Source organism: Mesoplodon densirostris, chromosome 10, assembly GCF_025265405.1.
Source record: "Mesoplodon densirostris isolate mMesDen1 chromosome 10, mMesDen1 primary haplotype, whole genome shotgun sequence".
In the NCBI taxonomy this organism is placed as follows: Eukaryota; Metazoa; Chordata; class Mammalia; order Artiodactyla; family Ziphiidae; genus Mesoplodon; species Mesoplodon densirostris.
Window position 1 is genome coordinate 2857486 of NC_082670.1, and position 71650 is coordinate 2929135.

General features: G+C 44.7%; 2 protein-coding genes across 3 annotated transcripts in view; both read left to right on the forward strand.

Annotated features, from left to right (window-relative positions):
- Positions 1-3191: 3191 nt before the first annotated feature.
- On the forward strand, positions 3192-39750 carry RIPK1 (receptor interacting serine/threonine kinase 1). 2 transcript variants are annotated; one of them, XM_060109880.1, is made up of 12 exons: positions 3192-3341; positions 3880-4084; positions 14483-14707; positions 15507-15663; positions 17948-18085; positions 20049-20274; positions 22471-22620; positions 27917-27993; positions 34309-34399; positions 35279-35851; positions 37068-37220; positions 39092-39750. In XM_060109880.1, the coding sequence occupies exons 3-12, from the start codon at positions 14556-14558 to the stop codon at positions 39376-39378; spliced, it is 2004 nt and encodes a 667-aa protein (XP_059965863.1). In that variant the 5' UTR covers positions 3192-3341; positions 3880-4084; positions 14483-14555; the 3' UTR covers positions 39379-39750. The 2 variants fall into 2 exon arrangements, with proteins under 2 accessions (XP_059965863.1, XP_059965862.1); XM_060109879.1 differs by lacking the exon at positions 3880-4084.
- Positions 39751-51094: 11344 nt separating this feature from the next.
- The window catches only part of BPHL (biphenyl hydrolase like), a 27087-nt gene continuing 6531 nt past the window's right edge, over positions 51095-71650 (forward strand). Inside the window, exons 1-6 of the mRNA XM_060111303.1 lie at positions 51095-51220; positions 57228-57331; positions 59655-59821; positions 61138-61291; positions 65839-65970; positions 68953-69076. Coding sequence (XP_059967286.1) covers positions 51111-51220; positions 57228-57331; positions 59655-59821; positions 61138-61291; positions 65839-65970; positions 68953-69076 — 791 coding nt within the window. The 5' untranslated portion in view covers positions 51095-51110. The remainder of the gene's footprint in view (positions 51221-57227; positions 57332-59654; positions 59822-61137; positions 61292-65838; positions 65971-68952; positions 69077-71650) is intronic.

Genomic DNA, 71650 nt, shown 5'->3' on the forward strand with positions numbered 1-71650 from the left:
CCTTATGGGGACCAAAGAAGACTCCCAATGGCTCCAGGGCTGGTGATTAAACGGTGCATTACCCACAACTGAGCCCATTGTCACTCACTGCTTTTCTTGTCAACCATCATGTTTGAAGGTATGTCTTTCTCCTGGATTCAAGCTTCTGCCCTCTTTGTATTTTAATACTCTCCACGCTTTATTTGGGATCTATTTTAGGTTTTTTTCTTTCTGGTTAAGGCCTTGTTCTGTATGTGAGTACTCGTTGGCACGTTGGTCTGATTTTGAAATCAGAGTTTCACTGGATCTAGCTTGCATTGGCCGATTCCTTCAGGAAAAAGGGCTGTTTTATTAGAACTGTGCCAGTTCAGCCTTTGGCCCATTCGTTTGGAATAGGGGCTGTTCTATGGGAACTGGGCTGAGAACCTGGCTGTTCCCTTAGAACTGGCTGATATTAAGCATGCAGGTGTTTGAGCTGCTTGAGCTATTTAAGTAGTTTAAACTGTTTAAGCTAGTAGCTGTTTAAGCTGTTTGAAAACTATTCTTTTACTCTGGAGAAAAACCTCCCTGAAATTAGATCCCAGTTGTCTAAATATTTTGAGGGTACCCCCTTACAAGGACTCTGGCTGACTGTACGTTTAAGAACCATGATCCTTCCTCATGTGCATTTATAACTAAATGGAATGACCTAACCAAAGGCAATTTAGAATAGCAATGGTCATTATGGGGAACTTTTGAAATCCCTAAACTTAATTTCCTTAAATCCACTACAATAGCTCAAAACTGAACAGAATGCCTATTTCAACTGGTATTTTGAGGCTTCCAAACATTATCAGGAACCTAAAATTTCCTCTCTGCAAAATAAGATTTTAAGATTAACTAAGGCAAACAAACAATTAAAAGAAAGATAAAATGGTTCCTGAAGCCTCAGGCTCTTCTTCCTTGGCTGTTCTGTCTCAGGCTCCAGCCCTGGCACCATCTTTCTCTCCCTCTGCTCCTCATGCCCAGGGCCCACCGCCAGTGCCATCTTCCTCCTTCCCTTCTATGCCACCTACACCTCCTCTATACCCTCAGCTTCCCCATACTAATTCTCTCACCAAACTTCTCCTTTTCTACTGAACTTATCAGAACCTGTCCCTTTAAAATTAAGCCTCTGAGAATCCAGAGGCTAAACTTTTTATTTCCTATAATCCCTGGACTAAAGCTGAACTGTGACCCATAGTCAAAGCTTTTCCTAAAGTAACTGAAGACCTTCACACATTTGCTGAGGAATTTCATACAGTCACTCAAACCTATCAACCTATAGTTGGCTTATATCAACTAGTTCATATGCTTATCAGTGAAGCCAGGCCCAGCACTGGGTTTGCCACTAACTGGCAAAGTCCTGAAAGGTCTCTACAATTATAACTGTGACACCTGACCACTAACTTATTATATGGTCAGGCTTTGGCAATCACTCGGTGACTTCATCAGGCAATTCCTAGGGCTTTTCCAAAGCCTGTTGATTGGAACAAAATTCAGATTTTGCACACAAAAATCTGATGAACCTCTTCATGATTAGAATCATCTCCAGATTATTTTTAAAGAAAATTCTGGTCTTCCTTCAGATGTTGATTACACTGGGGTAGCTTTTAACTCTGTGTTTATTAATGGGCAGAACTGGAATCTCTCCCTTCTATTAAAAAGGACCACAATATACTGGAAAACTGTATCACCCCAGATTTAGTTAATCTGGCAAACCAGCTCTCTGACACTCTGGATAAATCACGTCAAAGGAAGACTGCCAAAATTCTTAATCTTCAACTGCAGCAAAGGCCCTAAACGAAACCAAAACCCTCCTAGTTTCTGCTAGTATTGCAAGCAGCCAAGACGTTGGAAAACAGATTGTTACAAATTCAAATGCTTTAGTCACCTTCAGCCTTCTAACCAGCCTTTCCGGTGTCCACGCCACCTTCAATGATATTTTAAACTGCCTAATGGACCATTCCAGGTCTGGCAAACAAATTTCATACAATTTCCCCCATCTCACAGATACATTTTTGTCACAGTCTGCATATTTTCCCACTGGACTGAAGCCTTCCCTTGCAGAGAGGCAACTACCGCTTTTTGTGGTAAAAGTCCTTTTGAAAAAATATTATCCCTATCTGGGAAACTCTTCTTGAACTTCATGGTGATTAAGGAACTCATTTTACTGGTGAGGTACTTCAACAAGTGTGTACTGTATGGCCGGTTTTACAGCACCTTCACTGCACTTACCACCCTCAGTCCTCTGGTTTAGTTGCATGCACTGATGGTGCTATTAAGACTCAACTGGCAAAATGTACAGAGGCCCTCCAAATACTTTGGTCAAAAGCACTGCCATTGGTCCTTCTTAGATCTATTCCTTTTTATTTATTTTATTTTTTGGCCACACCCACAGCTTGCGGGATCTTAGTTCCCCCGACCAGGGGTTGAACCCACGCCCTCGGCAGTGAAAGCATGGAGTCCTAACCACTGGACCACCAGGGAATTACCGATCTATTCCTTTTTAAATGCATAAACTCCGTTGCAGAGCACAGGCTCCGGACGCGCAGGCTCAGCGGCCATGGCTCACGGGCCCAGCCGCTCCGCGGCATGTGGGATCTTCCCGGACCGGGGCACAAACCCGTGTCCCTTGCATCGGCAGGCGGACTCCCAACCACTGCGCCACCAGGGAAGCCCTGTTTGTATCTTTTTACAGTATATAATCACGCTGTGAATATAATTAGCTTTTTAACGTAACACTGTAGCAAACATTTCCCATTTTGCTTGAGAATTCCCAGTCACCTTTGTATAGGGCTGCAAAATAAGTACCCAGTTTCTTCCTCCACAGTCCGACAAACCAGATTATCCCCACTTTACAGGTGAAGGAGTTGAGAGACTGGTAGCTACCTGCCTAAGGTTCCAGCGCTGCTGACCCGCAGGGCTCACAATCCCCTGGGTAAGCAACCCAGTGCCTCCCGCGCTGTCCCGCCTGGGAGGTTTCCGTGAGTGGTTTCTATGACTCGGCGCACTAACTGTCTTCTCTTGGCCTCCCGACCCCGCTCTGAAACACAGCAAAGCCGCGATCCTCTGGGATTTAAAAAGCGGCCAGGAGGCCCCGCCGGGCGCGGGGCGGGCACTCTCGTCGTCCTCCTCCGGCGCAGGAGCGGGCGCGGAGGCGGAGCGATCAGTCCACGCCCTCCGCCAGCCGAGCTCCTTCAGTCGGCGCGCAGGCGACGTGGACACCGGACTGGCCTCCTGGAGCGCGGTGTCCGGCGGCCCACTCCGAGGGGAGCCGGAGCACGCCGACCCACTGGGCTGCACGCGGCGGACGGCAGGCCCGCGGAGCCGGGCGCGGTGAGGTGACTGCTCCGCCCCGGCGACCCCCCCCCCCCCGTCAGGCTCGGCTCCCACCCCAGCCCCGCGCCGGAGAGGCTGCCGGGCGTCGGAGCAACTCCGGGCTGCCCCCGCCGCGTCTTCCCTCACCCGGCCTCGGGCCTCGGGAAGTTTCTCGCGGAAGCGAAAGCGAATCCTTCGCTACAGCTGCGCGGGGAAGCGGGGCCGCGGGTAGTTTCGCGGGTCGGCTTCTGACCAGGGGCGGGGCTTCCGCTTCTGGCGCGCGGGCGGTGGGCGGGCGACGACGCTCCCGGAGGTCAGGCGGTGGGCGTGGTCCGCGGCGTTCCGGGAAGTCAGGCGCCGAAGTTCTGTATGTGTGACGTCCAGCTGGGCTCCTTTCTGGCTGGGGGTTTCGGTCTGTCCGGACAGGGCGGACACCTGCCTCGGGCGCGATAACGGCGTGAAGTAGGAACGGACTGTCACGTGGCCACCGTTGTTTTGGTGGGGATGGTGGGTTTTCCTTGCGGTGCCCTTAAGCCTCAGCGGTGCGTTCTCTCACCGCAGCAGGGTTACGCAGGCGTCCCAGGCCGGGCCTCCTCCCCCGCCCCTCGGAAGGGCCTTTGACTGGGGCGCTGGGGTCGCCGCGAACTGCGAAGCAGTCAGAAGTGTTTCCGCGTTGTCTTAGACGTGTGCTGGCAAGTGGGAAAGAAGGGTTAACGGCGACGAAGGGGAGGATGCTGTCACCCTAGGAGGCGTCTTCTGTTCAGTGGTCAGTGGCGTGTGCTTTTACGAAATGTTCATAATCTCTTGAGAGTTTTTGTTTTTGTTTTAACATCTTTATTGGAGTCTAATTGCTTTACAGTGGTGTGTTAGTTTCTGCTGTATAACAAAGTGAATCAGTTATACATATACGTATGTCCCCATATCTCTTCCCTCTTGCGTCTCCCTCCCTCCCACCTCCCTATCCCACCCCGCTAGGTGGTCACAAAGCACGGAGCTGATCTCTCTGTGCTATGTGGCTGCTTCCCACTAGCTATTTTACATTTGGTAGTGTATATATGTCCATGCCACTCTCTCACTTCATCCCAGCTTACCCTTCTCCCTCCCTGTGTCCTCAAGTCCATTCTCTAGTCTGCGTCTTTATTCCTGTCCTGCCCCTAGGTTCTTCAGAACCTTTTTTTTAAATTTTAGATTCCATATATATGTGTTAGCATACGGTATTTGTTTTTCTCTTTCTGCCTTACTTCTCTCTGTATGACAGACGCTAGGTCCATCCACCTCACTACAGATAACTCAATTTCGTTCCGTTTTATGGCTGAGTAATATTCCATTGTATATATGTGCCACATCTTCTTTATCCATTCATCTGTCAAGGGACACTTAGGTTGCTTCCATGTCCTGGCTACACACATACATTTCTGTTCTTCATTAGGCTTGTTCTTGGTTTCTTGAGAGTTTTGTAGAGCTTAAGTTACATCCTTTTTTCCTAAGCATCGGACAAAACCCCACAAGGGGGTGTTGGTTGTTCATTTCTTTGTCTCCTGATTGTTTGGCTCTTCCTTGCTCGTGTATCTTGGACAAAGCCTGAGGCTGTTATGTTCAACCAACTTTCCAGAAGTCCTTTGGTCTTTAGACCACTATTACTTCTCCCCCGATTTACACATGAAATCAAGGCAGGAGTGAGCTTTGGAGCATAGAGTGACTTCTTACTTGATCTGCGTTTTGTAACCATCAGGTAGATGCAAGAGTAGGGAGGAAATTACAGTCTATTATAAATTTGGAAAACTGCAGCCCTTCTAAACAAAAGGTGAAGACTAAGCTTGCTTAAAATATTTGGGGGTATGTCATCATCATCACTATTATTACTGATAAAACAGCGATAACAATTAACTTTCATTTTCCTCTGAGCTATATTGAACACCAGAGCTATATTGTACTTTCAGGATTGTGACTATTAATGAGAATTAAGGAAAAAATCCCTAAATAGCAATTTCCAAAATCGCAAATTACTATTGGGTGCTTATTAATCCACAACATGTTAATACCACCAGTATGATCTGGGAATTTGAAAAAAACACAGAGCTTCCTATGCTTTGGTTGGATATTATACTCTGGCAAAAATGATCATGTTAGTTAACCTATAGAATATTGATTTCGAACCACTTAGTTTCATATGTTTTTAAAATTTAGTCTGTACATTCCCTATGTTTCTGACTGTCGCATACTTATTTAGTATAGGTGAGCAGTTGTAAGATTAAGTCTTTGCATCCGATTTTAACAAAGACATTATTGGTTGCTCTCTAGAGAAGTAGCATGTGTTAGTGAGCTGATAGCGGAAGTTTGCGTGAAGAGATAAAGGCTGAGTTCCAGGATCTGCTACTTCAGGTGAATCATTAAACTCCAGATTTTAGTTTCTTTATTTGTAAATTGGAACGATGTAAATTGGTACTTCAAAGGGTCATAACGTGGTAACGTACATGATAACACTGGGTTGAACTCTTCCAGTCTTCTCTCTTGCTCATCATTTAGATCTTCCTTGCTCAGAGCTCTTGTTTATCTGGGGCAAAGTATCAAGCAGTTATAATCAAAGAACCTTGAGAAATCCCCATTGTATACCTGAGTAAAAACAGAGTTCTATTAGCAGGGAAAAAGGGGGGCAGTGATAGGTAGGCAGCCAGCATTCTCTGTCAGACTCATTATGTATGGTCATCATTGAAAAATTGAAAAAACAGTCCTCTACCACTTAAAGGTAAATATGAATATTTTTTAAAGTTTTAAAAAAATTGTTTTTTGAGGTATAACATACACAGAAAAGTACACAAGTCATAACCGTTCAGCCGTATTAAGTATCACAAAGTAAACATTAAGAAGAAATGAGTCATTGCCATCACTCCTGAAGCCCCTGCGCTTTCTGTGATTCACAGCCTCCCGCTTCCACCTAATAGGAACTACTGTATTGCCTGTTAGTATTGTAGATGAGTTTTGCCTGTTTTTTTGGTTTTATATATTGTTAATAATTTGTATTTTCCCCAGTTTTACTGAGGTATAATTGACTAACAAAATTGAACATAGATATGAATATTTTGATATATAGACTTACCCTGCCTTAGAAGATAAGTTGTGAAGTTTCTTGGGATTTTCAGTTAATTTGGATGGAAAAGATTTGCTTCCCTAAGTCCCTGAATTAAATATACAGAAAACAATAAATTCCATTAAAATAGATACATTCTTTGTTGAAATGAATCATAAGATGATATAACAGGCTAGTGTGCCTTCATTAACTACTCTGTAACATGGCTTTATAGTGTGGTTTTCTACCTGCCTACGTTCAGTGTTTTTGTGACTCTTGGGTTTCTAAGTTACTCACAAGTCCTTCCTAAGATATTCAGTGCTTATAAAGTTGAATCATTCATGGAGAAATAGTGGGGGAAACAGTAAAAACAAAAGAAGTCATTGGAAACCATGCAAAAGGTGCATACGATTAAGTAAGACCAGACTAAACCAGCAAACCGCAGACTGAGGAGAACCAGCTGGGGTCAGGAGCCACCCTCACAAAGTGCAGCCGACCCTGTGGAGGCTCCCCTCCCCTGAGCTCCATCCCAGTTGCAGGAGGCACTGCAGGTCCTAGTTGGTCTTGGCAGCTCTGAGGAGACAAGACCTGGGCTGAAGGAGAGAAATGAATCTTAATACCCCATGGGCATATTTCAGGGCATGGTTATAATTCCTTCCTGTTTCTTTACTCTGTCCGTGAGCCTTTTTTTTTTTTTTTTTTTGCGGTACGCAGGCCTCTCACTGTTGTGGCCTCTCCGCTTGCAGAGCACAGGCTCCGGATGCGCAGGCTCAGCGGCCATGGCTCACGGGCCCGGGGCATCTTCCCGGACCGGGGCACGAACCTGTGTCCCCTGCATCGGCAGGTGGACTCTAAACCACTGCGCCGCCAGGAAAGCCCTGTGAGCCTTTTTTAATGTTACTAAACATTCATACATAACGTCATTTTTGAAAACTGCTAGATGTATTTCATAGTGTAAATGGGTCATAACTTATTCTCCCTTATCCTGTATCTGTCAGTTGTTTTATGTGCTTTTGCTGTTTTACCTAATGTTACTGGGAACATCCTTGTACATACTCTGTATCAGCATCTCTGATTTGATTCCTTAGAATAAAGAACTACTGAGTGAAGGAATTATTTCCTTTTAAAAAATAAATTTTATTATAAAGGTAATTCATGTTTATTGAAGAAAATTTGGAAAATGTAGTAGAAGTATAAAGAAGAAGTAAAAATCACCCAACCATCCCGATATCCTTGCTAACATTTTAGTGTCTTTCGCTGTGTCTTTTTTCCTGTACATATATCTATATGTATAGCTAGCCATCTACCTGTTAATGTATTGGCTGTATAATATTACATCTTATGAATGTGCTATAATTCGTTTAATTATATTCTTTATTTTTGGATGATTAAATAGTTCTTTTATTTAAAAAATTATGTATTTAATGACCAACTGCCATATGTCAGGTTCTGTGCTGGGCACTGTAGACAGTGCATAAGACAGACAGTTTCCTACCTTCTGTGAGCATAATTGAAATAACTCCCAAATTATAGCTGTCCTGTTTCAAAGGGGAAGTACTGGGTGCTGTGAAAATGTCTAATGGGAAGATGTAGGATGGCTTTCCTGAGGAAATGACGTTTCTGAGACCCAAAGGAGGAACAGCTTCTCGCCAGGAGAAGAATGTGCCCTCAGAGGGCTTGTAGGGGAGGGTGGGACAGATAACGCAGCCTCCCCCCACCCCACCCTCACAAGGACTGGTCAGTAGAGAGCTGCTGAGAAGAGTGATCCCAGCTGCACACTCGTATCCTGAAAGCCTGGGAAACAGGATGAACGTGGAAGCGTATGGCTCGGTGGGCCAGTCATAGCCAGAACTGTGAAACAGGCAACAAATGTGTTTTCACATATTTTTTCTCACATAATCGTAACCAGTCTTGTGAGGCAGTCATTATTATTCCTTTTGCAAATGAGGAAATTGAGGCTTATATAAGTTACCCAAGACACAGGGCTGATAAATTAGAGCTAGAGTCCATACGGGAGAAAAGCCTGTGCTCTTTGCACCATCATAATGACTTCTGGTACCTCACCTTCAGTCCCTGACTCACCCCTGTCCCCTCCATCTTTATGCCCTTTTTCTGGGCAGCCTCCCTCAACCTCTGTCTCTGCCCCACAGATGTGCTTCTTCCCAGAGGGTACTTCCACTTGCTTGGAAATGTCTCCTGTTACAGGAAAATGGTTCATAGCATCATCTTCCATGCTGATATGTGAGCTTTGTTGGGGTGGCAGGGCCCACCGAAGCCTTTGTACAGGATGTAGAAGGTTGGTTGCCTGAGCCAGACTGCAGCAGCCCACTGCACAGGATTGCTGTCAGCCTAGGCATTTAAAGAAACCCCTTCAGGTACTTTCAAACAAACAAACAAACAACTTCCTGCCCCCAACATTTCATTAAGAAAAATTTCAAAGTGCAGAGTTAAAAAGATTTTACACCTGCAGCTAACATCATACTCAACAGTGAAAAACTGAAAGCTTTTCCTCTGGGATCAGAAACAAGACAGGAATTCCCTGGCGGTCCAGTGGTTAGGACTCTGCGCTCTCGCTGCTGAGGGCCAGGGTACAATCCCTGGTCTGGGAACTAAGATCCCACAAGCTGCATGCAAGTTGCGGCCAAACCAAAAGAAACAGAATCAGTTACAAGACAAGGATGCCCACTCTTGCCACTTTTATTTAGCATAGTATTGGAAGTCCTAGCCAGAACCATTAGGCAAGAAAAAGAAAAGGCATACCAATTGGAAAGAAAGCAGTAAAGCTGTCACTGTTTGCAGGTGGCGTGATATTTTGCATAGAAAACTAAAGACTCCATCAAAGAACTGTTAGAACTAATGAACAATTTCAGTAATGTTGTAGGATGCAAAATCAGTATACAAAAATATTTTACATTTCTATATACTAATAATGAGCTATTAGAAATTAAGAAAACAGTCCCATTTATAATTGCATCAAAAAGAGTAAAATATCTAGGAATAAATTTAACCAGGGAGGTGAAAGACTTGTATACTGAAAACTTCAAGATATTAAGGAAAGAAATTGAAGAAGACACAAATAAATGGAAATATTCCATGCTCATGAATGGGGAGAATTAATATTGTTAAAATGTCCATACCACAGATTCAGTGCAGTTCCCATAAAAATTCCAACGACATTTTTCATAGAAATTGAACAGATAATCCTAAAATTGCTATAGAAACACAAAAGACCCCAAGTCATCAAAGCAGTCTTGAGAAAGAACAAAGCTGGAGATACCACACACGTCCCAAACTGTATTACAAAGTTATAGTAATCAAAACAGTATAGCACCAGCAAAAACATACATATACATCAATGGAACAGGATAGGCAGCCCAGAAATAAGCCCACACATAAATGATCAATTAACTTACAAAAGAGCCAAGAATACAGATGGTCCACAACTTATGATGGTTTGACTTATAATTTTTTTAACTTTATGATGGTGCAAAGCAATAGGCATTAAGTAGAAATCATACTTTGAGTTTTTATCTTTTCCCAGGCTAGTGATATGTGCTATGAAATTCTCTTATGATGCTGGGCAGAAGCAGGGAGCTGCAGCTCCCAATCAGCCATGAAATCAAGAGGGTAAATAGCCAATACACTTACAACCATTCTGTACCCATACAGCTATTCTGTTTTTCACTTTCAGTACAGTATTCAGCAAATTACAAGAGATATTCAACACTTTATCATACAACAGGCTTTTTGTTAGATGAGTTTGCCCAACTGTAGGCTAATGTAAGTGTTTTGAGCACATTTAAGGTAGGCTAGGCTAAAAATGGGGAAAGGACTGTGTCTTCAATAAATGGTGTTGAGGAAATTGGACAGCCACATGCTAAAGAATTAAACTAGATCACTGTTTTACACCATACACAATAATTAACTCAAGATGGATTAAAGATTTGAATGCAAAACCTGAAACCATAAACCTCGAAGAAAACATAGACAGTAAGCTCCTTGACATTGGTCTTGGTGATGATTTTTCAAATATGACATCAGAAGTAAAAGCAACCAAATCAAAAATAAGCAAGTGGGACTATCAAACTAAAAAGCTTCTGGACATCAAAGAAAACCATCAACAAGATAAAAAGGGAGCCTACTGAATGGAAAAACATATTTGCAAATCATGTATCTGATAAGGGGTTATTAACAAAAAATATATAAAGAACTCACACAACTCAATAACAACAAAAAAATCTTTTTAAAAAATGGGTAGAGGGCTTCCCTGGTGGTGCAGTGGTTGAGAGTCCGCCTGCCGATGCAGGGGACACGGGTTCATGCCCCGGTCCGGGAAGATCCCACATGCCACGGAGCAGCTGGGCCCGTGAGCCATGGCCGCTGAACCTGCGCATCCGGAGCCTGTGCTCTGCAGCGGGAGGGGCCACAACAGTGAGAGGCCCGCGTACTGCAAAAAAAAAAAAAAAAAAAAAAAGGGCAGAATATCTGAATAGACTTTTTAAGAAAATATTTATTTATTTACTTGGTTGCACTGGGTCTTAGTTGTGGCAGGCTGGCACCTCAGTTGTGGCTTACCAGCTTGTTAGTTGTGGCACTTGGGCTCCTTAGTTGCGGCATGTGAACTCAGTTGCGGCATGCATGTGGGATCTAGTTCCCTGACCAGGGATCGAACCCAGGCCCCCTGCATTGGGAGCTTGGTATCTTAACCACTGCCCCACCAGGGAAGTCCCTGAATAGACATTTTTCTTAAGAAGACATCCAGATGGTAAAGAGGCACGTGAAAAGATGCTCAACATCATTATCATCAGGGAAGTGCAAATCAAAATCACAATGAGATACCACCTCACACCTGTAGAATGGCTATTATCAAAAAGAAAAATAACTTTTGGCGAGGATGTGGAGAAAAGGGAGCTCTTGTGCATTGTTGTTGGGAATGTAAACTGGTGCATCCACTGTGGAAAACAGTATAGAAGGTCCTCAAAAAATTAAGCATAAACTACCGTATGATCCAGCAATTACACTGCTGGGTGTTTATCTGGAGAACATGAAAACACTCACTTAAAAAGATACATGCATCCCTATGTTCATTGCAGAACTATTTATAATAGCCAAGATATGGAAACAACCTAAGTGTCCATCCATGGATGAATGGATAAAGAAGATGTGGTCTACATACAATGTAATATTACTCAGCCATAAAAAGAATGAAATCTTTCCATTTGCAACAACATGGAAAGACTTCAAGGGCATTATGCTGAGTGAGATAAGTCAGACAGAGAAACAAATACTGCATGATGTCATGTATATGTGGTATCTTAAATTTAAAGAAACAAGAAACCAGCTCATAGATACAGACAACAGATTGGTGGTTACCAGAGGAAGGGAGTTGCTGTGGGTGGGAGAAATGGGTGAAGGGGTCACAAGGTAAAAAAAAAAAAAAAAAAAAACAATAAAAAATCAAGAGCTACAAAGTGCAGTGTGGTATCCTGGATTGGGTCCTGGAGCAAAAAAGGAAATTAGTAGAAAAACTGGTGAAATCAGAAAAAAGTAGAGCGTTTAGTTAATGGTGACATACCAATGTTAGTTTCTTAGTTTTGACAAATGTACTATTAGGACAAATGGGTGAGGGGTGTATGGGAAAAAAATGAAAATTAAACATGTAGAAACAAAAAAGTAAAATTACAGATTTTATAGTGAACTCTCATATATGCAGTATTTATATCATTTTACTCTGCTTGCTCTATCATATAATTATCCATATACTTATCCCTCTCTCTGTCCACCAGGCTATGTGTCTGCAAGGTAAATTGCAGGTATCAGTACACTTACCCATAAATATTTCAGCATGCATACCACTAACAAGTTCAGCATGTTTACAGATTTTTCTAGATGTAAAATTTGCCTGCGGTTCTTCAGTGTACATTTGTTGTGTGTTGACAGATGATTTTGCTTGTGTAACCCAAACCCCCACTGAGGTGGTAGAACATCACCTTCACCCCAGAATGGTCCCTCACCCCGTCCCTGGGCAACCGGTTTCCACCACAGATGAGTCTGACTGTTCTAAAACTTCACGTAAATGAAGTTATATACTATGGATCCTTCGATATCTTCTCTACCTTAGCATAATGTTTTTGTTACTCTTCTACATTGTTGTGTGTATTAGGTCATTGCTTTTTATTGCTGAGTAGTAGTCCATCTGTGAATACACCACAGGGTTTTTTTTTTGGCCCATTCTACTGATGGACAACTGTTTCCAGTTTTGGATGGTCATGAATAAAGCTGCTATGAGCATTGTACAGGTCTTTGGGGACGTATGTTTACATTTCCCTTGGGATTGGAATTGCTTGGTCATAGTGTAGGTATATGTTTAGATTTATAAGAAACTGCCAGACCTTTTCTCAGGTGATTGTACCATTTCGTGTTCCCACCAGCAGTGTGTGAGAATTCCGGCTCACTGGCATGCGGTGGTGGCCTTTTTGATTCTGGTTACTCCGGTGGGTGTGTACTGGTGTCACATATTGGTCCCCAAGGATTTTTATTTTTCATTTCAGTTTGGGAAAAATAAATGCATGAAGGAAGAAGGAAAGAAGGGTGAAGCAAATAGCCGTGTTTTGAGGTTACACGTGTTGCGCACCTTCCGGCCCTGTGTTCAAAGTCTCCAATACTCGTCCTTTCCCTGTCTTCCTGCTCTTTTTAGATAGTGCATTGTTCTCTTTGTATTCTTCAAATTCCTTTTCTTTTGTTCATAATTACTTTAAACCCGTTCATTTCTAAGGATATTCAGTAGTTTAGTTACCTCAACAGTTGGTGCCTAATCCTGCTGGTTGTCGTATATGTGGGGTCTGGCTCATGGTGGACTTTCTTTTTCCGGTGTTTTATAATTTTGGAAAGGGAGCACATGTTAAGTTAGGCTTTATTTGTGGGAATCCTGTCTGGTCTGCCTTGGGGGTGTTTAGTTTGCTTTAACCTTATAACCCAGGGATGTCATCAGCCTGTGACCATTTTCTGTATAAAAGTTCTTAATTTGGGGGATCCTGGCCGTAAGAGGTAAGAGGAGTGTAAATTGAAAGCCCAAATCTATTTGAAGACAAGCCCAAGGTTATGAATTCACACAGAGACTTTTTTTTATAGCCCAAGCTCAGTCTAAGACAAACAAGTTCCTTTGCTAGTGGACTGCTTTTTTTTGTAGTCCATCCTTTCATTGTGGGGTAGGGTAGCACATTGAGAAGTGCCATGTTAAGGGCGGAGTCTTTGTTCCAACCCTCTTTTCTTGCATGTCCTGACCTCAGCTCCTGTCTCTGGCTGGGTTTTAAACCCTGACCTTTGGATGTTGAGGTTGGTGGTGCCCCACAGGGCCACTTCTTGGCTCGGCTGCTGTAACAAATTACCATAGACTGGGCGGCTTAAACAATAGACATTTATTTCTCGCGGTTCTGGAGGCTGGGAGTCCAAGGTCAAAGCACCAGCAGATCCAGTGTCTAGTGAGGGCCTGCTTCCTGGTGTGCAGACGGCCGGCCATCCTCATTGTACTCTCACATGGTGGAGAGAAAGGGGGATGGGTGCCGAGAGAGGAGAGGAAGCAAGCCCTCTCCTGTCTTTTTATAAGGCCTCATGGATGACTAACGTCGTTCGTGAGGCTTCCTTCATGGCCTAATTGCCTCCCAAAGGCCCCACCTCCTAGTACTGTCGGAGCTCGGGCTTCAACATACGAATCTGGGGGGCACACGGACGTTCAGCCCACGGCAGCCATCACGTGGCCCCTGCCCCACATGCTGTTTGTTTTCCGTCCCTGGAGTTCTTTTCCTTTCTTCTGAGCCTAGCTATGCACTTGAATGGATGTTTGTATTATGTTATCCAATGTATACATGTCCTTTGTAGCAGGAGAGTGTTTAGTCTTTCATGTTGCTAGAAATGAAAGTCTAAGGAAGAAAGATTGTGGTTGTCTGTGATTCCTGGAAATATGAAAAACGTTCATCTTAGAGACTATAAATCTATCTTCAAAAAATAAAGGCACACCAAGCGCATGGTGGAACGTTACATATATTTTTTGAATAATGATTTTTTTTGCACTGACGTGTCCTCTTATTTTCTTCACAGGGCACAGCTCTGAGGGGAAAAAAAACAGTTGTGTATTTTTGGGGCATTCTGAGCCTTCAGAAGGAAACCAGACATGTCCTTGGATGACATTAGGATGAGCTCTGCTGAATTCCTGGAGCAGGAGGACCTGGACAGCGGGGGCTTCGGGAAGGCGTCTCTGTGTTTACACAGCTCCCATGGACTCGTGGTCCTGAAGAAAGTGTACACGGGCCCCAAGCGCACCGAGTGAGTTGGGGGCAGAGGCAGATGGGCCACGTGACCGGCCAGGGCGGTGGATACGGGCAGCACAGGCTTTAGAATGAGACAGATGGGGTGTGAGGGTCAGCACCCGGGCTTTATGTCAGATAACCCTGCAGGGTGGATATTAACATCCCTGAATCGCTGATGAGGGTTCGGAGGCTGGCTAGGGAAGAGCTCAGAGCTGGTAAATCAGGGAAGAAAGCGGAAGAGGAGGAAGAAGAGAAAGGGAAGAAGACCCAGGGCAACACAGGGGCCGACGGAAAGGGAATGGCAGGGAGCAGGGAAGACGGATGGATGCGCTTGCTTCACCGTGTTGGTGAGGACCAGCCCTAAGTACAGGAACAAAAAGCTGGTTCCTGAATTAGAGGTTCCAGGAACCCTCTCTTCAAGGCAGTTGGTGGCATTGTTTTACTTCCCTCTGTTCTCGCCAGAGTGGTTATGAGAGAGACTGCGTTTTTTATTACACTGTCCAGCACAGTCCTTTTTTCCGGCCGCATTTCGCTGCTGCTGTTCATGTATTGATACTTTGCGTTGATCCGTTCATCCATGTAACATTTCTTGAGCACTTGCTGCTGGTCACTGGGAAGAAAGGAATATAGAGTGGACGAGAAACTGCTTTGCCTTCCGGAGCTTGTGGTCTGTGTCTGGTAGAGACCAGCACGTGCACAAGGAGTGACAGAGCGTGTGCGGTGATGTTCCAAGGAATCCCAAACCACAGCGTTTCTGGGGGCAGGAAGGGAGCAGGGGCTGCCTCTGTCTGCCTGAACCCCCTTGCCTCCCCCAGGTACGAGGAGGCCCTCCTGGAGGAGGGCAGGATGATGCACAGGCTGCGGCACAGCTGCGTGGTGAAGCTGCTGGGCGTCGTCATGGAGGACGGGAATTACTCTCTGGTGATGGAGTACGTGGAGAAGGGCGACCTCGCGCATGTGCTCAAGTCCCAGGTACCAGGCCCGAGAGCACACCCTGCCAGCTGCTTGGTGCACAAGAGTCCTTTGTGAATGGCTGGATATTTGGGATTTTCTCAAGTCAGTCCCTCATTAAATCGTCCTTGACTTTCCATGCCCAGAAGCTGGGCTCGCCCTCCTCTCAATGCCTGCAGACAGGTGTCCATCCCTCTCTCGGAGGGTCATCTCTGGGTCTCAGTGTTGTAGGAGGCTTTTGTCAGCCACTGTCAGATCCACAGTTCAGAGGCAGGCGCTGTGTTCACGAAGCACGTGGTCTGATGGGGGGTGCGTGCATCATGGGTTACAATTAAATATTGATTGATTAAAAGATGTACACTGTAAATGACCGTATGAGAAGATGGACTATTAGTGATTGCATTTCGATGCCATTGAAGAAGCTTATAGGTTATAGAACATTAGAGTAACAACACTGGGTAAGGAAGGCTTAGAACAGGAAGGTTAATATTGCTTACCAAAGACAGATAACTTTAAAGCATTTTTAAAAGTGTATGTGCCTGTTAAGTGCAAGGCCTTGTGCTCTTTGCTCAGGAAGCAATAGCAAATGTGACACAGACAAGTAACGGGACAGGAAGTGAACAGTCTGGTGTGGAGTTGTTTTGATAGACACACTCATAGCGAGCTCTGGGAACACAGAAGAGGGGCTCTCTCCCCAGCGTGGGATAGATGGGAAGGGATTCCAGAAGGAGGAGGCTGGAGTGGGAGTGTGACGGACAAGCAGAGGGTTTGAAGCCGAGAACTGGGGAGTAAGTCCCCGTTCCAGGCAGAGGGAAGGGCACGAGCGAAGGAGCTAGAGCCTGGCCGGTGTGGGGAACGCAAAGAACTGGGGTGGGCACAGTAGAGCGTGCCCACGGGGGGGCTACGACTGTCCTTATGCAGGTATTCCCCCCTCTTCCCCTCTTCTCCCCTCCCCACCCCCCAGCTGCCTGAAGCTGCGTCAGTTCTTCAGTTCTTTTTCAGTCGGACAAATCTCACAGATAGTTGCGGGGAAGGGTAAACAGATAGTCACTTACTGGTTGTATTGTGATTTGATCAGACTTCTCTTCTTCCCCAATCGAGATATGATCCGTGAAGCAAGTAGGCATTTTGATTGGGAGATAAATCGTTTGGGACAAGAGACATTCTGTGGGATGGATCAGGCTAAGATAAGGTGCACCCGTTGGGGCTCCAGAAGAAATTCAGGAGGATAGAAGGGAGACAAACAGAAAGAGGGGAAAAAAAGGGGATCTGCTTGGCATGCTCAGACTTTTTTCCCAAGTCCAAAGGTATACCAAGGAAAAAGGCAGAATCTCTGGCTTTTGGTTTTTTCATATGTGGTGGTCAGGCTACTAATACTGTAGTGCAGCCACATTATGACTTCAGATGTTTGGGGGGATTAACTTGGGAATCTAACTTCCATCATTTAATTTTTTTTCCTGCTTATCAACAACTAACATACACATAAATGTTTAGGAAACAGCCTATTTGTAAACTAGGGACTGCATACACATACACACACAGACACACACACACACACAGTGAGAGTTTGTGTTTTTCAATGTTAAGCAAAACTGTTTAATAGAAATTGAAATTGTCTCTATTAACATTGCTATTCATATAACTAGAATACAATTTTAAGTGAGAGTGACCCGAGAAGCTACAAAGGCTTGACGTATCTGATACCAAATCAACAAACAGATGTTAAATTCACTTTAGCATTGTTTTAACCACTTCATGTCATCTCATAGATTAATCTTTACATGTTTTTGATCAATGTGAGCACATTCCCTTGTATTATTTTTTCTCTTAACCTTATTTCATACATACATTTTTATGACATTGTTTACATATTTAATATATAGTAGCACATCATATTAGTACGCCATTGAGAATATTTGTGTTTTTTGTATATATATGCATTCATTCAACAAATATTACAGGCACCATGCAAGGTTGTCAGGACACATCTTAAGTAAATAATAATAATAATAATATAGTTTCGTTCTCAAGGAGCTTAATTTTATAGCATTTTTGCCTGTTACCATGTTGGCGTGCAAGTTTTATTTGTACACTGACAGAGCACAACATGAACACCCTCAGCACTTGGGATGAAATCTCTCTTAAAGGGTGCTTGTTTTGCAATGACAGCAGTGCTGCAGGGCCTGATAGAAGGAAACCTGGTCTCTCTGTCCTCAGGTTCAGACCCCACTACTCTTGAAGGAAACGGTTGCTTTGGCCTCTTTGATTACCTTTCCATTCACGGACTTACTATCACTCGTTTTAGATCAGGATCCCTCTCTCTGTGAAAGGAAGGATAATTATGGAGACCATTGAAGGAATGCGCTACTTACACGGAGAAGGTGTAATACACAAGGACCTCAAGCCTGAAAATATCCTTGTCGATGGTGACTTTCACATTAAGGTAAACCATAGTCAAGGCTTCTGGAGGACTGGGGTAATTTTAGTTTTAATTGTCCACTGGAAATCCATTTTTGGACATGATACATGCTAAAAGAAGAGCTAGCTCAGCTCATAACTGGTAATGGTGGTGCCAGAAAGCTCTACCAAAGAAGGAAAAGCAAGATGCAGATTTGATGGAGTGGATATTTTTTATTTATTCATTTACTTTCATCTCTTTTTAAAATTTATTTATTTATTTATCTATCTATCTATCTATCTATCTATCTATCTATCTGTACCCGTGGCATGCGGGATCTTCGTTGCCATGAGCGGGATCTTTAGTTGAGGCATTTGAGCTCTTAGTTGTGGCGCTTGGAATCCAATTCCCCGACGAGGGATCGAACCTGGGCCCCCTGCATTGAGAGCGTGGAGTCTTACCCGCTGGACCACCAGGGAAGTCCCATCATCTCCTTTTTCAAACTCAGTTTCCTGTTGAAAACTCTCTTTCCACTGTAGTAAGAGGAAGAAGGCAAAGGGTTTTTCTTTTGCTCACTCAAGAGCGAGCCCTCACTAGGCGGAGCATCACATCTAGTTGGCTTTGGCAGCAGGAATCCAAGCGCAAGCATCTGAAAGGGGAAGTGGCATCTGGGGGAGGACTCGGGAACTGCTTACACAGGCATCCCTTTACCAGAAGATTCTGCTTCTCACACTCTGTTCTAGTCCTGGACGGGGGTTTTTATTCCTGTGTCTTTAAAAGAAGGTTCTTCTTTACATTAATAACTTATCTGTTATGTTCTGGGTTAGAATTTGAGGATTTTAGATAATCACATGCCAGAAATCATCCCCCAATGCTTGGATTCCTTGAGGCAAAAGTGAAACTGTCACCTCTGATTTCTTAACTGTGGTGTTCTGTCATTTTGCCCTCTTTGTTCTGTGTCTGACCCTGGTTTTTTTTTTTTTTTTTCTTTTGCGGTACGCGGGCCTCTCACTGTTATGGCCTCTCCCGTTGCGGAGCACAGGCTCCGGACGCGCAGGCTCAGCGGCCATGGCTCACGTGACCCTGGTATTTTTTCTTTGCTTTTTCGTCTGTGTTTCCCTCCTTCTCATCCCGTCTCCTCTTAGGTTCAGGCTCCCAACTCAGAACAGGTAGCACTGCAGTCCCTATCCTCAGTGTGTCTTTGGGATCCTCGGAAATTCACATCCTTGGGCTTCTGGGCACCATTTGGAAAAATAGAAGATGCAGTACCATCTGCTATACAAATCTGCTGAGAAGAAAGTACCTGTTTTTTCCTAACCTCAGAAATAGTTGAAAAATATATGCAGAATAAATGAGGAATTAGAATGAACATGTTTTGTTGTGTTCATCTCAGAAACATCTTCTGCTTTTCTCACCCCTTTGCCCCCCGCCCCCAGGTTTTATTGCATAAGAATTGAGATACCAGAATTTCATACAGACATTTCTGTTTTGTTTCTTTTTTTATACATTTGTTTATTTAATTATTTATTTTTTGGCTGTGTTTGATTTTCGTTGCTGCGCGCGGGCTTTCTCTAGTTGTGGCGAGCGGGGGCAGCTCTTTGTTGCGGTGCACGGGCTTTGTCTAGTTGCGGCGAGCAGGGGCTCCTCTTCTTTGCGGTGTGCAGGCTTCTTATTGCGGTGGCTTCTCTTGTTGTGGAGCATGGGCTCTAGGCACGTGGGCTCAGTAGTTGTGGTGCACGGGCTTAGTTGCTCCACGGCATGTGGGATCTTCCCGGACCAGGGCTTGAACCTGACGCACAGACATTTCTTAAGGGAGAATTTCCAGATGGCTGAGGACATACAGTTTCTACTAGTCTGTTCAGAAGTAGCTGTTTTAAACTTATCTAGTGCAACCATTTCTGGAAATGTTACTGTACCTCACATCTACTGAAGAAACCCCAGATTTGAAGGCAAATCTGATTTGCTTGTAGCCTTCCCAGAACAATCCCATGGGTTTGCTCCCTTGCAGATAGCTGACCTTGGCTTTGCCTCCCTTAAGACGTGGAGTGAGCTGATGAAAGAGGAGCTTACTGCGCAGAGGGGAGGGCACAGCAGCATGAAGACCGGCGGTGCCCTCCACTACCTAGCCCCCGAGCACCTGAACGACGTCACCTCGAGGCCCTCGGAGAAGTCGGGCGTGTTCAGCTTCGCCATAGTGCTCTGGGCCGTCTTTGCCAACAAGGAGCCGTATGAAAGTAAGGCAGTTACAGAGGAGTGGGATTTGGGTACTAATCAGAGTTGTTCAACGGAATCTGAGCCTTCAGTGAAGTCAGTTAAGAGGTATCATTGTTTGTTCATTTAATGTCTGTCTTACCGACTGGACTATAAGCTCCACAAGGGCCAGGACCACATCTGATCCATTCACTGCTGTTTCCCCAGTATCTACACATACAGTACCTGGAACGTAGTAGGTGCTCAGGAAGTGTTTGTTGAAAGAATGAGTCATCTCAGTTTAGGAATCAGGGATCGTAGGACAGATAGGAGCCTTGATGACGTACCTAAGCTTGGGAGGTGCTGTAACGTTCCATAATTCCTCCCGGACAGGGAAGCTTGCCTGCTCCTGCCTATGAGGGGTTAACCCTTGCAGGGCATACACTCCATACTTTCCTTCGTCCCCTAATCCTTCATTCAGAAATTGTTTCTTTTCAGTACTTACGGTGGGACTTTACTCAGAATTGAGAATATAAAGATGAGAAAGTCATGGTTTGTGCAGGAGAACAGATTAGCCGTTCTTCAGTCTGTTAAGTATCGAAACTAATGGACGTTCTCCTGCCCATTCTTCCTGGGTGATTATCAGCCCCCATGGTTTAATGATCACCTCTTTGCTGACGCCTCCCAAATCTCCAGCCCTGGCCTGGATATCCACTTGTCTATTAGTCAGACCTAGTCCACATACCAGGGGAACCCCAAAGCAGCATCCCCCCAAAACAAATCCATCTTCTCTGTGCCGTCCTAGTAGCTCATTCAGCTTTGCTCTTTTTTTTTTTTCCGGTATGTGGGCCTCTCACTGTGTGGCCTCTCCCGTTGCGGAGCCCAGGCTCCGGATGCGCAGGCTCAGCGGCCATGGCTCACGGGCCCAGCCACTCCGCGGCATGTGGGATCTTCCCGGACTGGGGCACGAACCCGTGTCCCCTGCATCGGCAGGCAGACTCTCAACCACTGCGCCACCAGGGAAGCCCCAGCTTTGCTCTTATGTTCAGAAAATGGCATCACCAACCACCAACCGAGCTGCCCAACCAGAAATTTTAGTCATCCCAGACTCAACCTTGCCCCTCATCTCCCACATCCAATCAGACACCAAAACCTATGAATTCGGGACTTCCCTGGCGGTCCAGTGGTTAGGACTCCTCACTTTCACTGCTGAAGGCCCAGGTTTAATCCCTGGTCGGGTAACTAAGGTCCCGCAAGCTGCATGGCGTGGCTGGGAAAAAAATACCAAAGAACAACAACTGTGAACTCAAGGTGTATCTGATTCAAGGTACATCCGCTTCTCCCCATCCCCCACGGGGCCCTCACTAGGTCAAACCCTCTGTGTTTCTATGGCAGTCTCCTCGCGCTGCCGCCATTCACACTGCAGCCAAGCTGCTTGTCCTAAAAAGCAAATCAGACCGTCTCACTCATCTGTTTAAAATCCTGCCAAGGCACCCTTGACATTCAGGGTAAAGTTCAGATCCCTCAATATGGAGTATAGCGTCCTTTCTGATTTGGCTTTTGCTTCTCTCTCTAACCTTATTCCTTCCCTCACTTCCTTTAGTCAGTACGCCCAGTTACACTGAACTATTCATAATTTCTGGGATGCATCATGATTTCTGCAACTTCCAATCTGTTCATATCCTGCTTTCTTAGCCTGGAATCCTCCTCTCTGAATCCTCCTTCCCACTTCTTTACCTGGATAATTCCTGCTTATTTTTCTGGACTCAACAAAGCCTTCTCTGACCTTCTAGTCATGATCCTGTTACCAGAACCCTTTGTACTTACTTCTCGACTAGCCATTATCACTCTACATTTTAAGTCACTCTTATTAAACTGAGCTCCTTAAAGGCAAGCACTGTCCCGTATTTGTCTTTGTATGAAAATCTGGAGTGTGGCATTGGCTTTATTCACATATTCACCATTTGTTCTACGAGGAGTCAGCTTTGCTGTGAATTCTCTCTTTCACCTGCAGAAACTAAAATGCTGTTTGATCATCTCTGCAGTGGAATTCATCAGCTCGTTGTCACAGGGCCATTCTGCCCCTGCTGGATGCGGCAGCTGTACTGAAAGCGGCAGCTGTACTGAAAGCGTGTGCCCTAGGCAGAGAGAGATCAGTGGCTTTGTCCAAGCTCTGTCACCTCCCTGCCTGAGAGGAGCAGGACCTGAAAACTCAGCTTAAGCTCCTCTTTGTTTTATAGATGCTGTCTGTGAGCAGCAGCTGATAATGCGCATTAAATCTGGGAACAGGCCAGCTGTGGAGGACATCACTGAGCCCTGCCCGCAGGAGATTATCAGCATCATGCAGCAGTGCTGGGCGGTGAATCCAGAAGATCGGCCAACGTTTGCTGGTGAGAGCATCTTCCATGACTGCACGGTCTCCCACGTGGTGATCTTCCTTGTGAGATGCTGACAGGAAGTTGCTTTGAGTTTTTAGAAAACTGAGTTCCACTTGTGATTTCAAACTGATTTTCTAGATGCCAAACACTTTGTTCAATGAAAAGTTGTCATCCCTCCCCAGAGCATGAAGGCATATAAGGTCCTTTTGTTTCTTTATGGGGTTTTTTTTCCCCTAATTAACTTTTTAAAAATTGTGTTAGAATATACGTGACACATAATTTACCATTTTAACCGTTTTCAGGTGTACAGTTCAGCGACATTAAGTCCATTCACAATGTTTGCACCCATCACCACGATCCGTCTCCGAAACTTTTTCATCTTTCCCAACTGAAACTGTATCTATTAAACAATAACCCCCCATCTCCTCTCCCCCAGCCCCTGGCAACCATCATTCTACATTCTGTCTCTCTGAATTTGGCTACTTTGGGTACCTCGTTTAAGTGGAATCATACAGTATCTGTCCTTTTGTGACTGGCTTCTTTCCTGTGCACAACATTTTCAGGGTTGGTTCACCCATGTTGTAGCCTGTGTCAGAATCTCCTCCCTTTTCACTGCCGAGTGGTACTCCATGGTATGTAGACCACATTTTGTCCATCCATTCATCTGCTGAATGGGTTGCTTCCACAGGCCTTCTTATTTCTTAGCTTTTAGTTCATTTCCCTTCCCTTGCGAAGCTGGCATCTTTGGAAATGTGATTTTGTCATTTGGATTGGGCCAATAGTAGAAGGAGAAGGAAAGGGACATGGACATGTCACATCCTGTACCTCTTCTCATTCCCCTGTGTTGCCTAGGATCTTGCTAAAGTCCTAGAGGCAGAGGAAAGAAGAAAATCAGGTGAGGAAAAAATAAATAGCAGGAAGGAACGTAGGAGCCTACAAAGGACTTTGCTCTCATATTTCTGCGATGAGAAAACAGAATTGAAGCCCCACCTACCACTCCCACCAAAGGGTTAGAGGTGTGATTGATTTAGTTGCCTGTTTTCTTATTTGCTGAATCTTATCCTGGCGTGGTTTCTTCTCTCATGCCTTTTTCACTTTTTTTAAATTAAAATTCTTATTTTGAGGTAATTGTAGATTTACATGCAGTTATAAGAAATAACACAGATATCCCATGTACCCTTTACCTAGTTTCCCCCACTGATGACATCTGGCCAGACTATAGGACTGCATTACCACTGGGATATTGACACTGACACAGTCGGATACAGAACCTTTCCATCACCACAGGGGTCCCTCGTGCAGCTCTTTCATAGGAGTAAAGCTGCTGTAAATATTCATGTTGCAGGTTTTTGTGTGAATATAAGTCTTTGTTTCTCTGGAATAAAAATACCCAAGAGTGAAATAACTAGGTCATGTGGTAGGTTCATGTTTAGGGTTTTGTTTTGTTTTTTTTTTAAAGAAACTGCCAGACTGGGAATTCCCTGACGGTCCAGTGGTTAGGACTCCATGCTCTCACTGCCAAAGACCCAGATTCAGTCCCTGGTCGGGGAACTAAGATCCCACAAGCCGCGTGGCATGGCCAGAAAAACCCAAAAAAACAAGATCACACATGCCAACAACAACAACCACAACAAAACAAAGCAAAACAAAACTGCCAAACTGTTTTCCAGAGTGGCTGTACCATTTTATATTCTCACCAGTTTCTCTGCATCCTTACCAGCATTTGGTGGTGTTGCTGTTTTTTAATTTTAGCCACTCTGATAGGTATGTAGTGATATCTCATTGTGGTTTTAATTTGCATTTCTATAATGGCTAATGTTGGTGAATATCTTTTCATGTTCTTATTTGCCATCTGTGTATCTTCCTTGGTGAAAAATGTTGCTCTATGTCTTTTGCCCATTTTCTAATTGGATTTTGTTTTTTCACTGTTGAATTTAGAGTGTTCTTTATATATTCTATATAGTATTCCTTTCTTGGACATGTGGTTTTCAACTATTTTCTCCCAATCCGTAGCTTGGTTTTTTTCATCCTCTTAGCAGGGTCTTTAACAGAGTAAACGTTTTTATTTTGATGAAGACTCATTCATTAATTTTTCCTTTTATGTATTATACTTTTGGTGTCAAGTCTAAGGACACTGTCAGGGTTGGATCCCAAATATTTTTTTCTGTTTTGTTCTAAAATTCTTACGGTTTTACATTTAAGTCTCTGTTAAGTTTTTTGTGTTTTGTTTTGTTTTTATTGTCAAGGAAAATTTATTATTGCTAACATAAGAATGATAACACAGAACTAAATATTGGTTGTCTTTCTTGCCAGTTATGTGATTTATGTCTTACTGGGAAAATACCATGATCCATTTTTTTTTTTTTTTTTTTGTGCGGTATGCGGGCCTCTCACTGTTGTGGCCTCCCCCGTTGCGGAGCACAGGCTCCGGACGCGCAGGCTCCGGACGCGCAGGCTCAGCGGCCATGGCTCACGGGCCCAGCCGCTCCGCGGCATATGGGATCCTCCCAGACCGGGGCACGAACCCGTATCCCCTGCATCGGCAGGCGGACTCTCAACCACTTGCGCCACCAGGGAGGCCCCATGATCCATTTTGAGTTAATTTTTGTATAAGGTGTGAGACTTAGGTAGAAGTTCGCTGTTTTTTTCCTTTTTGCCTCATTCTAACGCCATTTGTTGAAAGGCTGCCCTTCTTCCCTTGCATTGTTTTTTGTCCTTTGTCAGAAGTCAGTTGGGATATTTGTCTGGGTCTATTTCTGGGTTCTCTGTTCTGGTCCGTTAATCTATGCATCTATCCCTACTCCAGTACCTACGGTCTTAATTACTTTAGTGACATAAGTTCTTGAAATTGGACGAACTGATTTCTCCCACTTTTTTCTTCATTTAAAAAGTTATTTTAACGACTTTAGTTCCTGTCTTTCCATATAAAATTTAGAAAAATCTTGTCTATGTCTAAAAAAAAAAAAATCTTACTGGGATTTTGATAGGAATTGTGTTAAACCTGTGTATCCATTTGGGGAGAATTGACATCTTTACTATATTGAGTCTTCTAATCCATGAACACACTATGTCTCTCCATTTATTTAGATTGTCTTTGATTTCTTTATCAGTGTTGTATAGTTTTCAGCATACAAGTCCTATATATCTATTTCCTTTTTTTTTTTTAGCAATTATAAGTAGTTTGTATTTTTAACTTAGGTGTCCATTTGTTCATTGCTAGAATATAGAAGTAGAGTTGATTTTTGTATGTTAATCCTATATCCTGTGACCTTGTCGAACTCACTAACTGGTTCTAGGAGTTTTTTTGGAGATTTTTTTAGACTTTCATGTCATTTCCAAACAGGGGCATTTTCATTTCTTTCTTTCTGATCTGTTTGGTTTTTATTTTCTTTTCTTGCTTTATTGCACTGGCTAGAATTTCCATTCATTTTTATTGTTCTGTCTTCCATTTCACTGACTTTGCTCTTTCTCCTCCATTCTGCTGTAGAGTTCATCCACTGAGCTTTTTATTTGCCTTATTTTATTTTTCAGTTCTAAAATTTCACTGAAATTTCTTTCATATCTTCTATTTCTTTGTTGATGCTTTCTATTTTTTCATTTGTTTCAAGCATATTCATAATTGCTTCCTGAAGCATTTTTATCATGGCTGTTTAAAGATCTTTGATGTGTAATCCTAATGTCTCTGTCATCTTGATGTTGGCCTCTGTTAGTTGTCTTTTGTCATTCACTTTGTGACCTTACTGGGTCTTAGTATGATGAATGATTTTTCTATTGAAACTTGTACATTTCCTTACTATGAAGCCTTCTGTTTGTTGTTTTTTTTTTTTTTTTTTTTTTTTTTTTGCGGTATGTGGGCCTCTCACTGTTGTGGCCTCCCCCGTTGCGGAGCACAGGCTCCGGACGCGCAGGCTCAGCGGCCATGGCTCACGGGCCCAGCCGCTCCGCGGCCCATGGGATCCTCCCAGACCGGGGCACGAACCCGTATCCCCTGCATCGGCAGGCGGACTCTCAACCACTTGCGCCACCAGGGAGGCCCAGCCTTCTGTTTTTAGCTGGCCTCTTCTGACATGGCTTTGACAAAGAAAGGGTGACTGCCACCTTGTTAGCACCAGGTGGAAGGAAGTCAGTTTCCCCACTTGGCCCTGTTGACACCTGAAGTGGGAGGCTTTTTGTTACTACTGGTCAGGGGTGAGGGTTTCAGTGGAGTCCACATGGTCTCCATGGACACTGCAATGGAGGTGAAAGTCCCAACTCACCCAAGGCCTCTTCTGATAGTTCCCCATTGGGATAGGGAAGGAGCATCTTATTACTGCAAGGTGAGGATGCAAGTTCAGTCTACCCTTGTTGTCCACTGACACCACAGGAGTGGAGGGGCTCATTACCACCTGACTGGAAGGAAAGTTCTGACCTCCTATTTGGCCTTCTCTGACATCGCCCTGGTGGGGTGTTGGAGCACCCTGTCAGTGTCTTCTGGGGTCGGGAGTCTCAACTCCCCACTCAGTCTTTGCTGGTGGGGGTGGGGGATGGAGTCATGATTTTTCTATGGCATTTGGCTGGCGAGTGGTTATGGACTAAGCACTCTGTCTTGCTAGGCTGCCCCTTGCTTAGCCCTCTGGCCAGAAAGAACAGGCTTTTGTTGGGCTTTTTTGTTGGGTTGCTAGCTTCTTCAGGTCCAAGTCTGAGATCTGTGCAGCAAAAAAAAAAAAAAAAAGAAATCCAGTAAGCTTACTGCCATGTCTTTCCTCAGATCCCAAAGTCCCTAGATAGTCTGACTTTGTCTCTCCTCCTTTCAGTCTCCTTATGTTTGTTTTATATATAATATAATATGTAGGGGTTCTTGTCATACTTAGTGGGAGAAATAAGGAAAAGTATGTCTATTCCAGCTTCCCAAAAATGGAAGTTACATTTTTCTTTTAAGGCTAACAGCTCTAGCTTTATACCAGATCCTTATTCTGAGTATTCCACCCTATAGTAACTTAGATGCCAAAGGGACAGAAACAAGGAGTCCACCCATCTTTTTCATTTGGAAATTAACTCATATTAGGTAGGGCTTTGTGCTGCAGCCAGAGAAACTGTCTATTATTAGGCAGGAGCCCTGGGTTTCCAGTGATATCCTATCCTTTGTTCTGTCTGTGGAATAGTCTTGTTAGTCTCTTTATGAAAGTCAGTGATTTGGCATTTAAATTTATATTTCCCTGCTTTGCTCACAGATTACGGTAAGTAATTCAAAGATAATAGGTTGGTAATATTTTAATTTTATTCTAGAAAATACTTAAGAAATTTAAAGTACTATTTTTTTTACATATAGGCATTGAAGAAAAATTTAGGCCTTTTTATTTAAATCAATTAGAAGAACATGTAGAAGAGGATATGAAGAGTTTAAAGGTAGGTAACGTAGCAGCTGCTCAAAATGCTAACATATTGAAGCATGTATATTGTCAGTCATGAAAACCAAAGCATTATACTTTATTACTGAGATTTGAGGTAAGCTAGCTTGGTAACCACAAAAAACAAAATAGGCAGTTTTATGCAGATATCATCAAGTTAGCATACCAGACCCGTTCCTCTGTCAAAACTAATGAAATGAGAGAAAATATATCTACCAAAATGAAAACAAAAGCACAACATTACTGGAACAGGATGGAAAGTACCATAGGTGGATCAGTCATTTTGAGGAATTCTTGAAAGATAAAAAGACAACAGAATTGTATCTGTTGAGACATAAAACAGGAAAAAAGTTGTAAAAGGCTGACCCAAACATAATAATCAAGAAGTCATGGAGGAAGAAGTCTTGTGTCAATGTGTAGAAGAAGTGGGTGGTCACACGGGACGTTGGTAGGCGTTGTCATTTGGGAGCCATGGTTGTGTCAGTTTTAAAAGTTGGCTCCTCCCCCCTCACGTCTTGTGCTAAAGCAGCAGATGGGGGGCAGCATGTGCCCAGGGCCGAAGCAGTGAGTTTGGTGCCTGGGATCAGAGAGGTATGTCAGAGACTGTTGCCAACTAACCAGCCAAGAGGAACAGAGACCTCCCCTCCTCACACACTCAGGAAACAAGCTGTTGTCTTAAGTCTTACAGCAACATGGTGCTATAATCATGAAAGGGAGACTACAGTAAATAAAACAGGCAGGCAGACAGAGATTTTAAGATATGCACACACATACACAGTCAGATAGTCAAGAATTGCCAAACTGGCCATCTTCAAAAAATCTACAAACAATAAATGCTGGAGAGGGTGTGGAGAAAAGGGAACCCTCTTGCACTGTTGGTGGGAATGTAAATTGATAACAGCCACTATGGAGAACACTATAGAGGTTCCTTAAAAAACTAAAAATAGGGGCTTCCCTGGTGGCGCAGTGGCTGAGAGTCCGCCTGCCGATGCAGGGGATGCCGGTTCGTGCCCCGGTCCGGGAAGATCCCACGTGCTGCGGAGCGGCTGGGCCCGTGAGCCATGGCCACTGAGCCTGTGCTCCGCAACGGGAGAGGCCACAACAGTGAGAGGCCCGCGTACCGTAAAAAAAAAAAAAAAAAAAAAAAACTAAAAATAGAACTACCATACAACCCAGCAATCCCACTACTGGGCATATACCCTGAGAAAAACCATAATTCAAAAAGAGTCATGTACCACAATGTTCATTGCAGCTCTATTTACAATAGCCAGGACATGGAAGCAACCTAAGTGGCCATCAACAGATGAATGGATAAAGAAGATGTGGCACATATATACAATGGAATATTACTCAGCCATAAAGAGAAATGAAATTGAGTTATTTGTAGTGAGGTGGATGGACCTAGAGTCTGTCATACTGAGTGAAGTAAGAGAGAGAAAAACAAATACCGTATGCTAACACATATATATGGAATCTAAAAAAAAAAAAAAAAAAAAAAAAAAGTCATGAAGAACCTAGGGGCAAAAAGGGAATAAAGACGCAGACCTACTAGAGAATGGACTTGAGGACACAGGGAGGGGGAAGGGTAAGCTGGGACAAAGAGAGTGGCATGGATATATATACCCTACCAAATGTAAAATAGATAGCTACTGGGAAGCAGCCACATAGCACAGGGATATCCACTCGGTGCTTTGTGACCACCTGGAGGGGTGGGATAGGGAGGGTAGGAGGGAGATGCAAGAGGGAGCAGATATCGGGACATACGTATATGTATAACTGATTGACTTTCTTATAAAGCAGAAACTAACACACCATTGTAAAGCAATTATACTCCAATCAAAACGATAAAAAAATTTTTTAAAAACCCACAATTGCCAGACTTTGGAGGGATACCTACACTATAAAAGAGAGGTATCCAATGCAAACCAAGGAAGTAATCAAAAGGACATCAGGAAAGATAGTCACTAAGGAAAAAAAGCATTACCACAGCAATCAGGAATAATTCATAACAATAAAAGTTTCATTTCACCAAGAAGGCAATAAATTTTTTTTAAATATGTTGACCCTTGAACAACACAGGTTTGAACTCCATGGGTCCACTTATACACAGATTTTTCTCAATAAATATGTACTACATGATCTTTACTTGATTGAATTCATAATGTGGAACCATGAATACAGAGGACCAACTGTAAAATTACACTTGGATTTTCGACTGTGAGGGGATGAGCACCCCTAACTCCCATGTTGTTCAGGGGTCAACTGTATAATTTAGCAAAACTGGCTCAAATAGAGATGGAAAACCTGAATATTCCCATAACTATTAAAAGAGATTGAATCAGTCCTGCAAGAAAGTTCCACAACCATATAGCTTTATCAGCAGTTTCTATCAAATACTCAATGAAGAAATTACCCCAATTGTATACAACTTGTCGAGATAATAGGGAAGAAGGAACGTTCCTAAACTCATTTTATGAGACTAAGATAACCTTGATTCCCAAACCTGAAAAGAAGATACAAGAAAGGAAACTTACAGAACAATTTCACTTAACAATGTAAATGTGAAAATCCTGAGTAAAATATAAACAAGCTGAATCCATCAATGGACAGTAAAGCTTGAAAAAGATATAACAGAAAAGCAAAGTGAACTGATTATAATTTTTCATCCATTAGATTGACAGTAGTTTTGAAAGGTTGATAATATCAAGTGTTTGTGAAAATGCAGAATAACAGACAATCTCATGTAGTATTGGTAAAAGTGAAAGTTGAAGTTTATTGAACGGTGAAGCATCTACCCCAATTTTAAAAGCACATAACTTCTGCTGCAGTTCTGCTCTCAGTAATCTATCCTACTCACATGTATGCTCAAAGATTTAGCTTCAGGAGATTTTGCACCTTTGTGAGAGTTAAAATTTGGAAATACACAAATATGTAAATATATATATATATACACATATGTATAAATATTTGTATATTTCCAGAATATATATGCAAATGCCTAGAGAGAATAAAATGTCCACAACATACTCCAGATAAGGATTACCTCTGAAAATGGAAGAGAGGGGGTTGGAAGGAGTGACATTAAAGTGTTGCTCTGTGTAATTCAGCAGTTTGAATCTTTTAAAAGAAGTTTGTATTTATATATTTTGTCTAATAAGAAATAGCTGTAAAAAGAAAACAATTGCTTTTACAAAACAAACCAATTAAAAAATGGGTGGAAGAACTAAATAGACAGCTCTCCAAGGAAGACACGGATGGCCAAGAGGCACGTGAAAAGCTGCTCAACATCACTAATCATTAGAGAAATGCAAATCAAAATTACAATGAGGTATCACCTCAAGGTCAGAATGGCCATCATCAAAAAATCTACAAACAATAAATGCTGGAGAGGGTGTGGAGAAAAGGAAACCCTCTTGCACTGTTGGTGGGAATGTAAATTGATACAGCCACTATGGAGAACAGTACAGAGGTTCCTTAAAAAACTGAAAACAGAACTACCATATGGCCCAGCAATCCCACTACTGGGCGCATACAGCAGCCAGAGGCCCACGTACCGTAAAAAAAAAAAAAAAAAAAAAAAAAAACTAAAAATAGAACTACCATACAACCCAGCAATCCCACTACTGGGCATATACCCTGAGAAAAACCATAATTCAAAAGGACACATGTACCCCAGTGTTCATTGCAGCACTATTTACAATAGCCAGGACATGGAAACAACCTAAGTGTCCATCACCAGATGAATGGATAAAGAAGTGGCACCTATATACAATGGAATATCACTCAGCCATAAAAAGGAATGAAATAGTGCCTTTTGTAGAGATGTGGATAGACCTAGGGACAGAGTGAAGTAAGTCAGAAAGAGAAAAACAAATACTGTATAATATCGCTTATATGTGGAATCTAGAAAAATGGTACAGATGAACCTAGTTCCAGGATAGGAATAGAGACGTAGACGTAGAGAATGGACATGTGGACACAGGGTGGGAAGGGGAGGATGGGACGAATTGGGAGATCTGGATTGACATATATACACTACCACGTGTAAAATAGATAGCTAGTAGGAACCTGCTGTATAGCACAGGAAGCTCAGCTTGGTGCTCTGTGACGACCTTGATAGGTGGGATGGGGGGCGGGAGGGAGGTCCAAGAGGGAGGGGATATAGGTGTACATATAGCTGATTCACTTCGTTGTACAGCAGAAACTAACACAACATTGTAAAGCAATTACAGTCCAATTAAAGAAAAAAAATTAAAATAACATAAAAATGCTTATGTGTTAAGTAAAAAGCAACATACAAAATGCTACAAACTGTACACATAGTTAATATCCTGTGTCATTCTCCCCTAAATCATTCATATGTTGATTCTGAATATTTTTGATCATCTACCTGTTATCAGGCACTCTGTTAAGAGCATAGTGCAAATATGACCAGGGGAAAAAACTTGTAGGAAATACAAAATGTTAATTTTTTCACTTGAGTAGGTTTCTATTTAAAGTTAATTCTATACATTTTGTATATCTTTTATAATGATTATTATTTTTATAAGGGAAGAAGTTTTATCTTTTTTTTAACTGTAGTAAAATATACATAACATAAAATTTACCATCCTAACCAATTTTAAGTATACAATTCAGTGGCATTAACACACAATGTTGTACCACCACGACCAGTATCCATTTCCATTTTTATTATCCCAAACAGAAGCTCTGTATCCCAAGCAACAACTCCCCATTCCTCCCTCTCCCCAGCCCCTGGTAACCTCTATTCTATTTTCTGTCTCTATGAATGTGACTATTCTAGGTGCCTCATAGACATGGGATCATACAATTTGTCTTTTTGTGTCTAGCATATTTCACCTAGCATAATGTTTTCAAGGTTCATCCATTTTGTAGCATGTATCAGAACTTCATTAAGGCTGAATAATATTCCATTGTACGTATATGTCACATTTTGATTATTCATTCATCTTTGATGGATACTTGAGCTGTTTCCACCTTTTGTCTATAATGAATAATGCTGCTATGAACATTGGTATACAAGTATCTTTTTGAGTCTCCGCTTTTAATTATTTTGGGTGTATACCTAGGAGTGGAATTGCTGGATTGTATGATAATTATACATTAAACATTTGAGGAACCATCATTTACACCATTTTATATTCCCACCATCAGTTTACAAGGGTTCCAATTTCTCTATCTTCTCACTAACACTTTTCATTTTCTGGGGTTTGTTTTGTTTTGATAATAGCCATTGTAATGAATGGCGGTTTTGATTTGCATTTCTCTTTGAGTAATGATGTTGAGCATCTTTTCATGTGCTTCTTGGCCATCTGTATGTCTTCTTTGGAGAAATATCTATTCAAGTCCTTTGCCTGTTTTTGAACTGGGTTGTTTGTTTTTTGTTGTTGGATTATAGGAATTCTTTATATAATCTGGATATTCATCCCTTATATTTTATGTGATTTACAAAAATTTTTCCCTACTCTGTGGGTTGTCTGTTCTCTCTCTTGATAATGTCCTTTGATGTACAGATGGTTTTAATTTTGATGTAGTCCAGTTACCTATTTTTATTTTGTTGCCTGTGCTTTTGGTGTTTTATCCAAGAAATCATTGTCAAATCCAATGTCATGAAGCTTTTCCCCTATGTTTTCTTCTTATAGTTATATAGTTTTAGCTCTTAAGCTTAGGTCTTTGATCCATTTGAGGTAATTTTTATATATGTTTGTGTATGTTGAAAGGTAAGGATCTAACTTCATTCTTTCACATGTAGATACCAGTGTTCCCCCATTGAATGGTCGTGGCCCCCTTGTCAAAAATCAATTGGCCAGCGACTTCTCTGGCGGTCCAGTGGTTAAGACTTGGTGCTTCCACTGCAGGGGGCAAGGGTTCCATCTCTGGTTGGGGATCCCGCATGCTGTACGGCAAAAGTAAATAAATAAATAATAATAAATAAAAATAAAAAATCAATTGGCCATATATGCAAGGGTTTATTTCTGGGTTCATTATATTCCATTGGTCTGTATGTCTTTCCTTAGGCCAATACCACACTGTTTTGATTACTGTAGCTATGTAGTGAGTTTTGAAATCAGGAAGTGTGAGCCCTCCAACTTTGTTCTTTTTTAAGATTGTTTCGGCTATTTAGGGAAAAAAGTTTATTTTCTTAAAGAAGTATTTACTGCTTGTAAGAGCTATGTGAAATTTCTACCATCTGAAAAATTTGTTCTTCCTTACAACAATTTTCTGGAACTTTTTGGCCAACCCAATATTTTCTGCTATTTACTAAAATATGTCTTTATGTTCTTAATTCTAGAAAGAGTATCCAGGCCAAAATGAAATTGTAAAGAGAATGAAGTCTCTCCAAATTGATTGCGTAGCAATATCTCCAAGCAGGTCAAATTCAGGTAACTTATACTGTGATTGAAAATCTATTTATTCACTTATTTGTTTGTTCATTCACTCACTGTACTGTCTAAAATGCTATTTACAACTATATGAGAAACAGAAGAAGCTATAAAATATAACAGCTGGCTTAAAGGACTTTCTAATATATTTGGAGTTAAGGTACATATATTTGAAATATTAGGTAACAACATGTTCACCAAAATCATAAAGTATCCTGAACACAAGAGGCCTCATATATCTGATAGGGAGGAAGTGACAGCTCAGGAAAAAGACAGGAACCTATGTGGGAGCAGAGTCCTTGAGAAGGTCAGGGATGACTGGGTCCAGAATACCTGCAGAGAGGTTGGCCTCAGATTCAAGCAGGGATGCTTTTTTCATTTAACAGAAGGGAAAGCAGAGTATAGGATATTGAAGCCACTTATCAGGTGTCTGTTCTGGGGCAAATTACTTGACTTCTTGTAAGCCTCATCCATCATTGTGATAATAAGTGCTCCTACTCTTATAGGGCTTTTAAAGAATAAAAGAATCCACAGAAGCGCTTAGCACAGAACTGCTGCCATTCTTATCTTCCAGCCCTGCGTCACAACAAGGAGACACCTTCTCTGCTCCAACACAAGTCCTTTTCTTCCTTGGTCATTCCTACAACACCCACCTTTCTGCTGCTTGGTTATAACTTCTCTCGTGCTCTCACACTGCCAGGCAGGGACGACTACTTATTACCTATGTAACTCACAGGAGGAAAACCACCTGGTAAACGCTTTTTATTTGTTCTCAGAGTTCTCAGTGTTACTCCAAGGTACAGATTCATGATTGTGCTCAGGTTTTTACTTTTTAATGTTTCATGAAACTCTTTCCGACGCTGATTCATTTATTTTAAGCCACAGAACAGCCCAGTTCGCTGCACAGTTCACGGGGGATCGGGTTGGGTCCTGTGGAGGACTCCTGGTTTGCTCCCGCCCCAGAGCAGCAGCAGCAGCAGCAGGAGGACCTCCGACTGCACAGTAAACTCCAGGAGGAGGCCAACTACCATCTTTATGGCAGCCGCATGGACAAGCATACAGAAGAGCAGCCCAGACGGAATGTGGCTGACAGGAGACAGGAAGAGAGGAGACGGAGGGTCTCCCATGACCCTTTTGCACAGCAGAGACTTTATGAGAATGGTCAGAACCCAGGGCTAAAAGACCTTGCTTATTCCGGTGCAACCAATCATGGTAATGCAGTACAGCAACCAACAGGGCTAACCAGCCAACCCCAGTTACTATACTGGAGAAATGGATTGTGTACATCACTTGGTTTTGGAGCAAGACCAGTAGATCTGAGAACCGCAGGTCCAGGGGTTTGGTATGGGCCAATTCCAGGCCACATGCCAAGCCCGTATAAAACTCCAGTGCCTGAGACCAACCTACTGGGAAACACACCCACCATTCCACTCAGCTCCTTGCCATCAAGAGGTAAACAGGCCCTTAAGTCACACTGTTCTATTTTTTAACTTTTCCTGAAAATAAAGCAGCCATTAGCTCTGTTGTAGACTATAAGTGAACAAAGGACAAGCTGTCTGGAGGCTTCAGCCACCAGACACACCTTGCCTTCTCGGAATAAGTCTCCATCAGACCACCTGGCCTAGGCTCTTGGTTTGGGTAGAAGTCAGTGCAGCTGCCCACAAGTGTCGGGCCACAGGTCTTTGCATCTAGTAGGCATCTTCCACTCTAACCCAAATCTCAGTAGCTCCACTATGTCCAATCTCTGATGCAAGTGAAGGTATCTGCTTGTATTCTTTCGCTTGCTTGCTGTTTTCTGAAGGTAAGAAATAAATCTTGGATGTTTTCATTTTTTATCTCATACAGGCCAGAGACTACCCCTGGTGATGAAAACAACGTTGTTGGGCAATCGTCACCACCACCCACCCCCAGAACTCTTTCTTCTTCCCCAACTGAAACTGTACCCAGCAGACAATAACTCCCCATTCTCCTTCCTCCCAGCCCCTGGCAGTCAACCTTCTACTTTCTGTCTCTATGAATTTGATGACTCTAGGGACCTCATATAAGTGGAATCATATGGTATTTGTCCTTTTGTGACTGGGTTATTCACTGAGCACAATGTCCTCAAGGTCCACCCATGTTAGAGCCTGTGTCAGAATCTCCTTTTTTAAGGCTGAATAGTATTCCATTGTATGGATGGACCACATTTTGTTTATCCATTCATCCGCTGTTGGACACTTGGGTGCCTTCCACTTTTTGGCTATTATGAATAATGCTATAAACATGGGTGTATAAATATCTGATTGAGACCCTGCTTTCAGTTCTTTGGGGTATATACCTGGTAGAATTGCTGGATTGTATGGTAATTCTATTTTTAATTTTTTGAGGAACCACCATACTGGTTACCACAGTGGCTGTACCATTTTATATTTCCACCAGCAGTGCATAGGGGTTCCAATTGCTCCACAACTTTGCCAACACTTGTTATTTTCTGTACTTTTGATAGTTGCCATCCTAATGGATGTGAGGTGATTCAGCCACCTTTTAAAGAAGAAAATTTCAAAGGGTGGCATAGGATAAATAATTTAACTTAAGCATTTGGAGTAAAGCCCTGCCCCTTTACCATGTAGTACTTTTTTCTGTTGCTTTCAGTCTAGATGTACTTACCTATGTGTTTCTCTCTAATCAGATGAGTCTTTAAAATATAGCATATACAACAGTTCTGGCATTCAGATTGGAAACAGTAATTATATGGAGATTGGCGGAATGAGTTCATTGGTACCGGACAGCACGCACATGAACTTGAAAGAAGACCCAGCTTCTGAGTACCAAGATATCTTTGGTAAGATGCCCTTGAAGGACCCATCTATAGTAACCTTGAACTGTCTTATCTAATATTTCTCTGATTATTCTCCGTGAAAGTGCCCTGTCTTTCCTCTCTAAAATAGCTCTGTAATTTCCATGTAATTGCTTTGTAACTTATTTATGTTTACTGTGGAGATAATTAGAATATCTAATTCATGGATTTGCTGTGCAAGTTAAACGAGTCGATATGAATAAAGAGCTTAGTACACTGCCTGGCACATAGTAAGATATACAAGTGTTAAACACACCATCGTCATCATCGCATCAGTATTAGTACCTGGACCTAGCAGCAGCAGCTCCCTCAGGTCCTCATCCAAGGGGATTCTGTAAAAGATAGAAGACTCTGCCCTCAACTGCACATGCATAATAAAAATAAGAGGGCTTTCTCTTATGGGGTTCCACTATGCAGCCTCATAACATTAATCCCCAAACACAACCTGGGAAAAGCAGTCACGAGGCCAAAGCAATGTGATTTAAGAACCAGCTTTCTAATTAACCCTAGGATGGGCAGTTTTTTTAAATCAAGGGCCAGGTAGTAAATGTTCTAGGCTGCACTGGTCCTGAGGTCTCTGTTGCAGCTACCCAGCTAACACCGTAGTACAGTAGCAGCCACAGACAGTATGTACACGAATGGGCGTCGCTGTGTTCTAATAAAACTTGGTTTACAAAAACAAGCAGCGGGCTGGATTTGGCCCATGGGCCATAGTTTGACAATCCCCGGTCTAACCCATTTGAAGGCTAGTCTTTAAAATACTAGAGCGGAAGTTCCTAATTTTGGGGGTGACAAGGGTACCTTTGAGAATCTGATGGAACCCAGGTTCCCTCTCCTGGCGAAGCGTTGACGGAACGTTGGACGCCTGACGTGCAGTGGTGATGGCAGAGGCTGCGCTGTGGGGAGTTGGGGGAAAATGAGGAGCCTTTTTTCTCATGTTCAGCTTCACTGAGGTCCGACGAGGATCAAGAAATGGGGTTTGTTTGTGGTGTCCCGGTGGTTTTATACTTTTACTTTGCTTCACTTTATTACTTTTACGAAGGCCTGAGAGGAAGGAACAAGTAGAAAGAGAGAGGTTACGGCTGTAGGAGGAAAGGGAACAGCCCTTGGGGCGGGGAGGGATAAGTCCAAAAATACCTCATCCATTAAAAGACAAGGGAAGGCACTGTAATCAAACCAGTTCACAGCCAGTGGTCTCAGTTTCCTTGATTAAGTAAGAGGAAAGCAAACTGCTGGGTGAAGGGTATCCTGAGTTGAATGACCTTAACTCTGGCCAGATATAAGTGGAAAATGCCCAGAAGGAACAAAAATGGTGTCTTCCCCCTTTACATCAGGAATGTGTGATATAAACAAGGGCTGTGGCTCAGGTTGTACAGAACAGCCTAGAAACCAGAGGGGTTTTGCTCTCCAAGCCTCGGGCTGTGCCTCAGACCTGCACCTCCTCGGCGGGGAAGAGGTTCCTCCACATGGGCTGGCAGACAGGTGAAGTATCCACCGATGAGCCCACAACTATATAGCATGAAGAAGTTATCTTTTGGGCTTCCCTGGTGGCGCAGTGGTTGAGAGTCCGCCTGCCGATGCAGGGGACGTGGGTTCGTGCCCTGGTCCGGGAAGATCCCACATGCCGCAGAGTGGCTGGGCCCATGAGCCGTGGCCACTGAGCCTGCACGCCCGGAGCCTGTGCTCCGCAACGGGAGAGGCCACAACAGTAAGAGGCCCGCGTACCACAAAAAAAAAAAAAAAAAAAAAAAGATCTTTTTCACCGTGTCCTGGTACTCTTCACTTTATACAGGTCTTTGAAGCTAGACGTTCAAATGGCCATAGCTTGATGCCTTCTTCTCTTTTCTATTTGGCAGATAATACCACTAGTCTGACTGATAAACACCTGGACCCAGTCAGAGAAAATCTGGGCAAGCAGTGGAAAAACTTTGCCCGTAAGCTGGGCTTCTCTCAATCTCAGATTGATGAAATTGACCATGACTATGAGCGAGATGGACTAAAAGAAAAGGTTTACCAGATGCTCCAAAGGTGGCTGATGAGGGAAGGCAGCAGGGGGGCCACCGTGGGGAAGCTGGCCTGTGCGCTCTACCAGTGTTCCAGGATAGACCTGCTGAACTGCTTGATACGCATCAGCCAGAACTGAGCCCACAGGGGCTCCTGCAGCATGAGGCCCTCCCCTCACTCGGTGAGCGACCCCCTGCAAGCCTGCTGCCGCAGAAGGCTCAGAAGTCTGTCCTCACTGATGTGGTTTCTGTGCGTAAAAGTCATTTCCTGCCTTTCATAGCTGGAGGATGGGAAAAGAAATCTACAGCAAACAACCCACTACACAGGAAGACCTATTCATGGCCAAGGTCCAATCAAAAAAGAAGCCTAATAGCGTTTTGAAAGGGAGAGAGATTTAAGGGAGATCATTTTCTTTCAGATTATTCCATAACCTCCAGTGATGCTGTTCATTCAGTTTCTTGAAGTTTTGCTTGAGCAAGGAAAAATAAAAATCAAGAGAATATAAACTAAATCAGCTTTCTAATTCTGCACTGTCTTCTCTACAGAGGCTCCTGTTATAACCGAAGCTGTAAAATGCTGTATTCTCGTCAAATGGGATTTTTTTGTATCACAACCACAGTTCATTCCAAAATTATAAGGTCTCTTAACTTCAGGGTCAAATTCCGTATCAGTCGCTCCAGGCTTCAGGAGTTATATGCCATCTTCACTCTGTAAATAAACGGAAGCGATTTTAAGGAGTACAGACAAGGTGGGGGAAATAGAGAACAAAAATAGCAGACTCTCCCAGGCTGTCATTGCACAGAATTGCTACTAATTCTGACGAGTACAAAGGTTCTTTCCTAGCATTCTGACACTTCAGGAACTTTTCCAACCTGCGTGCCCTGAAGAGGGAGCAGGTGTGCCGGGGGTATTGATCGCTTCACCCCTGGCCACGACTGGAGCCTCAGGGCAGATCAGTGTTGAGCAGCTTCCTCAGTTCACCCCAGGGTACTATAGAAATAATTTCATTGTTTTCTGTGAGCTAGGCTGTAAAAGGACAGGTTCCGAGTCTGCTAGTTGTGCCTGTAGCACTGAACCTTTCAAAGCCCACCTGAAACCAAGGAGTGAAGGCACTCGAGGGCTAGGAGACGGACGTGACCAGGCCACCCTCTGCCCGCCCTTTGCTCGGCAGAGCAGGTGTGCCATTGTGCTCAGACCTCCCGGGAGGGAGGCACGCGGTGCCGTAAGGTCATCTGGCTGCCAGAACAGATCCTAGTGTTTGGTGGGTTCATAACAGTACTGTTGGTCCTGATTCTAAATCTCCTCCAGTCCCAGCAGACACACACACACACAACCACTGAAGTGGTGCTGTAAAGCACAATTTCTTAACCTTGGCACTGTTCGCATCTGGAGCCAGGTAGCTCTTTGTTGTGGAGGGCTGTCCCGGGCAGCGTAGGGCAGTGGGAAGCGACCCTGGCCTCTCCCTGTGAGATGCCAACAGTGCTCTCCTCCCCCTCCTCCCAGCCCTCGTTGTGACAAACAGCAGTGTCTCTGGGCATTTCCAGATGTTCCCTGGAGGGACAAAACTGCCCTAGTTGAGGACAGCACTGCTATAAAGCAGTGAACCTGTTTTCCTACCCACACATATCCAGGCTCACTACTTCGTTGCCACACAGCATTGGATCATAGCCCAAAAGGAAAACTGGAGGGGCAAATATTCCCAGGCTTGCTGGAGGGGACTGAATGATTTCTTTTCTAAATGCATCCCTTGTGCCTTTCTTCTCAATTCCAAAGAGGTTGCATGATCAATGTTCAGAGGCAAAAAGCAGAAGATATCTTTTTTTTTTTTTTTTTTTTTTAATTTTATTTTTTTTTCTTTTTTGCGGTATGCGGGCCTCTCACTGTTGTGGCCTCTCCCGTTGCGGAGCACAGGCTCCGGATGCGCAGGCCCAGCGGCCATGGCTCACGGGCCCAGCCGCTCCGCGGCATATGGGATCCTCCCAGACCGGGGCACGAACCCGTATCCCCTGCATCGGCAGGCGGACTCTTAACCACTGCGCCACCAGGGAGGCCCCAGAAGATATCTTTAATGGACTTTTTAAAATAAAATTTTGTACCTCAAATATAAGCCATGTGTTTGTATAAATGAAACAGTTTGAGATTCTCCACTGTGACTTTACCACAGGGGTTGGCATTTTCTTTTCACCGCTGCTGTGGGCAGGAGAGGGGAAGCTGCTGATAAAAGAGCTTCTTGACGTTGCATTTTGACTTTCAAGATGAAAACCCACTGATCCGAGAGCCTGCGGCATTGCCGTCCTTCACACCCGGCTCAGAGGCCTTCCTTCAGCCCCCACTCTCTAAAGACTGGGCTGAAAGGGCCACGTTTATATCCGAGGAGTTCAGTACAAGGCCCAAGCACCACAAACACACTAGTCTTGGGCAGAAACCAATTAAATGAGACGACACAGACTACAACATGAGAATAAGACTATCCATCTTGGCTCTGGAAAGCTATTCAGACCCTAAGGCTGATACTGCTAAATAAGACCCACTTCCAGGTCACACATCCTGCTCAGAAGAGTCGCCACTTGATGCTATGGTCATGATCTTTGCTTTGGGTCCATAATATGAAGTTAGATCTTCAGCAACAAGGAGTTATTTCTCACAAAACATTTAAAATAGTATCTTGATGTACATTTTAATGTGTGTCTATTTTTTAAGTTTTTCTAATTACAGTAATCATGTAAATAAAAATAGGTCTTTGTATGGTCAAGGTTTTAGAAGCATCTAATTACAAGGAAATCACTGAAGGATTAGTTCTATGGGATAATCCAGGTACAGGGTTCTGAAATCAAGCAGGCTTACATTCCCCTCTGCTGCTCTGGCTGTGTACGTGGGGCCTGCTTCCTAACTTCTCTTAGCCTCAGTTTCCTCATCTATAAATAGGGCACTAGTATATAAGGTTGATGTGAGGATTAAAATAAGATAATGCATCACAAGGTGCCTGGCACAAAAATAGTTATTTTTTAAATTAATTTTTATTGGAGTATAGTTGATTTACAATGTTGTATTAGTTTCAGGTGTACAGCAAAGTGAATCAGTTATACATATACATTCATCCACTCTTTTTAAGATTCTTTTCCCATAGGCCATTAGAGTATTGAGTAGAGTTCCCTGTGCTATACAGTAGGTCCTTATTAGTTATCTATTTTATATATAGTAGTGTGTATATGTCAATCCCAATCTCCCGATTTATCCTTCCCCCTGTTTTCCCCCGGTAACCATAAGATTGTTTTCTACATCTGTGACTCTAACAAATAGTAGTTATTTTTTAAACTGCACAGTAGTGTTTACACAGAGCTACTTCTCAAGTGTGTACTTAAAAATTGTTACACCAATAGGCTAAACCCTCAGCACTACCATTTTTGTTGACCAGTAGGATAACTGGTGTTAAAATTGTACAATTATTTTTAACCCTGATCATCTCTTGACAAGAGATCCCAATCAACATTTCAGGAAAACATAAGGAAATGTTGACCCCACCCAAGATTCTGAAAGTCAAACAATAGTAGCTGGAATATTACATATTTCTCTTTCTTTCTATGCAGGAAATTGATGTGATAACTTTATGTTGAAAGAACATAAATATCTTAGCATAACCCATATTTAAGCCAAACCTGCCTTTACTGCTCAAGAAACTCCAATGGGCCAGTGAGGACACTGCAGGTAACAGAACTTTCCACGGCTGTAACACGTAGAAGCACTGTGCCTACAGGACTATTACAGTGGAAGGGTCTCTGGGAGGAGAAATAACGTAACGTGCAAGGAAGCGGTTGGAATCTCCAATTCAAGCCAAGGCTAAGCAGCAGCCACGAATGTGCCAGGTATTTTCAGTTCAGGTACGGCAGGAGAGCAGCCAGAATTAAAGGGTAGTTGTTTTTTTCCCTATTGAATCTTCGATTGCAGATAATGTTTATAACCTTTAAAGCTTGAATTGGTCTGAAGAAGAAAAAAAATTCAATAGTGGTAAAATACACATAAAATTCCCCATCTTTAAGTGCACAGCCTGTAACCTGCTGAGATCCCGGGCCTGATGCTCTGCTCATCGAGGCCCCCTCCAGCGGCCCCCTCCAGCCGCGCGGGTCCTGAGGGAGTGGGAGGGAGGGAAGGGGGAGCACAAGTAAAGGCCGGACCTCCGACCCGGCACCCCTGGGGGCGGCTGGGGGAGGGGAGGAGTTCCTACACCCAGCGGGACCCACCAACGGCGACGAAGAGGGAGACATGGGGGAGATGATGGAGGGACACGAAGGAACGGGAGGGAATGCAGCCAGCGCTTTCCCTGTCCACTTAGGCCCCGGGGAGCCTGTTGGGCTCCCGGGCCTAATCCTCTGCCTCTGCCTTGGGAGCCTCCCTCCTGCCCCACAGAGCCCAGGCCCCGCCCCTACCGCCTCCCCCACCGCCCCCCCCCCACACCTCTACACTTGGAGACCCCATCCAAGGTGCTGGGCCTAAACCCCACCCACACACCCTCACCCAGGGCCTTACCTCCAAACCCCAGAACTCCGCCCTCCAGAGGCCCTCCCTTCCACGTGCTGCCTCTCCCCTTCTGCAGGTCCTAAGCAGAAGCCCCGCCCCACGCTTGAACGTCACCCCGCCTAGGCGCCGCCCCACGCTCAAATGGCACCACCCCCACACCCGCCTAGGTCCCGCCCCACCCTAAACCCCCGTCCCTGCCTAAGTTCCACCCCACCGCCTAAACTCCACCCCAACAGCCAAAGCTTTTTTTTTTCCTTTTCTTTTTTCCTCTTTTCGATTGGAGTTCGGTTTTACCTTGTTGATTCATTGTTGTTAATTCTTTAATATTTTTATTTTTCCTAATACTTTTATTTTTCTAATTTTATTTTATTGTTTATACTTCATTATTGTTCTCTCCTTTTGGCTTGTTCCCCACCCCCCATTTTTTTTCTTTTTTCTGTTGTGGTTTTATTTTACTTTGTTGTGGTTGTTTCAATTATAGTTTTATTTTTCCTAATATATATATTTTTAAATTTTATTTATTTTTATTTTTGGATGCACTGGGTCTTTGTTGCTGCGCACGGGCTTTCTCTAGTTGTGGCAAGTGGGGGCTACTCTTCATTGCGGTGTGTGGGCCTCTCATTGCGGTGGTTCTCGTTGCAGAGCACAGGCTCTAGGCACGCGGGCTTCAGTACTTGTGCCTTGCGGGCTCTAGAGAACAGGCTCAGTAGTTGTGGCACATGGTCTCAGTAGTTGTGGCTCATGGGCTCTAGAGCACAGGCTCAGTAGTTGTGTCTTACAGGCTTAGCTGCTCCACGGCATGTGGGATCTTCCCAGACCAGGGCTCAAACCCACGTCCCCTGCATTGGCAGGTGGATTCTTAACCACTGCGCCACCAGGGAAGCCCCCCTAATATATTTTTTTATCTTTCTAATTTTATTTTGTTTTTTATTCTTTGACATTGTACTGCTCCTTTTTTCTTTCTATCTTTTTTTTTTTTTTACTGCACCATGAAGCTTGCAGGATCTTGATTCCCAGGCTGGAGGTTGGGCCCAAGCTCCTATGGTGGGAGCTCCAAGTCCAAACCGCTGGACTAACAGAGAACCTCAGGCCCCAGGGAATATTAATCAGAGTGAGGCCTGCCGGAGGTCCTCATCTCAGCACCAAGACCCAGCTCTATCCAACTGCCGGCAAACTCCAGTGCTGGACCTCTCAGGCCAAACAACCAGTAAGACTGGAATACAGCACCACCCATCAAAAAAAAAAAAAAAAAAAAAGAAACGACAAAAAAATATGTTACACACAAAGGAGCAAGGTAAAATCTTACAAGACCAAATAAATGAAGATGAAATAGGCAACTACCTGAAAAAGAATTCAGAGTAATGATAGTAAAGATGATCCAAAATCTCAGAAACAGAATGCAGAAAATACAAGAAACATTTAACAAAGATCTAGAAGAACTAAAAAGCAAACAAACAGTGATGAACAACACAAAAACTGAAATTAAAAATACTCTAGAAGGAATCAATAGCAGAATAACTGAGGCAGAAGAACAGATAAGTGAGCTGGAAGATAAAATGGTAGAAATAACTGCCAGGGAGCAGAATAAAGAAAAAAGAATGAAAAGAATTGAGGACAGTCTCAGAGACCTCTGGGAAAACATTAAACGCAACAACATTCGAATTATAGGGGTCCCAGAAGAAGAAGAGAAAAAGAAATGGTCTGAGAAAATATTTGAAGAGATTATAGTCGAAAACTTCCCTAACATGGGAAAGGAAATAGTCAATCAAGTCCAGGAAGCACAGACAGTCCCATACAGGATAAACCCAAAGAGAAACATGCCTAGACACATATTAATCAAACTATCAAAATTAAAAACAAAGAAAAAACATTAAAAGCCACAAAGGAAAAGTAACAAATAACATACAAGAGAATCCCCATAAGGTTAACAGTTGATCTTTCAGCAGAAACTCTGCAAGCCAGAAGGGAGTGGCAGGACATATTTAAAGTGATGAAAGGGAAAAACCTACAACCAAGATTACTCTACCCAGCAAGGATCTCATTCAGATTTGACAGAAAAATTAAAACCTTGACAGACAAGCAAAAGTTAAGAGACTTCAGCACCACCAAACCAGCTTTACAACAAATGCTAAAGGAACTTCTCTAGGCAGGAAACACAAGAGAAGGAAAAGACCTACAATAACAAGCCCAAAACAATTAAGAAAATGGTAATAGGAGCATACCTATCGATAATTACCTTAAATGTAAATGGATTAAATGCTCCAACCAAAAGATATAGACTGGCTGAATGGATACAAAAACAAGACCTGTACATATGCTGTCTACAAGAGACCCACTTCAGACCTAGGAACACATACAGACTGAAAGTGAGGGGATGGAAAAAGATATTCCATGCAAAAATGAAAATCAAAAGAAAGCTGGAGTAGCAATTCTTATATTAGACAAAATAGACTTTAAAACAAAGGCCATTACAAGAGACAAAGAAGGACACTACATAATGATCAAGGGATCAATCCAAGAAGAAGATAAAACAATTGTAAATATTTATGCACTCAACATAGGAGCACCTCAATACATAAGGCAAATGGTAACAGCCATAAAAGGGGAAATCGACAGTAACACAATCATAGTAGGGGACTTTAACACCCCACTTTCACCAATGGACAGATCATCCAAAATGAAAATAAATAAGGAAACACAAGCTTTAAATGACACATTAAACAAGATGGACTTAATTGATATTTATAGGACATTCCATCCCAGAACAACAGAATACACTTTCTTCTCAAGTGCTCGTGGAACATTCTCCAGGATAGACCATATCTTGTGTCCAAATCAAGCCTTGGTAAATTTAAGAAAATTGAAATCGTATCAAGTATCTTTTCTGACCACAACACTATGAGACTAGATATCAATTACAGGAAAAAATCTGTAAAAAAATACAAACACATGGAGGCTAAACAATATGCTACTAAATAGCCAAGAGATCACTGAAGAAATCAGAGGAAATCAAAAAATACCTAGAAACAAATGACAATGAAAACACGACAAACCAAAACCTATGGGATGCAGCAAAAGCAGTTCTAAGAGGGAAGTTTATAGCAATACAATCCTGCCTCAAGAAACAAGAAAAATCTCAAATAAACACCCTAACCTTAGACGTAAGGCAACTAGAGAAAGAAGAACAACCCCCCCCCCAAAGTTAGCAGAAGAAAGGAAATCATAAAGATCAGATCAGAAATAAATGAAAAAGAAATGAAGGAAACAATAGCAAATATCAATAAAACTACAAGCTGGTTCTTTGAGAAGATAAACAAAAGTGATAAACCATTAGCCAGACACATCAAGAAAAAAAGGGAGAAGACTCAAATCAACAGAATTAGAAATGAAAAAGGAGAAGTAACAACTGACACTGCAGAAATACAAAGGATCATGAGAGATTACTACAAGCAACTCTATGCCAATAAAATGGACAACGTGGAAGAAATGGGCAAATTCTTAGAAAAGCACAACCTTCCAAGACTGAACCAGGAAGAAATAGAAAATATAAACAGACCAATCACAAGCACTGAAATTGAAACTGTGATCAAAAATCTTCTGACAAACAAAAGCCCAGGACCAGATGGCTCCACAGGTGAATTCTACCAAACATTTAGAGAAGAGCCAACACCTTCCCTTCTCAAAGTCTTCCAAAATATAGCAGAGGGAGGAAGACTCCCAAACCCATTCTACAAGGCCACCATCACCCTGATACCAAAACCAGGCAAAGATGTCACAAAAAAAGAAAATTACAGGCCAATATCTCTGATGAACATAGATGCAAAAATCCTCAACAAAATACTAGCAAGCAGAATCCAACAGCACATTAAAAGGATCATATACCATGATCAAGTGGGATTTATCCCAGGAATGCAAGCATTCTTCAGTATATGCAAATCAATCAATATGATACAGCAAAGTAACAAACTGAAGGATAAAAACCATATGATCATCTCAGTACATACAGAAAAAGCTTTTGACAAAATTCAGTACCCATTTATGATAAAAACCCTGCAGCAAGTAGGCACAGAGGGAACTTACCTCAACATAATAAAGGCCATATATGACAAACGCACAGCCAACATCATTCTCAATGGTGAAAAACTGAAACCATTTCCTCAGAGATCAGGAACAAGACAAGGTTGCCCACTCTCACCACTATTATTTAACATAGTTTTGGAAGTTTTAGCCACAGCAATCAGAGAAGAAAAAGAAAAGGAATCCAAATCGGAAAAGAAGAAGTAAAACTTGTCACTGTTTGCAGATGACATGATACTATACATAGAGAATCCTAAAGATGCTACCAGAAAACTACTAGAGCTAGTCAATGAATTTGGTAGAGTAGCAGAATACAAAATTAATGCACAGAAATTTCTTGCATTCCTATACACTAATGATGAAAAATCTGAAAGAGAAATTAAGGAAACACTCCCATTTACCACTGCAACAAAAAGAATAAAATACCTAGGAATAAACCTACCTAAGGAGACAAAAGACCTGTATGCAGAAAACTATAAGACACTGATGAAAGAAATTAAAGATACCAACAGATGGAGAGATATACCATGTTCTTGGATTGGAAGAATCAACATTGTGAAAATAACTATACTACCCAAAGCAATCTATAGATTCAGTGCAATCCCTATCAAACTAACAATGGCATTTTTCACAGAACTAGAACAAAACATTGCACAATTTGTATGGAAACACGAAAGACCCCGAATAGCGAAAGCAATCTTGAGAAAGAAAAGCAAAGCTGGAGGAATCTGGCTCCCTGACTTCAGACTATACTACAAAACTACAGTAATCAAGACAGTATGGCACTGGCACAAAAGTAGAAATATAGATCAATGGACCAGGATAGAAAGCTCAGAGATAAACCCACGCACATATGGTCACCTTATCTTTGATAAAAGAGGCAAGTGTATACAAGATAGAAAAGACAGCCTCTTCAATAAGTGGTGCTGGGAAAACTGGACAGCCACATGTAAAAGAATGAAATTAGAACACTCCCTAACACCATACACAAAAATAAACTCAAACTGGATTAATGACCTAAATGTAAGGCCAGACACTATAAAACTCTTAGAGGAAAACATAGGCAGGACACTCTATGACATAAATCACAGCAAGATCCTTTTTGACCCACCTCCTAGAGGAATGGAAATAAAAGCAAAAATAAACAAGTGGGACCTAATGAAACTCAAAAGCTTTTGCATAGCAAAGGAAACCATAAAAAATATGAAAAGACAACCCTCAGAATGGGAGAAAATATTTGCAAATGAAGCAACTGACAAAGGATTAATCTCCAAAATATACAAGCAGCTCATGCAGCTCAACATCAAAAAAACAAACCACCCAATCCAAAAATGGGCAGAAGACCTAAACAGACATTTCTCCAAAGAAGATATACAGATTGCCAACAGACACATGAAAGGATGCTCAACATCACTAATCATTATAGAAATGCAAATCAAAACTACAATGAGGTATCACCTCACACCGGTCAGAATGGCCATCATCAAAAAAATCTACAAACAATAAATGCTGGAGAGGGTCTGGAGAAAAGGGAACCCTCTTGCACTGTTGGTGGGAATGTAAATTGATACAACCACTATGGAGAACAGTATGGAGGTTCCTTAAAAAACTAAAAATAGAACTACCACATGACCCAGCAATACCACTACTGGGCATATATCCAGAGAAAACCATAATTCAAAAAAGAGTCATGTACCACAATGTTCATTGCAGCTCTGTTTACAATAGCCAGGACATGGAAGCAACCTAAGTGTCCATCAACAGATGAATGGATGAAGAAGATGTGGCACATATATACAATGGAATATTACTGAGCCATAAAACGGAACGAAATTGAGTTATTTGTAGTGAGGTGGATGGACCTAGAGTCTGTCATACAGAGTGAAGTAAGTCAGAAAAACAAATGCCGTATGCTAACGCATATACATGGAATCTAAAAAAAAAAAAAAAAAAGGTTCTGATGAACCTAGGGCAGGACGGGAATAAAGACGCAAACCTACTAGAGAATGGATTTGGGGATATGGGGAGGGGGAAGGATAGGCCGGGACAAAGTGAGAGAGTGGCTTGGACATATCTACACTACCAAATGTAAAATAGCTAGTGGGAAGCAGCCGCAAAGCACAGGGAGATCGGCTCGTGCTCTGTGACCACCTAGAGGGGTGGGATCGGGAGGGAGATGCAAGAGGGAAGAGATATGGGAACATGTGTATAACAGATTCACCTTGTGATAAAGCAGAAACCAACACACCCCTGTAAATCAATTAGACTCCAATAAAGATGTTAAAACAGGGGGGGGTACAGCCTGTGGCGTTAAGGGCATTCACATCGTTGTGCTGTCCTCAGCACCATCCTCTGCAGAACTCCTTTCTTCTTGCAAAACTGAGACTCTGACCCATTAGACACTAACTCCCCCTCCCCCCGCCCCTGATACCCACAATCCTACTTTCCTTCTCTGAACCTGAGGGCTGCAGGGGCCTCACATACCTGGACTCACACACTGTTGGTCCTTTTGTGACTGAGCATGATGCCCTCGAGGTTCCCCCGTGTGGTGCCGCGTGCAGGGACGTCCTCCCTCCTGGAGGCGGACAGTGTCCCCTTACACGGATACCCGTCTCACGTCTCCATCATCCACCAACCACCATCCACACCTGCGGCGCCTCCCCCTCGGCTCCCCTGAGTAACGCTGGGAAGCGGAGCGCAGGTACCCGAGGCCTTGCTTGTCTGCAGGATCGAACGGAAGCTCTAATTTTCGCGGCCCCCCCCCGCACCACTCTCCACGCCCTCGCCGACACTCATTAATTTCTGGGATTTCTGAGAACGGGGATCCTAGTGGGTGTGAGGCGTTGGGAAGAAAATAAACCAACCCCATCATCCCAGTGAGCAGCCAGGCCGGCGGCCCCGGGCCCACTCCTCCGTGAGGGCGAGACGCCGGTCACCGCTGAGCCAGAGCTGGCACCCAGGGAAGACGCTCTGTGCCGGCGCCTCCGGGGATCGCGAGCCCAGTTCCTGTCAGGGACCAGCGAGAAGCCAAGGGGTTCGGGCCATGAGTCCAGGCCGGGTGCCGAGCGGCGACAGCTGCCTGTGGGCCCAGCGCATGCGTGCTCGGGGTGGTTGGGCAGGTGCGGGTCCACTGCTGCCAAAAGACCCGGCGCTGCGGGGCGCGCTCAGGGATGCCGAGGGGCCGGGCGCATGCGTGCTCGGGCGGCGCGGTGGGGCGGGCTCAGGGTGGCCGGGAGACCCGGCGCTTGCGCGCTTCCGGCGCGAGCGCGACCAGTGACCATGGCGGCGGCGGCGCAGGCCCTCTGGGGCGCGCGGCGGCTGCGGCTTTTCCTCTCCACGCTGAAGCCCGGGATCCACGTTCCCCAGGCCGAGCCCGTGGCTGCGTTCAGGTAATGGCCGCTCCCCTTCGGGAGCCCCCGCGTCGTTGTCCGCGCGCTCGGGGCGGCGTGAGGGGAGCCGCTGGCCAGGGGCCGGGCTGGGGACACGCGTGGTCCCGGCTGGCCTCGCCGGCCCCTTGCCCTTTAACCCATGACTCGGGCGCGGCCGAGGGAGCGCGGGCGGCGGGGTGGTGCGCTGGGCCGAGGTACGGCGCCGGGAGCGGCGAGGGTCCGGCGGTGGGAGACCCTCGCTCCGGGCCCGCGTTCCGCGCAGCCCTTCACGCCTGCGGGCGGTGCTCGCTCGCGCTCCTGTCAGGCCAGCCTGGCAGTGCCTGCGCCCCATCAGCTCTCGGAGTCGCGGGCCCCAAGGCCCTGGGTCTCCTTCGCCCCGCTTGCCCGCCTCGAGCTTTAATGTGCAGAAGAATCACCTTGGGAAGCGGGGAGATGGCTTCCCGAGGTGCTGAGGGCGCAGGTTGTGGAGATGCCCAGGAATCTGCCTTTCTCTCTTGTGACATGCCCTCCCGCGCAGGCTTTGAAACACAGCAGCAGCAAGAAAAGTAGATCCGTCTCTGACCCACAGTCTTAAAAGTGGGTGCCGTCGGTCTCGAGGGAGAGTATGCAGGACATGCGGTTGGAGCGGCGTGAAGCTTGCTTTACTTTATTTACTGCGTACCTGCTTACACACGCGCACGCACACACACACAGACGCACACGCACGCGCGCGCACACACACAAACACACACACATACATGGCTGGTGCTGGGTCAGTTCCACCCATGACTAGGAAGGTACCTGGCCTTCAGAACTTCACCTGTTGGGAAGCTTCTCATTTGGAAGGAGAAAGGAAAGATCTGACCAGCTTTACGATTTTCAGAACTGTTTTCATACAGATGGAAAAATATGTCAACGCCTGCAGCTCTGTAAGTCAACGTTGAAAAATGCCCATTTATCCAGTGTCCCATTTGCAGAAAGGGATTGAAATGGGGTTCCTGTGATGGCACCAATATCGGTTACAGTAGGTTATTAAATGGTTGCAAGAAGGCCCCATTCACTTAGCAGTGCAAATCATTCCTCCTAAAATATCTCTGAAAAACAGGTTTCTCTGGATTTTCAACTTCCGTTTTATAAATGCAGTTGCAAATTGATATGACCTGTAATGGGGAAAACAAGCAGTGGTTATTGGTTAATCCGGAAACAAGAAGGCAGTCCCGTGTTAAGTAGGTAAAAGCACTCCTGTAAGACCTTTGCTTCAGAACAGCGGGTGCCTAACCTACAACTGTGTTGCATTCCAAAACCTTCTCTGTAAGTCTGCTGTTTGGAACTCTGACTCTTTTTATTTCATAATCTGCAAAGTGGTTTATCCCAGGGCCTGGTCAGGAAAGCCTTTTCCATCTGAAATTGTGTGTTACGTGCATTTACAATATTTATAACTTTACAGAACCTAACAGCCTGCCTGAAGAGAGATGTTTTCCAGTTCAACCTGGGGATGCTCTGTCTGAGCATCAGAGACCCGCCTTCCCCTGGCGCCTGCCCTCACCTTGTGTCCAGCAGTCAGGGTGAATGTGGCCCCGGTGCTGAGCCCGCTGGGGACTCTGTTCAGCCGTGAGGTTACAGAAAAAACATCAACAGGAGCAAGTTATTTACCCTCTCTAAGCCTCGTGCCTTGCAGAATTGTTCTGAGGGTTTGAGACAATGAGTGTAAAAGGCCTGGGACATAATAGGAATTAAGTAATTAGTAGTTACAATTAATAATGATACAAATATGAATATCTAAATAATAATACAGTGTATAAAAGATGTAAAAATAAGTCCTCAAAATTCATGTTAATCCAAGCCCTGGGCGTTGCTAATGCTTTATTGTAGCTAATGGTTACTTTGGAAAAAATGTACAAAAGAAATAGCTGAACAGAGAATATGGAGGACTTATTAAGTGGCCCCCATTTTTATTTCTAAGCAAAGTGTGACATTCCAGGTGTCGACATTCAGGTGCTCATTTTGGCTTTGCAAGTTACCAGCAGAGTGACTGGGGCCAGTTACCTAAGCTGTATTCCTCAGCGGTAAAATTAGGTTGAGTCTAATGTGCATCATATAGCAAAATGAATGAGATAAGTAAGCTCTTATCAGAGGACATTATCTAGTTTAATAATTAAACTGTATGTGTTTTCTAGTTTAGTTCTTTGCCCCAAATGGTTACATTCTTGCCTGCTCCCACAGGAATCTCTCCCTCTTTGCCGGGGGCAGCTCAGCCCCCTCATCAGGAAGTACTTGCTGTTGTGTTGCTCCTGACCCCCTTCCCTTCCACAAACTTGCTTGTCCGGCCTCCCAGAAGGAGGGATTCAAGGACAAAAGTGAGGCGGGATCTGGGCTCTTCGGCCGAGCAGGCCTTCCTGCAGGCTGGTTTTTTTTTTTTGCAGCACGCGGGCCTCTCACCGCTGTGGCCTCTCCTGCTGCGGAGCACAGGCTCCGGACGCGCAGGCTCAGCGGCCATGGCTCACGGGCCCAGCCGCTCCGTGGCATGTGGGATCTTCCCGGACCGGGGCATGAACCTGCACCCCCCGCATCGGCAGGCGGACTCTCAACCACTGCACCACCAGGGAAGCCCCTGCAGGCTGTTTTTAAAAAAGGAGACAGGATTTTTCTCTCCTCTAAGAAATTAACTCAATACAATCTTTCTCAATCTCGGTTGTCTATTGGAGTCTCTTGGAGAATTTAAAAAATACAAATGCCTGGGTCCCAGCCCAGAGATTTTGATTTAATGTAGCTTGGGCATCTGGAGATTTGAAGGTTTGCCAGATGATTCAAATCTAAGTTTGAGTCCCACTGGTATAGTGGGGGCAGGAAACACTCTCATAAAAAGGGGCCGAGCGTGTAGCTGTGTAGGTGTTGCTGAAGGTGTGGTGAACGTGTTGTCTGCTGCGAGCACTCCAGTGTCTCCTGTCCTCATACTTGGCAAAGTGCGTAGTACTGCTGGTTGCAGATTGAGTTGTCTTCCCTGCCAACTCCCAGGCAACATGGAGCACCCAGCCCAAAGTAGGGGTTCAGGATATACGTGAACGAGTGAATAATACAGCAGAGTTTCGGTGTTTTAGAAAGCACATGCCACGGCTCTACCCCAGAATTACTGAGTGGGTCTCCCAGGATTGTCCCAGGCAGGTGTTTTGTTTTTTGGGGTTTTTTTGCGGCACGCGGGCCTCTCACTGTTGTGGCCTCTCCCACTGCGGAGCACAGGTTCCGGACATGCAGGCTCAGCGGCCATGGCTCACGGGCCCAGCCGCTCCTCAGCATGTGGGATCTTCCTGGACCGGGGCACGAACCTGCGTCCCCTGCATTGGCAGGCGGACTCTCAACCACTGTGCCACCAGGGAAGCCCCGGGCAGGTGTATTTTTAACTCCACAGGTGATTGTAATGAACACACCTGCTTAAGAACACCTGGGTTAGAGAAGTGATTAATGGGAGGGAGAAATTGACAGCCCAAGAGAAAGTGGTTCATTTTTCTTTAAGTTTTCTATCTATCCTTTTTCCTACCTGAGAGTTTGGAAAATTTGGTGTCTTGAATGGGGTTCAAAGTGATGAGCACATGTCAGGCCCATTCCAAGACCTGGCCTCTGCAGCCTGCTTTTGTCTCAGCGTTCTTTTAACAATGTTATCGGAGGCCTGACTGTCATCTGAGAGCCCTTTGATAAGCTGGAGGGAAAATGCAACACTCCTTTCAAGTATATTTATGTGCAAGATCATTCAATAACTATTATTTTTTAAAATAAAACTTTTTTCTTATGTTTGAAATTGATTTGCTTTTGTACATGAACAGTTCTCTATCCTGTTTCCCCAACCTGGGGACGGATACAAGGTTTTGGGAGCCTCCAGTAACCCCAGGGGTAGGCTGGTGGATAATGGCAGGTCCCTCAGGGATGACGACAGACAGGGTGTTGGTGACAAAATGCCAGGCACATTTCCTGCCCCCTGACTGCAAACCCCTTCACCACTTGGCCCCAACCTTTGCTCCCTCTCTGCCCCCATGCTCTTGTCAGGCTGAGCTTGCCTGGTCCCCACGTGTGTCCCCAACCCCTGGGACTTTGGTCATGCCATTTCTTCTTCTACAAGCACCCTCCCCACCACATTCTTTCTTCAGAGTTGTACCCATCTTGGAAGTTCATCTCAGATGCTGCTTTTTCAGTCTGCTCCAGGTACCTCCACCCAAGCCTGATAGAATCTCTCCATCTCTCTGAAGCCACCTTCAAAGTCCTCCGCCCTAGTAACCCTTCCCTGCCATTGAGCTCCCATCACGCCCGATTCTAGACTGCCAGGCTTTATCTCTGTCTTCTTAGGCAGCCAGAAGAATGTGGGATGGGGATAATTAGAAGACAAGAAATTTGGAATGGGGAGCCCAAACACCGGTATGGCAGAGCACAGAGGGAAGTCCGAGGCTTTTGGCTGGAGAGACTTCGGGCTGGCCACGAAGGGGAAGCCCGCGTGAGCCAGGGCCTGGGCAGCTCCCGGCCCTGGAGGGGTGCAGGTCCGAGAGCCAGCAGCCCCTGGTTGTGAAACCCAGTGGCTCGGACCTCGAGAGAGATGGGGGGGGGCTCATTATACATGACGTCTTCACTGTGCAAGATGCCTCTCCAAGCATGTCCTTCTCACTGCTGGGAAGGGGGCCCCTCGAGAACCTTGAGGGCACGAGGAGTGATAGAGGTGCGCAGTCGCCCTCGGCTGAGCTGAGCGAGCGCTGGGCGTCTGTGTCTGTCTGGGGAGCTGCCTCGTTTCCTGTGCTGAACACGGGCGTCTGACAGCTTCCCCCCTCCCTGAGGGTGTGCAGACGACTGTCTCTCGCCGACGGACGGATGTGTCAGTAAACCATCACTTCCTGAAATGACTCTATATCAGCGGAGCATTATTCGCCTTTATCTTGATTCTGGAGCTGTCCGTTAATAACAAGTAACAGCAGGTCCGTGTGACACGACCGCGGCTCGGTGCTGCTGTTCTTGCTCCTCCCGGAATATTTCTGTAGATGACGAGCTCGTGTCGATAGTTACGTCAGGGCTTACTACCCTCAGGTCTGTCATATGTTTCCAGAAGCTGTGTGTTAAGACTCGATGTGCCTGTATCCGGCACATTTGTTCCAGCATCTGCCCTGGCACGCCTTCACGTCCCTTCTGCGTGTCCCCCAGCCACCTGGGGAGTTGATGGGAGGCTCCTAGGGCCTGATGCAGGGCCCTGTATGTGCCGTGTTGATGTGCATCCTCACGTTGCCATCCTGGAGCTTCCACGAGAGCAGTTGAGGACGCTGCCCAGGGCAGAGCCCCTGGGGTGGCACACGGTTAGATGCTGCAGCGCGGGAGGTCTTGGGCCAGGGAGGGCTGGCGTGGGGAGGGCTTTGATGTGGACCTGCCTATCTAACAGTCAACGCAGAAACATTTCAACATCTTAAAACCAGTCTGGCCACATTGGTGCAGATGGGCATTCCTGACCAGGGGGCCCTCATGTGGCTGGCTGGAGAATGGAGAGGCCAGATGCCTACAGGACAGCCTCGGGCTCAGGGCCTTCCCTCTGGACCCTGAGACCAGCCTCATCCTTGGGAACGCCACCAATGCAGCCTAAGGTCCGGGTGCCTCCTCTGGACCTGCTGAGGCCCAGACGAGTGGCTCCAGGGTCTGTGCTGGTGCCCACCTGGCATTCCACGGCGGGGGCTCCCGCGTCAGCCTGCACCTTGGCACCCCAGCGTGGGCCTGTAGGGTGGCCTGTGTGGCCGTTGACTTCAGCAGGCCTCTCGGTGCCTCTGTGGCATAAGCCCTGAGCTGGTGCTGTACGATGTTCAAACGAAGATGCAGCCCAGATCTGCAGTGTGGTGGGGAGGAAGCAAACTGGTCCCTGTTTAGGTCTGGAAAACTGAAGCACGTATCAGAATAATCCGAGGGACCTGGGGAGGGCACTGCAGCTGATTCGTGTGTAAACGCGTGGCTCTGTCCTCACGTGTGTGCTGCTCAGTAGTTGTCCTCTGGGGATGGGGCTTTTCTCTTCCAGCTCCTCTGTGACCTCCGCCAAAGTGGCTGTGAATGGCGTCCACCTGCACTACCTGAGGACTGGAGGCGGAGAGCACGCGGTCCTGCTGCTCCCGGGAATGCTGGGTCTGCAGGTTTTTACCGAATGCTCTGCATGCTGTGTCGTCTGTGCTGCGTTCACAATCCTAGATGCCCAGGCTTGATGACTAACTTTAGTGCTTTGCTGAGATGCTTTAAGTAATACTTGCTACAGTCGATTTTAGGTGGTGTAGAAAGATACCTTTCTACTTTATGCAGTTTTTATTCCTTTAAATACCCAGTTTTTTCCCACGCAAGTCCAACACTGTGTAGTTGCTTACAACTTAGGGGGATGACAGGTCAAGGAAAGCAGTGTGGGTGAAGGAAGGAGATGAGTGGGTGACCAGCAGCCCAGTTTGCCTGGAATTGAGGGGTTCCAGGATGTGAGACTTCTGCTGCTAAAAGTTGGACTGATTTTGCCCTGTTGTGCTTGACTATATGTTCAGCCAAGATCAGAGCTAAGAACAAAACTGGGCTTAAAGGCTTTTTGAAGGTCAGAATTAGTTTGGCGTGAACGGAGCGTGGTAAAGCCAGGTGGATTGCGATCTCCTCTTATAGATGAGTAGTTTAGATGTAGAAAGTTCGGGGGCGGGGGGAATTTCCAGTGATTCCAGGGCATCTCAAATTTGGTTTTAAGGGTTTTAGTATTGTTTTATTTTTAATTTAGTTAAGTAATCCAGTATATACTTCCTTATGATTTACTTCCTTCTCTTAAAAGTAAAATGCTAAAATTTTTCAATCACATGATGGTTCCACTCGACGTAACCTCAGCCGATAGTGGCACTGTTGTAGCTATTGAGGCGTCTCTGTCCAGATAGTATTTAGTATCTTTTTCCTTCGAGCTGTTGTAATGGAGGATCATATTTACTCCAATGGCTGATGTGAGCTAAAGCAATGAACAGTTTGCCATTGTTTCAGTATTGCTGTCATTATCCAGGTATAAAAAGCTTTTGGCTATTTAGTTTTTGCTTGTGTAAAACATTAACCTGATTCAAAAATCGAACTGCAAGTTTCTCCCCTAAACTACTGTCCCCCAGCACCCAGTTCCCCTACCCACGGGCAACCAGTGTTGATGCGTTTCCTTCTCAGGTATCATATATTGGTAACTATTCCTTAAAGTAATTTCATTAAGGTTTTAGTATTCAAATGGTCTTTGCACTGGTCTTCAAATGTATTCCTGTGTGCCAGGTATTATTGTTTCTGAAATTGGTCTTGAGTTACCCTGTTGCCTTTTCCCGCCTTCTCACCTCCTGCCCCACTTTCAGCGCAGTTCCCTGGAAGACCCTCCAGTTCAGGGATCATGAGAGAAGCTTCAGATGTCAGAGCAGTAGACATGTGCTGGAAATCCAGTTATGTTTTCAGCTTGGGTTTTCTGGGTGATTTACCTGATGTTGAGGAAGGTATATCTTGTCAGGAAGAGTGACATCATCATCCTTGGTGACATTAAATGATCCTACAGCATTGAAAGACATTTTCTAATAATTGCCAGTTTATTAAGCGATACGTTTACTATCCATTTGTGACCTGAGCTATGAGTCCCCAGAAATCAAGCAGAGCTTAGAAATGAGATGCTGACTTGCCCCTGGACTGGGCTCCTTGGGAGTCTGGCCTTCCACACTGTGTGGACCACACAAGACAACCCTGCCTGTGCACACGGTGGCCGTGACCGTGTGGGCAGGCTGGGGGCTGCCGGTCAGGTCCGCCGCCGGCCTGAGAACGTGGCTCTACTTGCTAACATACGCTGGTTCATACAGTTGTCATGAAACAAACTAACTTGATTTCTTCCCTCCACACCCTTCCCTCCCCCCTCATTTCAGTGTTTTAGTTTAATTTTCTGGTTTCTAGTTATAACCAGAAAATAAAACCTTCAGGGCTATTCACATTAGCTTAGTAAAAGACATCTGGGATTTTAGAAATTCTGCTTTGAATGACTAGAATCAAATCTCATTAATGTGTCTACACCTACTATTAAGGTCTCTCTCATTTGTAACAGTCATTTTTAAAAAAAAGAAAGAAAAATAACCCAGAAGCATGCTGTATCAGTAAGTTTATTTCTATGCAGTTTCATGAATTTTTTTTTTTTTTTTTAAATAAAAAGCACGATTAAGCTGAAGAGAGATCAAACGTGCTGGAATAATACAGGACCAAATGAAAAATTAGGGCCTCTGTCCTTCTCAGAGTAGCCACTAGGGGGAGATGGGGGGTAGGTCTGAACTCCAGCAGGAAAGGAAGCTGCTTTGCTGGTTACAGCCGAGGTCTAACTTTGAGTAGAAACTAGTTACTTTAAGTTTATGGTTGTTTCTGCTTCTGATGTAGTGTGTTTGAAACAATGAAAGTATTTACTGGAGTGTAACCAAGTGACTACTTTTAGGAAGTGGAGAGACTGATTTTGGACCTCAGATTGAGAACCTGAATAAGAAGCTCTTCACAGTGGTTGCCTGGGATCCCCGAGGGTACGGACATTCCAGACCCCCAGATCGAGATTTCCCAGTAGAATTTTTTGAAAGGGATGCAAAAGACGCTGTTGATTTGATGAAGGTGGGTCTCTTAGACAAGAGCCCAGAGGAGGAGAGTGGCTGGGCCTGTCTTCATTTATTTTGTTTTTGTTTGTTGTTTCTTCAGGGGTAATACCACTTGACTCCTATAGAGAATTCAGGGTTCAGATGGATATAAAGAGGAAAACAGATATATCAAACAATCTATTTAGAGGTACTGCTACCAAGATTTTGAGGCTCTGCCTTTCTGGGCAATCTTATTACATGTATAAGCACACAATTCTGTATTGATGGCATCCTATTATACCTAATGATTTTCCAGCTTACTGTTCATTGAACAGTTGATCAAGAAGATACTTCCATGCCAATAAATACAAATTTACTTCAGTTTTATAATAGGCACTTAGTATTCTGTTGTATGGATACACTGTGTCTTAATTCCCCTCTCTTCTGATGGTAGCTAAATAATTTCTAAGTTGCCTTTTGTGTGTATGTGTGTGTGTGTGCGCATGCAATTATACACAGAAGTGCAGTGAACATTGTGTTGTGCATGGACACTGTGGCGCTCCTGTTTTGCTATTACAGACAGTGCTGGCGTGGACTTCCTGGACCTGTCCTGGTACACGTGTGTGAGAGCTCCATGCACATTTAGGAGGTGACTTGCTGAGTGACGGGAGATGCAGATATTCATTCTACAAGATAGTGTCAAAGTATTATCTATAGTAGTCACAGCAATTTAGAGTCCCATCAGCAGATGTCTCGGACTGATATTTGTTACTTCTTTAAATTTCCCCAGTCATTCCGTTTTTACTTCTCAGCAGCATCTCTGAGATGCTCGTCTTCCCTGTCAGACACATTCTCGGAGCCTGGCTGGTCACCCGGAGACCAGTGTAACCACCATCATTCTCTCCCGGCCTTCCTGTAGCCAGTTCTTCCCATAGTTGCAGTCAGTGGCTTTACCAGATGCAGCGACTCTCCCGTTTCCCTCTCTGATCTGCATACCTGTCCTCAAAGTCTTCGCTCAGACCTGCATGGACGCACACACGTTGTCACGTCCAAGTACAGTTGATCTCCACTGTTTCTGGTTCCTTGAGACTTTATCCAACCAGAAGATGTAGTCCCCTCATCATTCAAAACAATACTATGTACTTAGGTTTTTATGACCATCATATTTGCACCACAACTAATTGAGAGAAACATTTATGTCATCAAATGGTGGACTCTAGGATTTTTCTTTAATGGCCAATTGACACTCCACACACCACAGCTGTGTTGATCCTGATACTTGACGATCATCAAGCTCTCTCCGCAGCAAAGGAGCCATAACCTGTGCTGTGCATTTCGTGGTATTTGTCACAGATGCTGAAGTTTAAGAAGGTCTCTTTGCTGGGCTGGAGTGATGGTGGGATAACAGCCCTCATTGCAGCTGCAAGATACCCGTCCTACATCAACAAGATGGTGATCTGGGGGGCCAACGCCTACGTGACCGACCAGGACGAGGAGATTTATCAGGGTAAGTCCCTCCACCTGGAGAGCAGCCTCCCCTCCCCTGACCTTTCTCAGGCCTTGTTTTTTGTTTGTTTGTTTGTTTGTTTTTTGTGGTACGCGGGCCTCTCACTGCTGTGGCCTCTCCCGCTGCGGAGCACAGGCTCCGGACGCGCAGGCTCAGCGGCCATGGCTCACGGGCCCGGCCGCTCCGCGGCATGTGGGATCTTCCCGGACCGGGGCACGAACCGGCGTCCCCTGCATCGGCAGGCGGACTCTCAACCACTGCGTCAGGCCTTGTTTTGATGTGAGTTGACAAGTCATGTCTCATCCGTTTCCTCGGCTGTAATGTGGGAAGGTGGTTAGTTCTCAGGAGAGTAATGCAATTTAACTAGTCTGTATTTTAAAGTTTCGTATTTCCAGAAGTGACACTTTTTATGAGTCAGGAAAAGGCTAATAAGTAAAGTTTTTATTTACATTTCCTACTGTGATAGTGACCCTCAAGGAAGGAGGGGGTTGACATGAAGTGTTATTTACAGGCTCATTTCAAGTATGTGAGTGTGGAAGGGAACATTGTATTCAACGTGAACCCGCATACTTTGATAAAGAATTGTTGTGCTGTTCACACTTTTTAAGGTTGTCCTTCAAGCTTATCTCTGAGGATTTTTAGAGACGGGGAAACAGGGCCTGGCGGAGTGCAGCCCGTGGGCAGATGTGGCCCACTGCCTGTTGGTGTAAGGCTGAGGCTCTGGTAGAGGGGACCAGCGCTGTGATTGCTGGGGACCCAGAGGGGTGCTCCCCTCCAGCCTGGGGTTGCTACCCAGGGCCTGTACTGGTGGCCTCCTCGCCCACCAGGCATTCCAGCTGTGGCAACTTAGCCCCCAGCAAGCTGCCCGAATTGAGACCACTGGGCTCGCAGGATGAGAGGAGGGCGCGCTGAGATCTGGGGGTCCCTGGGGCGAAAAGTGCAACTGACTTAGGCTTCCCCCACTTTCCTGGCTCCAGCCTTCGGCCCCTCTTGTTTCTCTTCAGGAGGTGACAGCAGGCGTGTGGGTGATGACACCCCGGCCCCCCGTGGCTTCCCTCCTGTGTCACCACTGCTCCTGAGCCTCCATTTCCCCGATTTGTCAGCATGTTTTTTTAACAGAACTAAAAAACAAAACCCCTCCTCGGGAAGGTCTCCTCACTGAGGCAGACGTCCCATCGTTTACGTCTCCTTCTTAAATGTGTTATAAGGTAATACACTTTAAAATATGTATTTTAACATATGTCTTATATAATAGGATATATACTATAAAACAATGTGTATTTATAAAACAAATATTTTCTATATTTAATTTTATATAAATAATGCATATATGTATAGCATCTCTATAAATTAAATATGATATCGAACATATAGTAGATCATATTTTTATTTTGATTATTTCACAGCTGAATTTTTAGTTTAACTGTGTAATATTTGACCCATATAAGGCAACACCTGTGACGTGAATGGACCCACCAAGGAGCACAGGGTCAGTCACTGCTGGCCCACGCGCTGCTTCCAGCCTGAGTTGTCCATCCATGTACCGTCTTGAAGACACTGTCGTCACATGCACTCATATCCCTAAACGGCACATAATTTAGTTTTATTTGTTTTTGAGCTAAACAGGGTGCCTTCGTACTACATGGCATTTTCTGTGACTCACTCTTTACACATAGTTTTCTTAGAACGCCGTTTCCGACGTTCGTTCGTGGCGTTGCTGTGTGGCGCTCTGTCGAGCACACGGCCTGTTGCACTGTATCCTCCCTCTCTTTCCTCCTAGTGTTGTCGTGAGCATCCTTGGGTGCGTCCTCAGCGTGTGAGCAGACCTCCCTGGGGAGGACGCCCGTGCTGGGGTGGCTGCGCCGTGCTTGCAGATGTGCCACTTTCAGGTGGCAGATCATTTTCCAGCAAAAGAAGCTTACACTTCCACCACCTTAGCTTAGATCCTCAGCAGGAACTTGGAACTATCCGAGTTCTTAATTCTGGCCAAATGCGTGTAAGATGGTATTTTATCGGGGGTCTTAATTTGCATTTTCCTGTTACTAATGAAATTGAGAATCTTTTCATGTGTTTATGCACCACTGGGGTTTCTTCTTTTGCGTTTTACCTATTCATGTCTTTTTACTGGTTTTTAAATTTTTATTGTGTAATATATGATACATGTAAATAACACAGTATGTTTCACGGGTGTATGTTATGAAGTGTAACAGCAGAACCAGCACCCAGGAGGCCCCACCCAACTCAAGCATAGAGCACTTCTGATATGAGCACAGTGTTACTGGTTTGCAGTGTTACTTTGTTTTTCGGTTTTTAGTAACCTGCTTACTAACTCCTTGCTGGTTAGTCAGTGTGTTAGTAGTTGTGTTACCAGTGTGTGACTTGTCTTCTTGCTTTCTTTCTGGACAGGACTATTTAATTTTAATGTGAGGAAATGGTCCAGTGTTTTATTTTCTCATTGCCTTGGTGAGTCTTTAGTTGAGGTATAAATGACCTGTAACATTGAGCTGCTCTTACATTTGCTGACACGTCTGTCGGCTCTTTGCTTCCCTTTCTTCCTTCCCTCTCACGTGGCCCTTCTAAGGCCCTCTCTCTTTTCCCTGACATTGTTCTTCAGAAGTTCTTTCAGGGCAGGTCCGGTAACAGTCAACTCAGCTTTTACTTAAAAATGTTTATTTCACGCTCACTCTTGAAACATGGTTTGGCTAAGTACAGAAATAGAAATGGAAACGTATCTTCTCTGCTATTCTGGTGTCTTCTGCCTTCCTTACCTGCTGTTGTGGGTCTGACTTTCCTTCCTTTGGAGCGATACGTCTTACCTCTGGCTCGTTTTCAGATTTTCTCTTTTTCTTTGGTACACTGCTGTTTTACCACCCCGTGTTGGATTTCTTTTTGTTTATCCTATTTGGGCTACATTTAACTTTTGTCTGGACTCTTCTATCAGTTCTGAGAAACATTGTCACCTGCTGATTCCCTCTGACAGTGAACCCCCTTCCTCTCCCCCTCCTCTCCCTCCTCTTCCTCCACCTTCCCCCTCCATCCCTCCTCCTTTGGGGACTGATTGAACTTTGTAGACCGAGCATTTCCATCTCCCCGTTTCTATTCATCTCCGTGTCTCTGTGTGCAGGGCCCTGCATAATTTCTTAAGCTTTCTCTTCCAATTTTCTAGTTGTTTCGTTATCTTTACAAAGATTCTGATTGCCTCGTGATCTTTGATGAGGAGTGGATATGTGCTTACTCTTAATCTGAAAACAAACAAAAAAGACAGTGAGCATAAGTTGAGAACACTTTCCTTCAGAGAGGATGTCCGTTTGCTGCTCTTGGGAACTATGGATGGTACCAGGTTGGGGCCATTTCCATCTCAGGTTCAGCTGTGTCCACCCTCCCCCAGCCAACAGTCACCTTCCCCCGAAGCAACTCTGCCTTTGAGTGGTCTTACCACTCTTTGCTCTGTTTTCAGGGTTCTCTTACACACAGACACACAGACACACACACACACACACTCTAGTTTCCATCAGTTACTGCAAGCTCCAGCAGTGCAACAAAAATTATATATTATGAAAGAGTTAGTTGTTCTGCTGCAGGAGGGCCTTCCCGAGGGTGTGCTCTGCTGCACGGCCACGGGCAGAGCCGTCTCCGGGGCGTTGCTCACGGGCCGTCTTCATGCCGTCGTGCCAGCCCCTCTCTCCTCTTCCTTCTTCCCAGGTCTCCTGCCACCTCTTCATTTTCAGGCTGCTTCTCTGCATCTCCCCACCAACCCCGCCCCCGCCCCCCTCTGGAGTCTTCTCAGTTTTGTGCGGAGCAGTTCAGCGTCCTCAGCGTCTGGACTCAACCGTGGGTGTCCGTCTGCGGGTTCAGAAGAGTGAGCAAGAGAAAGGCAGGCACTGTCTCTATCCGGGTCAGGCTGCCTCAGACGGCAGTTCACTTTAAAGGTGGCTTTTGGCCACTCTTTCCTTTCCTAACAGAGAGTCATCTGTAATATAGTTTGTAGTTAGTAGTTACACCCATGTGCCTTCAGGGGCAGAAATGAGAATGAATGATGTGTGTGCATTGCTCAACGTACATAAATGCAGTTCAGAAAAATCTCCTGTTATAAATAATGTCATTTTCACTCAGATGACCCTAATTAGGGGAATGTCTGCTTTTATCTTATACCTTTAACAGAAAGCATTAATTTTAGATCTAATTTCATTCACTTGGTAAGAATCTACTGGTCCCTCTTTTGTGCCTGAGGGCCACAGTGGGGGACAAAACAAAGCAAAACCCCACACACAGAGCTCACATCTTGGTGGGGGCCCAGCACTTGGCACTCACCACGGACACAGAAGCCACTAAAAGTGACCAGCCCTGAGCAGAGTGACGGAGGGCAGGGTCAGGGAAGGCCTGGCTGACCTGGGCGAAGCCAGCGTGAGCCACGTGGAGACTGGGGGACCACTCCCAGCTGGCAGGACAGCCAGTGCCGCGGCTCTGAGTGCACTGCGCTTGGGGTATTTACAGATGAACTCTAGTCTGAGACTAAGCCCATTCTTGCCCACATATCTGTCTTTCAGGTATCCGAGACGTGTCTAAATGGAGTGAGAGAACAAGAAAGCCTCTGGAAGCCCTCTATGGGTTCGACTACTTTGCCAGAACCTGTGAAAAGTGGGTGGATGGCATAAAACAGTTTAAGCATCTTCCAGATGGTAGGTTACATGAGCTATTTAACGGTCCCTTTGCTCATTAGAGAGGCTGCTTGAGTCCCCCAGACGCTCGAGGATTCCTTGGGGATTAACGTGCTCGCCCACTGTCCTTCCACAGTCATGTGTGAACAGAGGGTGCTGGTGATCGTGTACAATGCGAGTTCTTGTGTGATAGACCCGCCTTGCACCAGAGACAGACCATGTGTACAAAGGGTCGCATTGTTGGGTGTCTCATAGCAGACTGTTCTTTTTCCTTCGAATCCTTTGTGTGTATGATGGCAAAATCATTCTCCGGAAGCCTCAGATACTCTTCACTTTCTAATTCCAGGATGGGTAATTAGAAAACAGACACCAGATTTTCTCTTTTTCACATTTAGAGGTGTCACCCCACTACATCCTCTGTTACTAGGACAGAAAAGGAGGGACTCTCTGTCATGACCTTCAGCCCCAGAAGAATTAGTTTGAGGAAGAAAGTATTCAGTCCTTTCCCAAGTTCCAAGCTAAGTTGTGTCACTTTAGCCATGACAGATGTCTTCCTGTCTTTATCTGAAAAGTTAACATGGTTTCCAATAACAGGAAGAATTGACATCCTGAAGAGAAATTCTGAATTAAAGTCTATTTTTTATAGCTATTTACATTTGTAGTCTCTCACTTTTCTAATTGCTAAAAGAATCGAGACTAGGTAAGATCTAATCTTGAAGCACATTCAGTTACAAAATTGTTGTGATTCAGGTACCAGTTTGGTCTATTCAGTAATCATTTCTGGAATGAGTCCTCTTTAAAAACTTTCATAATGAGAAGAACATTTGGAAATGTTACTTTTTTGGTTTAAGTTCAAAACAGCAAGTATATCCTGTTCAAATGCAGTATCCACCCATAGAAACAGGTCCTTGAAATGTATTTCAGGAGAATGAAAAGACAACTGCAGACTGGGAGAAAATATTTGCTAAAGGACTTGTATCCAAATATACAAAAAACTCTTAAAACTGAACAATAAGAAAACAACCCGAATAAAAGATGGGCCAGACAACAACGAGATCCCACTGTACACATCTTAGAGTAGCCACACAGAGGAATTTTAGGACAGTGAAAATGCTCTGTATAATATCACCATTGCATCCACGTCATTATGCATTTGTCCAGACCCACCAAATGTGTCCAAGAGTGTGTGCCCGTGGAATACCCCGGACTCAGGGTGGTGATGGTGCGTCAGTGCAGGTTCATCTGTTGTAAGAAGTGTCTGACGGATTATCGGCGATGGAGGAGGTTGTGCGTGTGTGGGGTTAGGGGTACGTGGGAGCTCTCTGCCTCCCGCTCAGTCCTGCTGTAACCCTAAAACTCTAAAAAATGCAGTGTATTAAAGAGAGAAAGTGAGGGAGAAAGCGTCATGATACAGAGAATCTGGAAATGTATGAATCGCCTTGCAGCAAGGCCGTTAACAAACTTCTTATCTCCCTTCAGTACTGATTCCTTTGACAGGAGCCCTTTTCTTGTACTCAAGGTTATGGCTGCTCAGTTCAGCTTAGGGATTAATCGCCAGATTTGGAGTCAGGCCCTGGGGTGGATTCTGGCTTTGCCACATGGCTGCTGTTTGAGTGGGTTCAGGCAGATCCCTTAGCCTCTCTGAGCAGCAGTTCTGGGTCTGTGAACTGGAGATACTGGGAACTACCCCAGGAAGCTGCTGTGAGGATTATATACGTGAGGGGAGGTGTTTTCATACATACACACGTGTATATAAAGTATGTGAGGTTTTGTATACTATGTGAGGTTACATACGTGAGGTTTTATATGTATATTCTATGTGAGGTTATATATGTGAGGCTTCATATATATATTTTATGTGAGATTATATACGTGAGATTATATACTGTACGTGAGGTTATACATGTGAGGTTTTATGTGTATTATTATTATATGTGAGGTTATATCATGTGAGGTTACCTACACTCGGCTTTGATACCAACTACAGGGTGAGTGCTTAATAAAAAGTTACCACTACTATTGTAAAAATACTTGATTTACGAGCAGTTGTACCTACTGTATGAGTTAAAGCCTGCACCTCCTGTGGCTCACGGGTGCTGAGTCACTGGGACGGCTCCCGACACGCGGGGTGGGCTCGGGAACACTGGCGTTAATCGCCACGGGGCTGCTCAATGGCGGGTGTGGCCCCCCCAGGGCCAGCAGGCAGTGACCCCCACCCGAGAGGAGGGAGGAGCCGCAGCCTGGACAGCACCCGGGGACCCTGCCTTTCTCAGGGCAGCTGGGGAGGATGGGGCTAGCTCTGGGGTGCCTGCTGGGAGCAGGGCGCCTCCTCTTAGCAGTACAGCCACCCCGGGGATGTATGCTTGTCCCTGATCAACCGAGAGAGGCCAAAAAACTCATGGAGTTAGGGTACCCCCAAGTTTTCCCCAGCAGGAAATGGCAGGACAGGAAGTGGAGCCTGACTTGTGCCATGTGAGCCTTAGAAATGCTGTCACACATGAGGGTGAGGGCCTCTGTCAGGGGTGTCGGGGCGGGAGGGATGGACAGCAGCTTCTGCACAGCTGCAGTTGTAGCTTCACCGTGAGGGACACAGGCTTGAGGGCCAGAGGGCCCCACTGAAGACACTATTTCAAGGGAGGAACTTTGCAGGTACCAAGTGTCCACCGTCGTTTGGCAAACAGCGAACTGCCCCACGTAGTATAAAGACTCGTAGGGTTTTTGTTTGTTTTAACTACTGTTTTCCATGAATTATGAATTTAAATCAGGCAAGAGTGCTTGTTCACTAGTAGAGCTTAAAAGAAAAAAGCCAGGAGAGAAACAGAAAAGGAAACCCAAAGAATGTTAGAGCTGGAAGGCACTCAGACCCCGACTGATCCAGGCCAGTCTCGTAGAGGCGGATGCTAAGGTGGGGGGGCCGGGGGTTGGGGGGGGGCGCTTGTCTGCGCTCTGCCCCTCCCCACCCCGAGGAGGGCCATGGGAAAGCAGAGTCTCCGTGTCTTACAGGTAACATCTGTCGGCACCTGCTGCCCCTGGTTCAGTGCCCCACCCTAATCGTGCACGGTGAGAAGGATCCTCTGGTCCCGAGCTTCCATGCCAACTTCATACACAAACACGTGAAGGGGTCACGGTGAGTCCGGCACTCTGCCCTGGGGGCTTGGGAGGTAAATGGGAGAAGCTGTAGGAAGAGAAGAAGCATGAGGGTTGGGTTTTTCAGGTGCATCCTGCCCGAGAGGAGGGTTTTTTTCCCGTGTGAACCAACATTCCTGCTGTATTTAGGGAACAGGGGGCCAAGGAGCCCTGGAATCCGAGGGCAGGAGCTCTGAGGGCTGCAGCACATCAACCTAAACAGTCACCTATCATTTGGGAACTACTCACCCAGTAAAGAAAGTTTGTAAAATCAAAAGAAGAAAGCAAATCGCCTGTTGCTTACCATCCATTTAAATACCTCCATTAATAGCATTTTTGTGTACTACTCCTTTCTAGTATTTTTTTAACATAGATACAATCATGTTCTATATTCAACTCTGATTCCTGCTTTTTTCCCACTTAAAATTATGTTGTAAACTTCTCGTGTTATTCCAGCCTTAAATATGTACACATCAGAGGAGAACCTGTTATTCAGAATCACAAAACAGCAGCGTCTGCCAAGCCAGCTGTGTTGGTGGCCCATTCGATTAAATGGCAGAGACATGTTCCTTGTCTGTGTAGCCCTGTTTCTGCCAACTAGCCTGGGGACGCCAGAGAACCTAATAAGACATGTCAGCAGAAATTCTGTTCTTCAATCCCATTTGTTTTTATATGGAACAGAAATTTATAATTTAAATACTTTGGCTGACACGGGAGCCAGCTTCTGCTGGTGCTTATATCAAGATGAAAATTCCAGGTTGAGCAAGCTCAGAATTTCCTTGATATGCAGTGATGCACATCCTGAAGGAGAAAATGAGGTGTGACCAGGAGGTGGTGGTCTGGGTTTGTTTGTTTTAAGCAAACCTACTGGAAAATAAACACCCAAGTGAGCCTTGATCCCTTCAGAGACTGTATATGAATTCCAGAGACGCTGTCATTACTCAGGACATCTTTGGAATTGTATAGAATTCTTTGGAAATTGGCTTTGTTAGTGACCTAAGAACATCCTCCCTTCCCCCCCGCCCAGACCCCCTCCGTGAGCCGATTCCAATGCCCACTGCAGGCCAGCGCTGCCTGGCAGGTCAGGAGTGGTCCCTGAGCTGAGAGTTCCCACAGTCCAGCAGGGAAAGTAGAAACAGTTCCTTTACCTCCTAATCATACTATTTATTCCATGATAGATTTTAACAAATGTCTCAGAGAATTTTTAAATGTGGGAGACACGCTTCTTATTCTGCAGTAAAATAGCATTACTATAAACCTGTCTAATTCCTATGTCCAAATAGCATTTTATATTTTAAAAGGCATTTCACATATGATATCTGATTACATACTTCACAACAACCTTATGGAAAAAGATTTTGTCCCATTTTACAGATGAGAAAATCAAGGCTGAGACGTGTTAAGTAATCTTCCAAGGTTGCATGGCTAGTAAACGACAAATTCTAGGGTTTTTTCCTCCTAATATAGTGCTTTCCCCCCACAGCACAGCTGCCTCTCATAAACATACTCTTAATATGATGGTAAGATGCCTGTAGTATATACTTGCTGACCTGGTTAATTGTCTTCTAGCTTCAGAAATGACAGGTTTTTGCACACTGATGCTCATGATAAATGCAGTGTGTTCCCTTAGAGAGCCATGTTCAGTAAAAGTCTGCAAGAAAGTTTAATTTAGGAATTCTGTTCCAGACCCATCTCCTAGCAACAGAATACATCAATATGGGAGAAAAATATTCCCTTGCCATTCAGATGTTAATGGTTTTAGTACACTCTCTTATGGAAGGTCATTTTCTTAGAGCAGGATTCTTTGGAAAAAATGAGTTGAGAGTAAAGTGTTACACTTGCTCCCTTCCTCTGCCAGAAGAGCCCTTTATGTTGGGCATGAACCTAAAACACAGTGGTTAATTCTGGACCCACAAAAAGAGAGTTGATTCCTTGAGCACCAAGGTCCCCCTCCGACTCTGTGCACAGGCCTTCTGACCCCAGGGGAGCAACTCCGAGTGCAGGGTGCTTCCAACGAACTTGGGGTTTCATTTCCTTGCCAGGTACATTTAGAATTAAAGGCACAAGTCTGTCGCCTCAAAGACTGTACTACAAATAGATAATCAGGTGTGAAACACATGCCTTTCTCTCCTAGAAGGGGGCCGAGTGAAGGGTGGGTGTTCAGCAGGCCCACTTCCTGCCTGTGACAATTTGTCTCTCTCTTTTCTCTTTGCTGGAGAACAATCACAGCATCTCCTGGAGACAGAGGCCTCAGAGGTCACTCAGGTTCAGTGATTTTAGATTTTGTTTTTAGGCAGTTGGGCCCTTCCTCCTAACAGACTCTTCTGCAGAAGTCCCAGATACAGAGCGTAAGACAGTGGTCGCTGGGATTACAGCGGTGATGGGCAGCGGGCCCTGCCCGCACCGGGCGTCCCCCGCTCGGCCAGCCTTGCCTCCTAGATCGCACAGCAGTGGCACCGCCGCCTGCCTGGCAAGCCAGCCTCTGCTTGAGCGCCTCCGGTTGCCGGGCACACCTGGTCCTCGGGGCCGCCCAGCTGGCTGTCATAGTTGGCGCTGAGCGGAGCCTGCACCCTTC

Bases quoted from the DNA above. Each gene is read 5' to 3' on its own strand.
- RIPK1 (XM_060109880.1), top strand. From the start codon at position 14,556: ATGTCCTTGGATGACATTAGGATGAGCTCTGCTGAATTCCTGGAGCAG. The intron at 22,621-27,916 runs GTGAGAGCATCT...TTTTACATATAG, and splicing joins AGATCGGCCAACGTTTGCTG to GCATTGAAGAAAAATTTAGG. The intron at 37,221-39,091 runs GTAAGATGCCCT...TCTATTTGGCAG, and splicing joins TGAGTACCAAGATATCTTTG to ATAATACCACTAGTCTGACT.